The 69,757-nt window shown below is 40.6% G+C and overlaps 6 protein-coding genes across 13 annotated transcripts in view; 3 read left to right on the forward strand and 3 right to left on the reverse strand.

The window, feature by feature from the left end:
• Nucleotides 1-2,788: 2,788 nt before the first annotated feature.
• Nucleotides 2,789-7,221, reverse strand: ogg1 (8-oxoguanine DNA glycosylase). Of its 5 annotated transcripts, none has more exons than XM_030734427.1 (8): nt 7,183-7,221; nt 6,654-6,789; nt 6,195-6,559; nt 5,898-6,077; nt 3,703-3,881; nt 3,471-3,618; nt 3,331-3,380; nt 2,789-3,247 (listed from the first exon to the last, which is right to left on the reverse strand). In XM_030734427.1, exons 2-8 carry the CDS (start codon nt 6,761-6,763, stop codon nt 3,035-3,037), a joined length of 1,245 nt encoding a protein of 414 aa, XP_030590287.1. In that variant the 5' UTR covers nt 6,764-6,789; nt 7,183-7,221; the 3' UTR covers nt 2,789-3,034. The 5 variants fall into 5 exon arrangements, with proteins under 5 accessions (XP_030590287.1, XP_030590286.1, XP_030590284.1 ...); XM_030734426.1 differs by lacking the exon at nt 7,183-7,221 and adding an exon at nt 6,987-7,170; XM_030734424.1 differs by lacking the exon at nt 7,183-7,221 and having other exon boundaries at nt 6,654-6,976.
• On the forward strand, nt 6,628-18,321 carry qars1 (glutaminyl-tRNA synthetase 1). Its single transcript, XM_030734423.1, has 24 exons — nt 6,628-6,797; nt 7,358-7,560; nt 9,204-9,354; nt 10,791-10,900; nt 10,988-11,063; nt 11,159-11,223; nt 11,346-11,399; nt 11,680-11,743; nt 11,826-11,900; nt 12,639-12,724; nt 12,827-12,913; nt 13,008-13,107; nt 13,191-13,269; nt 13,360-13,599; nt 13,701-13,793; nt 13,932-14,069; nt 15,506-15,593; nt 15,682-15,828; nt 15,936-16,037; nt 16,150-16,242; nt 17,630-17,757; nt 17,843-17,909; nt 18,002-18,127; nt 18,265-18,321. The coding sequence occupies exons 2-24, from the start codon at nt 7,450-7,452 to the stop codon at nt 18,313-18,315; spliced, it is 2,331 nt and encodes a 776-aa protein (XP_030590283.1). The 5' UTR covers nt 6,628-6,797; nt 7,358-7,449; the 3' UTR covers nt 18,316-18,321.
• A 3,243-nt stretch (nt 18,322-21,564) lies between these two features.
• On the forward strand, nt 21,565-31,229 carry LOC115783523 (glutamine-rich protein 1-like). Of its 3 annotated transcripts, none has more exons than XM_030734388.1 (12): nt 21,565-21,768; nt 23,547-23,822; nt 23,914-24,009; nt 24,094-24,234; nt 24,321-25,088; nt 25,193-25,370; nt 25,493-25,647; nt 25,773-25,887; nt 27,596-27,704; nt 27,921-28,069; nt 28,152-28,242; nt 29,932-31,228. In XM_030734388.1, the coding sequence occupies exons 2-12, from the start codon at nt 23,568-23,570 to the stop codon at nt 30,116-30,118; spliced, it is 2,244 nt and encodes a 747-aa protein (XP_030590248.1). In that variant the 5' UTR covers nt 21,565-21,768; nt 23,547-23,567; the 3' UTR covers nt 30,119-31,228. The 3 variants fall into 3 exon arrangements, 2 of the variants coding, with proteins under 2 accessions (XP_030590248.1, XP_030590249.1); XM_030734389.1 differs by lacking the exon at nt 21,565-21,768 and adding an exon at nt 21,877-22,540 and having other exon boundaries at nt 29,932-31,229; XR_004020217.1 differs by lacking the exon at nt 29,932-31,228 and having other exon boundaries at nt 27,887-28,069.
• Nucleotides 31,230-31,354: 125 nt separating this feature from the next.
• On the reverse strand, nt 31,355-35,322 carry LOC115783525 (receptor-type tyrosine-protein phosphatase V-like). 2 transcript variants are annotated; one of them, XM_030734390.1, is made up of 11 exons: nt 35,192-35,322; nt 34,682-34,763; nt 34,322-34,421; nt 34,140-34,230; nt 33,973-34,049; nt 33,735-33,869; nt 33,161-33,283; nt 32,883-33,043; nt 32,631-32,766; nt 32,021-32,082; nt 31,355-31,915 (listed from the first exon to the last, which is right to left on the reverse strand). In XM_030734390.1, the coding sequence occupies exons 2-11, from the start codon at nt 34,684-34,686 to the stop codon at nt 31,681-31,683; spliced, it is 1,125 nt and encodes a 374-aa protein (XP_030590250.1). In that variant the 5' UTR covers nt 34,687-34,763; nt 35,192-35,322; the 3' UTR covers nt 31,355-31,680. The 2 variants fall into 2 exon arrangements, with proteins under 2 accessions (XP_030590250.1, XP_030590251.1); XM_030734391.1 differs by having other exon boundaries at nt 34,682-34,725; nt 35,192-35,263.
• Nucleotides 35,323-36,539: 1,217 nt separating this feature from the next.
• Nucleotides 36,540-44,665, forward strand: LOC115783389 (periphilin-1-like). Its single transcript, XM_030734193.1, has 7 exons — nt 36,540-37,051; nt 37,852-37,935; nt 38,021-38,124; nt 38,250-38,473; nt 41,253-41,311; nt 43,262-43,405; nt 44,208-44,665. Exons 1-7 carry the CDS (start codon nt 37,013-37,015, stop codon nt 44,376-44,378), a joined length of 825 nt encoding a protein of 274 aa, XP_030590053.1. The 5' UTR covers nt 36,540-37,012; the 3' UTR covers nt 44,379-44,665.
• Nucleotides 44,666-47,650: 2,985 nt separating this feature from the next.
• Nucleotides 47,651-69,757, reverse strand: part of LOC115783802 (prickle-like protein 2) — a 36,943-nt gene continuing 14,836 nt past the window's right edge. Inside the window, exons 2-9 of the mRNA XM_030734803.1 lie at nt 59,817-60,001; nt 53,076-53,189; nt 52,828-52,965; nt 52,360-52,563; nt 51,470-51,656; nt 50,754-50,908; nt 49,853-50,654; nt 47,651-49,753 (exon numbers count right to left, since the gene is read on the reverse strand). Coding sequence (XP_030590663.1) covers nt 48,798-49,753; nt 49,853-50,654; nt 50,754-50,908; nt 51,470-51,656; nt 52,360-52,563; nt 52,828-52,965; nt 53,076-53,189; nt 59,817-59,948 — 2,688 coding nt within the window. The 5' untranslated portion in view covers nt 59,949-60,001 and the 3' untranslated portion in view covers nt 47,651-48,797. The remainder of the gene's footprint in view (nt 49,754-49,852; nt 50,655-50,753; nt 50,909-51,469; nt 51,657-52,359; nt 52,564-52,827; nt 52,966-53,075; nt 53,190-59,816; nt 60,002-69,757) is intronic.

A 69,757-nucleotide genomic window follows, 5' to 3' on the forward strand; every position in this document is an offset into this window, starting at 1 on the left:
ATAATTTTATCCACAAAAATAAGCCTCTTTTAAGAACAGCCAAGACCTTCATATGCTAACGTCCATCCACACACTCATGAGTCAGAGAAGCTTAAGAGCTAATACACCGCTGCCAGCTCTCTGCTCACAATCTTTCTCTCTGTGGCCTCCCCTCACCCATATTATTGTCTAGACACTAAAGAATAATTTCCCCATCTCTGGGCCCCTGAAACAGACTTCCATGTGGGGACTGCGGTCCTGTCCATCACAGCTGCCTCCAGCAGTATTAGATTTCACCACATCTATAGTAAATCAACACAGCTCTCTTTAAATTTGATCCATCTTAGGTAGTCTGTCAGATACTGTTATATAATACTGCCTGTTACTAATCAGAAATAATAACATCCATTATTTTTAGTGGGAGACAGAGAATGGGGAGGTAAAGTACACAGAGACCACGTTGAGCTCACAGCAGAAGAAAATTGAAACGGAGATGAGATATTAAAAAAAAAGAAAATGTATTATTTATTTCACAGTACTGTGTACAACCACTCATTAATAGTTCTCTATCTTATATATGGAGGAGGCCAGGAGACCATCTCTAAAATGTGTTGGAGACTCTGTCATGGTTTGGGGCTGCACTTCAGCCAGTGGTGTTTGGGTCTCATCAAAACTGATGGAAATATGAACGCAGAACAGTACCATCAGATTTTGATCCATGCAAAGAAAAAAAAAAAAGGAAAGCAGTGTTTTTTTTTACCTTGAATGAATGAATGATCAATGATCCCAAACACACTTCCAATGCAGTAAGAGCAAACCTGAATGGAAAAACACACAATGGAAGCAGTTTGGGATAATCTTGACAGAGAACAGAACAAAAGGCAGCTGACAGCCAAAGAATATCTTTGAATGTCCTTCAAGAAGCCTGGAGAACTATTTCTGAAGACGGCCAAAAGAAATTACAAGAAAGCTGCCTCACAGAGTTCTGTGTTGAAGAATAAAGGTTTCCATACGAAATATTGACTTTCAAGCTTGTTAGGATTGTACAAATTCAGTTTTTGCCTATATTTCCATATATGTTTGATTGCTTCAATAAATCGCTGCACCTATTTCCCATTTTCCCAACAAAATATAAAGAAATGAGGGGTGGCTTAAGACTTTTGCACAGTACTGTGACATAGTAAAATATATGCTTATGGTTAGCTATACATTTTTCGTATTTTTAATACTGTATCTGTGCATGAACGTTTGTAATGCATATATTCAAAACACAGTCATTTTTATTACAGTGGAATTTAGGTGCCTTATCATCTCCTCCTGTAGGATGTTTTGATTTATTAAGCTTTAATTTACAGTATTAAACAAATACAGACAAAACAATATGTCTGAAACTTGCAAAATGAAATAGAATTACAGGTGAAGGTCGCTATAAGAAAGGAATTAAAATTAGCTGTATGAATATAATTATGGTATAAATGACCAACTATTGTATATATGATAAAGATTCTGCACTGGATTCCATTAAAACGTATAGGTGCACCTACAAAAAAGAAAATTATATAGTGCAATATATCAGTATCATCCATTTCAAGAGGATCTGACATGACAACAGATCTTCTGTATTTCTCTAAAAACCAGCTCCTATGAAACAGCCTATGCTCCAATTCAGGAAATAGAGGTCTTCCTTTTACTTGAGTTCCAAAAATGGTGCCCCCTGGTGCTTCTGGCAAGTAATGACCTTCTTATTACAGAAAGTAGGGACACTGAGATGTCCTTTCAACTGAACAATGCCCTAAGGACATAACACAAGCTGAGACCCATCTCTTACATAATGCACAGGCCACTGTTGTGTTGTTCTAGTCTTTCTTTGTGTGTCAACTGAAATTTTTGCCCCTCCCTCCAGCATACTTTCACCTATCTCCCCTTTATGCTCTTTTAATAATTTTTGGTTCTCTCAGCTCTATTTTTATTCAGCCTTTCTTCAGTGTGACTCTGCCCCCAGCTCAACCGGAATGGAAATGAAAGCTGACTCACATATTCATTAACTCACACGGCTGCACTCTCTTCCACCAATAAAACACGACATGCACATGCATGCACAGATGCAAAAACTGGACATACTTGTAAAAGCATACAAATATGTCCATTTAAGAAATGATTTCTAGAGCCCTCGTGTGTGCAGCTGCATAGATTTTCAAGAAACAAGAATATTGCACAGTCACTGCTGGAAAGGGACAGTGAAGTCAAGCAGCCCGAGAGACATGACCACGCTGTCACTAGAGATATTCACAGTCACCCCGAGCACTGACAGCAGATAACTGCAATCCCTGCTATAAAAAGACCAGCTGACACAGTCAACCCGTGCCTATACATAACATACACTACAGACCCTACAGCACTTCACAGCAACCCAGTAAAATGGCATCATATGATCTAACAAACAGAATTACTATTTTGATGCAGGGAATGCAAGAAACGCAGCACTTTGCCATGCTCTGACCTTTTCCAATGCACACACAATTGCCATGACGCGCTGGTAGATATTGTAACAAGAGCCAGGAGGCTTGGGAGAAAGTATTCACCCAGGAAGAAAATGCAATTAGTTCTCAGATTTTAAAACACAGACTAAAACTGAATCCCCCACCATGTGATGTCTTGGAGAGCGCTGTCTTCCATTGTGTACTGCCATCTAGGGGCCACTTCACATTTAGCAGAACTAAGAGCCAATATGTTCATGATGATTTTAGTAGACTTGATGAGAATGACTGTGTCGATAACAACAGTTTACACGGAATAAATAGAGTGCATGGGGTACTTATTTTTTATTGTAAATAAAAAACACCAGTGTGGGCTATTTGTTACAGTGAAGTGATGCAACAACACACGTATATAAAAACCCTGAGAGGCAGAAAACAATCCATTTAGTCATGTTTCTGAAAGATAAGTAATCTCTACATTTCATTGGACTTCACGTGACACTGAATAAGCAAAGTGAGTGCAAATGTGTTTTACTGTAGTCTGATATGAATCCCAGTATAAGAGACTCCTGTTTACCTCACTTTAACTGCTCTTTATTGACAGAAATCTCTGCTTTCTTCTTTCTTGGCTTGGCTTTCGGGTTTTCCATGGTTCCTTTTTGTTCAGTTTTTACTCTCATTTTTTTGTACTGCATTTTGTCCTCTTTATCCTCTTCCTCTTTCTTTGGCTGCTTTGGATGTGCTGTCTCTTTAAAGCTTTGGAACTTCTTGAGGTCTGAACAGAACAACACCTAAAATGAAAGAGACATTCTGTGGTTACAGTGTTCCAGCTGTAAGAGACAGACACTCACAGTTTGCAGAAATTGACACTCACAGACTGCGCCCAGCCAGCATAGGGTCCCCACAGCTTTCGAAAAAAATCCCCTGTGAAGAAATATTAGATTGAACATTATATTAATAGTGTTTAAAATCTTGGCTTAAACCATATCATTAAACAGGTATGTGAATACTAACCAATATCTCTGTATAGTTTCTCTGTAATGCTCTTCTGCCCATTGTTGGCAGTATATTTATAGTCACGCTTAGCAATCTGCCACATGTGTGTGTCAATGGGTACAGCCTCTGGTTTATCCAGGGACATCAGACATACACAATCTGCCACCTACAACATGACATGAAACCTTGAGTATGTGTTAACTCATATCTTCACATGTCCTTTTCCCAACAGTGTCCTTTGCTGTTGTACCTTTGTGCCAACACCAGGGAGAGTACGAAGAGCATCACGGGCCTCCAGATATGGGACACTGCGTAAGCCATCAAGCCACTGGGGTCCATGGTTGTCCAGAATCTGCTTTGCACTTTGGTGCACGAACCGAGCCCTGTATCCAAAACCGAGATCCCTGAGACGTGCCTCTACGCTGCTGTCTGATAAGAAAAGTAAATAAAACAACATGGAGTTGTAGTCACATGTTTACATACACTCATCATGGGCATGAATGTCATGCTAATTGTGTCCTTCAACAGGACAATGATCCCAAACACACATCAAAACTGGTTTTGAAATGGATAAAGAAGGCTAACATTAAGATTCTGGAATGGCCTTCCCAAAGTCTCAACCTCACCCCTACTGAAAATTTGTGGGCTATGCTCAAAAGCCAGGTTCATGCCAGGAAACCAACCAATTTAAATGAACGCTGCCAACTCTGCCAAAAAGACTGGTCAAATATCCAACCAGAATTATGCCTGAAACTTGTTGATGGCTGCCAAAAGCATCTGGCCAAGATGCAACTAGCTAAGGGCATTTAACCAAATATTAGTGGGGTGCAGGGACGGGCTGGGGTTGAAATTCAGCTTGGGAGCTTGGTTTGGAGAGGCCTTTTATCTGATCGTACAACGGAGCAGCAAAAGGGGGAAAAAGATCGTCAACCCCCCCCTTAGCTGGTGTCTCGCCCTTCACCTCTCCTAATGGTGTGCTGGCTGGGGTTGCAGTGTTCATTTTGACAACAAATTTTGATTTAGTTTTAGTCATAGTCTTTTGACAAAAATCTAATTTAATTTTAGTCATAATTTAGTCATCTGAATAGTTTTCGTCAAGTTTAAGTCGACGAAATTATCTTAAGAATACAGTGGACTAAATCTACAGTTGATTTAGTCGACTAAAATATAAAGAGTGTAAAATGTAAATGCTTTTTCTTCAGTTCCCTTGAATTAGTCATTATACACACTTACACAAAATTAAACATTTATTAAAAGTTATGGAATATTATTAATATTAACATTAGTGTTTCACCTGCTTCCCACACACCTGATCATTAACACCACCTTACTGAGATAATACCAGCATTTTACAGCAGGACACGCTCTGAAAGGTACAGGGCAGTGTTCAGGACTAAGATCAGGAAAGGCTGATCCACCGCGGTGTGGAGATTTCCTCTAAACACAAACGCTAAACTGGGAAAAACACTTTACCCTGCATGACAATAAACTGCTTACATTTACATGGAGATCTGGGTGACTGGTTTGCAGATGTCGTTTAAGATTTGTCGTGTTTTTACCCGAGATAGTCGCCACACATGGTTTACACATCGTTTTGTTTGTCACAACATCAAAGGACAAATGTGTCCATACATCGGCTCTTCTCTTTCTCCCTGCTGACATTGTTTACATCACTTAGTTCTATCGGAAGTAAAGACAAATCACAGGCTAGTTTGTCCTTCCCGGGTTTAGAGCAAATTTGCGCAACTGTGCGTTTGATTGGATATTTTCCTAACTTGTCCCGCCCTGTCACAAAATTAAATCAGTTTTGATTGGATTTCGTCCCTGCCAAGCATTTTCGTCTCGTTTTCATTCATTGACGAAAGTGTCAGTTAATTTCGTTATCGTTTTTACCCTTTTAGGTAGTTTTTATTTAGTTATCTCGTTTTCGTCATGAAAAAGGGCCGTTGACGAAAACTATGACGAAAATATTTCATCAACAAAATTAACACTGCTGGGCTGTTGTGTTTGTAGCCCCTCCTGATGAAAAAAGAGCTCTTAGAGCCGAAACGTTCGCGACCGACCATCACTGCCTGCACCTGTGGCCGCGCCAGCGCTGCTGTGCTTAATTGGGTTTAAAAAAAAAATTCTGATGACCGGCCTGGAAACGACCGGCCGTTCGGGAAACCTCCCCAACCTCCCTATGGCCACCCCGCCCCTGGTGGGGTGTAAGTATATGTTTGAGTCTGTATGAATAATTTTGACACTATGTGAATTAGAATTAGAAAATCCAAAATACACTCAAACTTGTGCCCATGGTTGGCTACATTTCGATAATTGAACCACCAGCACAAAGACAAAGGTAGTGGGACAAATATCTCTGGACACTCGAGTGTCCTGGGATCTTCATGATCCCACTTTTTGAAAAGATTTTAAACAGAGCTCCATGGCAAATGTTTAAAGCACCTGCAAGTGCAGACACGGAAGGAAAGTCGTGGTATGAGGTCTGATCAAGCTGGCACAGGGGGGAGCCCAGAGCCTGACACAGTCTCTCTACCATGCCCTGAATCCGAGAGATGTGGTTGTTGGAGGTGCAAATAAAGGAAAACAGGCATTCAGTGGGGTCTTGGCGAAGCATTCGCACACCTGCAGAAAGACCACAAAAAGTATTCAGAATATTTGACATGATATAGCATATGAGTAACACCTTACTGTGTAGTAAGTGATATGTAGTAACAATTCTGCACAAACATAAACACTGACCTGTGAAGATGCTTGCAATGCGTTTGAAGTGACAATCAGCTGCTCCCCACTCCTTGTACAGATCATCCATCCTCACATCCAGCTGGAAGTAATCTCTCAGCATCTCTTCGTCCAGCTCTCTATTCTGTACTGAAGAAACAGCCAAAGGCTCCTCTTCATCCTTCTCTGGAGCACCTTTGAATCTCTTCTCTGCCGTGTTTTCCTCCGCAAGAGAAATACCAGATCTCCTCTTCCTGTCACTTCCCTCCTTCTGTTTGTCCTGGTTTTTGTACACGTGGTACCAAAGTGTGTCATCTGTTTGGGTAAGAGTCCACACTCGCCCTCCCATCACCCCGGTCCAGTGTCCTTCTGCAGTTTCTCTCCAGCTGCGGAATGAGACAGAGGATAATCTAAAGCGTACTAGTTCTGCCACTGATGCAATTGATATGTAAAGGATGAATGTGACTTTGACCAACTTACCGAAAGGACTGTCCACAGGAAAGAGTGAGATCTAGACGCAATTCGGACTTTGCACAGGCCATAGATTTCCACATCTTTGATCCAGATGACAGCACCGCATGACTGGCCATAATTCTATTCACAGTTTCTCCGTTGACTGCTTGAGTTAGTAATAAGTTTATACGAATCTACTTAAGTGTACAGGTTTTATTAAACGCATTGTAGTGTAATCCGGTGTGTGTGTGTGTGTGTTGTAGCTTACAACAAAAAAATACATAGCGTGATAGTGTTTTACGGGAAGCAACACCGTATTCAGTGTAAAAAACTTTCGCGGAGTTGTTTTAGGTTCCTTACCATTGGTATGATGGACAACAAAGATCTTACACGGCGTTGGAAAGGCGTATATATTTTATTAGAAAAGTTGTAAAAAAAACAGATTTTCGATTATAGTAATTTTAAATATTTTCTATTGTTGATAATAGATAATTACATTGAAAAGTTAATGTTAATTGTCAAGACTGACTGAAAAATCAATCTGATGCAACATTACCCTGATTCCGGTAACTCCTCCCGCACTGGTGTCAACACAAATCCCGATTGGCTCGCTCAATCGTAGTAGGCGGTAATATTAGTAAATCTTCTTCACGATTGGTCAGTGCCGTCAAACCCGCAGTGTTCTATTGGCTGATATTCTTTGTATGTCACGGCTTTTTTTCTTTCCAAAGGAAGTGTCTGCTGGTCTCTCTTTGGAAAGCAAACCCGTGTGTGGCGGTGTGGCTGAAGGCTTCTCATTTTAACTGGTGAATTCGACGGAGTAATGGCGGATACGTTGACACTTTTCACGTCCATTGGACTCAGTGAGCAGAAAGCGAAAGAAACGCTGAAAAATGAAGCGCTGAGTTCGTCCCTGAAGGAGGCAATTACTCAGGTTGGTCGCAACAGCTCACGAGAAAACTCAGCTACAAGGGACAGCTGTGAAAATGACTGACACTTGCCTATTTAGCTCATTTGTATACACTGTTATTTTTTAAATTAACGGTGCTCTAGTTATAGTTATAGATATGCCTATCCTTGCATGACCTTCCTATAACTTTTGTGTATGTTGTGCCATACTTCCACTTTTACTTTCATATTTAGGTCCGACCCTCTCGAAGGGATCGACGAGGAGCCTATTGCATTCGTTACAACACAAAAATAAAGGGTCTGTACCCCTAAAACAAGATACAGGTGAAACCAGAATTTTACATACACTATATAAAAAAATATGTTTTTCTCACTGTCTGACACAAATCAAAATAAACTTTTCCTGTTTTAGGTCAATTAGGATTGCCAGAATTACTTATATTTGCTGGTTAGACAAAGTGGCTTAAGGATGATAAAGTCAGTGTTTCGGAGTGACCATCAGAAAGCCCTGATCTCAGTCCTATTGAAAATATATGGGCAAAGCTGAAAAGGCAGGTGCAAGCAAGGCAGCCTACAAACATGGCTCAGTTAAACCAGTTCTGTCAGGAGGAATGAACCCAAATTCTTCTCACACTATTCTGAGAAGCTTGTGGAAGGATATTCATAAACGTTTGACCCAAGTCATACAGTTTAAGGGCAATGGTACCAAATACTAATGGAATGTATGTAAACTTTTGACTTGCACAAAGCAATAAAAATGCCATAAAAAATTCTGTCTCTCATTATTCTGGCATTTGGCAAATTATAAATAATTTTGGTAATCCTAATTGACCTAAAACAGGAAAGGTTTGTTCTGATTTCATGTCAGAGAGTGAGAAAAACATGCATATGTGTATTTTTGTAAACTTCTGGTTTCAACTGTAAGCCAGGTCAAACGCTTCTCAAAAACACACATATATAGACTCATGAAATTCAGTACACTAAGAGATCATATGAAAACTAACTATATATATATATATATATATATATATATATATATATATATATATATATATATATATATATATATATTTCTGTGGACAATAAACAAGACGTTGGATTGAATTTTGTGAAATGCAAAGTCTGCTTTTAGCACACTTCGTATTTTAACAAACTCGTCCTAGGGCATTTAATAACCAACTGACACCAAAATAAGTTATGATCATTTAGACAAGCGGGGCATCAGAAGTTATCAAAGGTTTTATAGAATATTCAATGGTGTTGCCATAGCAACTCGATGAATTTGGCCTCCATTTTTGTCTTGCCGCAAAATTGCTTGTGCAATCATTCAGTCTTTGTCCGATCAGCCTAAAAATGTAATCACTTATGTACTGAATCAACCTGAACCCACAACTAACCCTTTTTTTTTTTTCTGTAAGATATTTTTCGGCCTTTTTTACAGCTTTATTGGACAGTTCTTACAGTGGAGAGAGACAGAAAAGTGGGGGGAGAGATGGGGAAGACACGCGGTAAATACAAACAAACAGGATGGGACTCGAACCTGCACCGACCGCTCCGCCACGCGGGATACATGATCGCCTGCTCATTCCTTGAGCCTTCCTGGTGCCCTTTAACACAGATTTTGAAGAAGATGATATATAATTGACCTTTCCTCTTTGGTTTCAATAGGTGCAGCATGTCCATGGGGCATCAGGAGTGGACAAAGCCATGGGTACATTGCTGTACAGTATGGCATCTCGCCTTAAAGACACCAAGCGCCTGGCATTTCTTTCAAACAGTATAGCTCAGCGCAAGATCTGCACAGAACTACAACTGGCAGGTAAGTTATCACAGTTGGTAAACTTTTTTTTTTGTCATCGCCTCACTGATCCTTATAAGGTAGCAGTTTTTGGAAGTGCCTTTCTAAAGAGCTCACTCAAGCATGGTACTTTAATAAGTAATAAGATGCCACCATTGCAACAAGTCAGTTTGTCCTCCTAGGTTTTCCTTGATCAACTGTAAGAAGTATTATTGTAAAGTGGAAGTGTTTAAGAACCACAGCAACTCAATCGCAAAGTGGGGCAGGCTAAAGTTACAGAGCAAGGTTGCAAGTGCTGGGGTGCATAGTGCATTAAAATCACCAATACCAGCTAACTGTAGAGTTCCAAAACTCATCGGGCATTAACATCAACACAAAAACTGCACCAGGAGCTTCAGGGCATGGGTTTCCATGGCCAGACAGCTCCTACAGGTCCTACAGGAAATCTCTTCTAGGCTGGTTAATGCACACTGTGGAATGAATTAATTCTTCTTGTGCTGCAGCCTGGCATTGCTTCCAGTGACAGCATGGAGCTGTTTGCTCAGTAATAAGAAATGACATGCCCCAACCCACTCACACTCTCATTACATCGTTTTTTTTGTTTTGTTTGGTTGTTTGTTTTCTCCTTTTCATCCCTGTGATGCATTCATGGTGCAGATGTAAACATGCAGCACTTCAGCATCTAGCTAGCTACTGAAGAGGGGCAAGCATAAATTGAGTAACTTTTTTTTTCTTTAAATGGCAGTTGATTTCAAATGCAACTCTTCAAGCAGCTCAACAAATATAAGCAAACACATGAACTGTTTCTGTGCCGTTTGTCCCAAAATGTGTCTGAGAGCTAAAATACAGTTGCTATATTTCCCAGGGAGAGAGGGGAAAAAAAAAACCCAGTGTGTGACACAGAGATGGAGAAACATGTAAGAGTACAGGAGAGGAAGATGAGATGGCATGTTTAAAAGACTGCTCAGCAAGTTTTGCTAAACTGGAAGTTTAAATCTTATTTAAATTTAAACCAGATATTGGATCAGTACATGATGTGTTACTGAATTATGTTTTTGTGAAACATTTTACAAAAGAAAGTGATGTTCATGGTCAATGTTAGGTTACTTTGAGGGTAGCAGACATCAATTTATATTTAAGGTGATGATGTTGATTAGCTTCACACACTGAATTCTACCTTTTATATTAACTTTATTGTATCTAGGGGTTAGAAAATCAGTAAATATATGAAATTAAAAAAAAAAAAATCCACAGAAGTCAGCTGATCACAGCACCACCAAACAAGTTATGTGACTTACGTCTTATGAATTTTTTTCTCCATGCTGCAAACAATCCTACAATTCCTCCGCTTGCAAAATCTCACTTTAACCCCTACATATATATTGAATGTGAGTTGACATGAACGACTGGATTTAAAACCTTTTTTTTGACCCACCTGTTGATTATTTTTTTTGTAGCTGCTTTGGACTTTGTGAAGAGTCATCCACAAGACCCCATCAACCAGAAGGAGTTTGACGAAGCATGTGGAGTGGGTGTTGTCATTACACCCGAGCAGATTGAGGAAGCAGTAAGTGCACAATCTTACTGTAAAAATGTGTCTTTTCACAAGCTGTACCAGGTGTGGTTTGTACAGTAACAGTGAAATTTACTATAGGTAGAAGCTGTGATCAAGAAGCACAAGGAGCAGCTGCTAAAGGAGAGGTACCACTTCAACATGGGACTGCTAATGGGTATGAGCTCACACTTTTTGGTTAAATATTAATGCAGGTGCTGAAGCCTAACAGCCAAACAAAATTTCTCACTGAGCCTTTGTGTCTGCATGCAGGTGAAGCTCGCACGGCTCTAAAATGGGCTGATGGCAAGGTGATAAAAAATGAGGTGGACATGCAGGTATGTTTGGAAAAATTTTATTTTGTTACTAATGTGTCTGTCAGTGTGGTTGAGTATTTGCAGGCAAGTTGTTGGGTTGCTCTCACTGCATAATAAAAGAAGTTCTGGCTTTCATCTTAAAGGTTCTGCACCTTTTAGGACCCAAAACAGAGGCTGACTTGGAGAAGAAGCCCAAGGTAAAAATAGCAGACCTTATTTAAAGGAACAGTTCAGCATTTCTGGGCCCACATTTATGCACTTTCTTTGCTGCTTTGAGCCAAGAGATAGTCCAGCACATAATCCTTTTGTGCAAATTAAATAGATAATCTGTGTGTTTAAGCTTCAGAATGCCAATTTGTAACTTCTTGACAGGGCTGAGCTAGTCCTTTCTCCTTATTTCCAATCTTGTTATTTACCCTGTGCAAGAAGAGGAATGCATAGCATGTTTTCATTTGTTCTGTATTTAATATCTTGCAGGCACAGAAAGCTAAAGTTGCAGAGAATGATGTGAAGATGAAGAAGGAGGAAATGGTGGTGAATGGTAAGCAGAAAGCAAATTCAACAACAGATAGGAGTGTATTTTTGCCTTGAAGTGCTTTTTTTAAAATTTTTTGATTGTTTAGGTGATGACGTCTCTGGGGAGGGAAAGTCGCTAATGGAGCAGCTCAGAGGAGAAGCACTGAAGTTTCATAAACCAGGTGAGTGGAAAAATAGCTGTACCATTTGAAATGAAATTGTCTTTTTGCAGCTGGAAATGTGTGCTTATTCTTAGTCTGTACACACTGCAGAACTCCCAGTGTTTCTAAAACATTTGCCAAGAAACCTGGATGTCCATCCATCCATCCATTTTCTTTTGGTTATCCTTTTCAGGGTTGCAGGGGAGCTGGAACCTATCCCAGCTGTCATAGGGCCAAAGGCAGGGTAAACCCTGGACAGGTCGCCACCCTGTCGCAGGACTAACACAGAGACAGACAGAAAACCATTTACACTCGCATTCATACCTACAGCCAGTTTAGAATCACCAGTTAACTTAACCCTAAGTCTTTGGACTGTGGGAAGCCCGGAGTACCTGGAGAGAAACCATGCAACCACAGGGAGAGCGTACAAACTCCACTCAGAATGGTCCCAGTTGTTGATTCAAACCCAGGACCTTGTTGCTGTGAGCTGGATGTGAGAATGCACATTCCTGAATCAGTGAGCTCAGATATTGAACAGATTTCGGTTAAAAAGTCTTTGGCAAAGTCAGATTGAGTCAGATTGTCTGGAGACAATTTCCTGCTCTATTCTTCTTTTCCTACATGCACATGGGTGGCATTCCTCGACACCAGCTTTTCCAGAACTCTTGTGAATAGGGCAGCTTTTGACAATGTGCCACTCTGGTTATTCATACTTTGCCATGAATTCATTTGTTGATTTCTTTGCTTTTCTTCATACAGGAGAAAATTATAAAACTGAGGGCTACATCGTCACACCAAACACAATGAACTTGCTTAAAAAGCACCTGGAATTCAGTGGTGGACAGGTATGATGCTTTCATGAGTTATCCAAACTGTTAGAAGTCAAATATGCCAAGTTTTTAAAAATGATCACGTTCACTGATTTACCTACATCTGCATTCCTTTAGATACGTACCCGTTTTCCTCCTGAGCCCAACGGTATACTTCACATTGGGCATGCCAAAGCTATCAACTTCAATTTTGGCTATGCAAAGGTAAGTAATTTTCTTTTTCCTGCATCAACACCATATAAGCTGTTGAATCCTCTCTTGTGCAGCTGTTTACTCTGAACCTCGTCGTCTGCTGTAGGCAAACAATGGAATTTGCTACTTGAGATATGATGACACAAATCCTGAGAAGGAGGAGGAGAAATACTTCACTGGCATTAAAGATATGGTGGAGTGGCTGGGTGAGTTTACTGTACATGCCTGTTTTCGGACACACTACATTCCATTCAATCCATCATCTTATAAGTGTCTTTGTATCACACAGGCTACGAACCTTATGAAATCACGCATGCTTCCGACAACTTTCAGAAACTCTATGACCTTGCTGTGGATCTTATTCGCAGGTGAGTGTAGGATCTACTGTATAGTTTGCAGACATGTTGGTAAATGTCTGGACACATGGTGTTAGACTTGATTCTTTTCTCTGCCTTCAGGGGTCATGCGTATGTGTGCCATCAGAAAGGTGAGGAGCTGAAGGGCCATAACGTTCCTCCATCACCATGGAGAGACCGACCCATCGAGGAGTCGCTGGTGCTGTTCGAGAGGATGAAGAAGGGCCTGTTTGCTGAGGGAGAGGCCACACTCAGGATGAAGATGGTCATGGAGGATGGGAAGATGGACCCTGTAGCATACAGAATAAAATACACACCACATCACCGGACGGGAAATGAATGGTATAAAAACCACAACTGCTGTAGTTACTTTTAGCTCTAATACGTTTTCACACAACACAGTGTGTACTACTTAAACTTGTTTCACTTGTTTTTCTCTACAGGTGCATCTACCCCACCTATGATTACACTCACTGTCTGTGCGACTCTATTGAAAACATTTCACATTCACTGTGTACAAAAGAGTTTCAAGCCAGGTATATGTGTTTCTGTGTTTTTTTTTTTTTTTTTGGTTTTTTTAATCTTCATTAGCTTCATTTGAACCTTTGTTGAATTCCTACAGAAAGGCAGTGCTGTTTTTGTTGTTGACCTTTTTGTTTGTGATTGTCTGTCAGGCGTTCGTCATATTATTGGCTGTGCAATGCTCTGGACGTCTACTGCCCTGTTCAGTGGGAATATGGGCGGCTGAACCTTACCTACACTGTTGTGTCCAAGAGGAAAATCATCAAACTGGTTGAGACAGGCATTGTCAGGTAAAGTAGGATTTGTTTTTGCTATTTGACTTAATTATTTACTTTGTAATGCAAAGAAATATGCTCAGTACTTAAAAAAGGCACTCTGTCTTTTTGTACAATATTATAACAAGTGTATAACATTTTAGGAGTACACTGGGAAAGATAGACCAACATGTATCGACTCCAAGTCTTCATCAGGGTCTGGCAAATATACAGTCAGCCAGGATTAAATACCAGCCCTGGGTGGCAGTCAGCCTGCACCTGTGGCAAGGCATTAAACCCCTAGATGTAGTTGTAATCAAAAGGTGGAGGCTCACACATGACAAAGCAAAAAAAAAAAAATTGTACTAGATCAGAATAAAATATGCTGTAATTCAATCATTATGCAGCAATTATGGTGTGATGGTTAGCATTACTGCCTCACAGCTAGAATGATATCCAGAAGGTCTGGATTCAATTCCATCTTGGTCTGGACCTTTCTCTGTGGAGTTTGCATGTTTTCCCTGTGTCTGCGTGGGTTTCCTCCCACAGTCCACAGAAATGCAGTTACTGGGGTTCAGTTAATTGGCCACTCTAAATTGCCCACAGGTGTGAGTGTGAAAGGTTGTCTGTCTCTCTGTGTTGGCCCTGCGACAGGCTGCCGACCTATACAGGGTGTACCCTGCCTCTTGCCCTATGTCAGCTGGGATAGGCTCCAGTCCCCCTCCGAACCTAAACATGATAAGCAGAAGAGGATGGATGGATGGATCAACCATTAGATTAGACACATACTCATACTATGTGTAAAAAAATCAGCAATTATATTTTACTAGTCATAATTTAATACCATATAAAGCAACCTAATATCTAAAGCACAGAGGTGAATCTAAAACAAAAGGATAGCTATGTTAGAGTAACATGGCAAAAAATGTACTGCATAATAAAAGCCTTACTAAGCATACTAGGCATACTGTGATGGAGTGGCGATATGTCCAGGGTGTACCCAACCTCTCGCCCTATGGAGCCCATACCTACTAGCTGGGATAGGCACCCACCCCATGAAACCCTGAATTGGATAAGGAGTTAGGAAAATGGAGGGATGGTTAATATTCAGATACAACCACTTTTTTTTTTGTTTGTTTGTTTTAAACAGTTGTTTAAATTAGTGGTCTTATGTCTAATGAAAGTGAAAATGTGCCGTTCAGGTTTTAGATTTGAGAAAAAGATCACTTGTGTAGGATTGAAAGTCAGTGTTGGCATATAACTACATATGGGAGTATAAAATGTTGAGCTCACCCATGTTTCAAATTTCATTATCTAAAGAGGGGTTTGGTTTTCTGAAACATATTAAAAGCTGTTGAAATTAATCTCTTAATTGCTTCATAGAAGAGTGTTGGTGTGGCATTTTGACCACAGCTGTTTTTGTGTTGTCTTCTTTGTTCCTAGACTGTTAAAATGTTTTTTCACAATTTCAGAGACTGGGATGATCCCAGACTCTTCACTTTGACGGCACTGAGGAGAAGAGGGTTCCCTCCAGAAGCAATCAACAACTTTTGTGCACGGGTAGGCAGAATGAATGCAGTGATGAACCTTTGGATGGCACAACAAGATCAATGTGCTGTTATATACTTAAACTGTACCCATCTCATAGGTGGGAGTCACAGTTTCCCAAACGACGACGGAGCCCCACCTACTGGAAGCATGTGTGAGGGATGTGCTGAATGAAACAGCACCTCGAGCCATGGCTGTGCTGGAACCACTCAAAGTCACCATAACAAACCTTCCTGAGAACTCAAAGGTTTGTATGTTGCTTTTAAAACAAACTGTTTTCTGATGACTTAGTATATTCTGTCTTTTACATGATAATTTAGGACAAAATCATCCTACTGTTGTCTTCTTTTTCAGACAGATGTACGAGTACCAGACTTTCCTGCCGAAGAGGCCAAGGGCAGCCATGTGATTCCATTCACACGCACAGTCTTCATTGAACAAAGTGACTTCAGAGAGGTGAGAGAGGGGAAAAAACCCCTCAAAATCAGTTATTTTAAAAAGACATTGTTTGACCTCTTTTGGGGTTGGAGATGGAGGGTGATTATGGGGTTATTCTCTCCTTTGACAGTTGATGGAGAAAGGCTACAAGCGTCTGACCCCAGAACAGCCTGTAGGCCTGAGGCATGCTGGGTATGTCATCTCTGTCCAGAAAGTCATCAAGGTAAGACTCACTAAGTAGATCTAAAAGACACCATGAACATAAAAATGCATTTTCAAGGCTCTAATCCTGCGAAAATATCAACATATAAAATCATTCTGTTTTTTACATATATTTATGCAGGCTGACAAAATTATAGGGAGCCCCTAAAACCCCAGGATTATAGAAAAAATATACACAATCATTGTACTACCAAGGTGACCAATATTAAAGTAGAAGTTATGTGTTAGGATATTAGATTGGGGGGGAAAACTCTTTACATTCCCAAAGATGGGACAGCATGGAGGAGAAATACTGCTACTACTACTGCTCAAATACAGACAAAGCACAACTCTTCATACTCTGAAAACCACACCAGCTGAAGGGGAAAACAGCCCCACAACATGCATCTTAGGGCTGAAACACTAACAAAATGCTTTTAGGATTCACTGTTTGCAGGCTACATAAAGATAGTCATTAGAAAACTAACGTTATTTACAAGGTTCACATGACTTCATGCAGTTCAACTTCTATAAAAGCAGAAGGCGGCATTCGGGTATTTAACACAATGCCACAATCTTCCCAGGAGTGGATGTCTCAGAAATTTTACCCCAAGGTCAGAGAAATTGCAAAAAAAATGAATGCTCCTCAGGCCTCAGTTAACAAGTTAAAAGTTCATGACTTGTTTGGAGGGGTTGCCAGGAAAAAGCCTCTTGTCTCTAAAAAGAGCACAGCAGCATGGCTTAGGTTTGCAAAGTTGCATCTGAAAAACATACAATACTTCTGGAACAATTGTCTTTGGCCCGATGACACCAAAGTGGAGATGATTGACAATAAGTTACAGCACCACCTTTTTGCAACAACCAAACACTTTATACCAACTGTGAAGCACAGTGGTGGTGGTGGTGGTGTGATAATTTGGACTTGTTTTGCAGCCTCAGGACATGAGGTCATTGAGTCAACCATGAACTCCTCCATCCATCCATTCTCTTCTGCTTATCCAGGGCTGGGTTGTGGGGGCAGCAGCCTAAGCAGAGAAGCTCCGGCTTCCTTGAACTCCTTGGTATATCAAAAGTAGTCTAGTCAAATGTAAGACCATCTGTTTGCTGAAGCTTGGCTCAAACTGGGTCATTCAACAGGACAATGATCCCAAGCCAGTAAACACCAGCAGACCTAGAACAGAATGACTGCTCACATTTAAGCAATTTAGTTAAATCAAATAGAGATCATAATGTTCACTTGGAGATGTATCATTATGGAGAACAGCCTTTGACTAGCACCGTCACCTTTCACTGTGAGAGTTGTCTTTAACCACCAATCTGTTGATCTGCAGACCTTTTTAGAGTAAAATTTTTTTTACTGTTTCACTATCTGGTTTATGACACACATGCTGTTCTGCACTGTTTTTCAGGATACTCAGGGTCAAGTGGTGGAACTGGAGGTGAACTGCTGCAGTACTGAGACTGCAGAGAAGCCAAAGGCCTTCATCCACTGGGTCAGTGAGCCACTGGTGTGTGAAGTACGTCTTTATGACAGACTGTAAGTCACAAACAGTTACTTTTATTCACAACTAATATGCCATGTAGAGAGCTCCCTTCACCAGAGTATCTAATTGCCTCTGTAGCTTCCTACACAAACATCCAGAAGATCCATCTGAAGTGCCCAACGGCTTCCTGAGTGACATCAACCCTGTGAGTATCTCCGAACTACAACAGAAGGCCTTTTGAATTATGTGTCAGCAGCCACTGTGATTGGTTAAATTCTTTCTTCATTTTTCATTTAGAATTCTATGCAACTGATTAGCAGTGCCTTAGTGGATACCTCGGTCAAAGGAGCAAAAGTTTTTGACAAATTCCAGTTTGAAAGAATTGGCTACTTCTCCGTGGATCCAGACAGCACCGCAGACAAGGTACAGAAAGACAAGAACTTTAAAATGTGTTAATGAAAGCTTCTGTTTTCATTAACTTGGGAAATTCTTTTACTCTTGGTCTAGATTAAAAACATTTATGTACTATGAGATCAAACTTTTTTCTTCTTTCACTGCAGCTCATCTTCAACAGAACAGTCACCCTCAAAGAAGACCCTGGGAAGATCTGATCGACTCAAAAATCAAGCCACTCTTCCTGCTTCAGAGATGCATGTTCAAATGGTTTGCATTACTCACCGTGTAATGTCAGCAAAGGCAGACTGCTCAGCCTGAGATACTGTAAATTTTTTTTTTCAGGGATTGGTCTCAGAATCTAAATGAAATTATATTCCTCGGGTGTTGTTGAGTTGGGATTTTATTTCTCACAAGAGAGCTGCAGTATCACTTTGACCTGCTGATGTGGTCAGTCAGCATTAAGAGTGCTTTTTTAATACCTGCTGCAGTAGTATTCACTTACAGTGTTTTCTCTTCTTCGTTGAATGTATGAAGCTTTCATCATTGTTCAATAAGGGCTGTTTGTGTATATTAGGTTGAGTCTAAGCGGGTGTAACACAAATATGATGTTCTCAGATGCCATATTACTTTTTTATATACAAAGGTAGCATCACTGCCAAAGCATCACGTTTTGTTTTTTAAATACTGAACAGAATGAACATGTCTTTACTGGAGCAAAGAATAAAGAATTCTACAAAATGCAGCATCCTTGTGTACTGATGCGCATGTCCACTGATGTTTTTTCTATCTACAATAATACAGAGAAAACCCAACAGTCAAAATGACCCCCTATGAACAAGCACTTGGCGACAGTGGGAAGGAAAAACTCCCTTTTAACAGGAAGAAACCTCCAGAAGAACCAGGCTCAGGGAGGGGCAGTCATCTGCCGCGACTGGTTGGGCTGAGGGGAGAGAAAAGACATGCTGTGGAAGAGAGCCAGAGATTAATAACAATGATTAAATGCAGAGTGGAGTATAAATAAAGTAAATAAGGTGAATGAAAAACTGAATTATGGGAACCCCCCCCCAGCAGCCTAGGCCTTTAGCAGCATAACTAAGGGATGGTTCAGGGTCACCTGATCCAGCCCTAACTATAAGCTTGATCAAAAAGGAAAGTTTTAAGCCTAATCTTAAAAATAGAGAGGGTGTCTGTCTCCCGAATCCAAGCTGGGAGCTGGTTCCACAGAAGAGGGGCCTGAAAGCTGAAGGCTCTGCCTCCCATTCTAATTTTAAGTATCCTAGGAACCACAAGTAAGCCAGCACTCTAAGAACGAAGTGCTCTATTTGAGTGATACGGGACTATAAGGTCTTTGAGATAAGATGGGGCCTAATTATTCAAGACCTTGTATGTGAGGAGAAGGATTTTAAATTCTATTCTAGATTTAACAGGAAGCCAATGAAGAGAAGCCAATATGGGAGAAATCTGCTCTCTCTTTCTAGTTCCTGTCAGTACTCTAGCTGCAGCACGTTGGATCAGATGAAGACTTTTCAGGGAGCTTTTAGGACAGCCTGATAATAACGAATTACAATAGTTCAGCCTAGAAGTAATAAATGCATGAATTAGCTTTTTAGCGTCACTCTGAGAAAGGATGTTTCTAATTTTAGAAATATTGCGCAAATGCAAAAAGTGCTAAGAGGTTACAGTTTGCCAAAGAACACATTGACTGACCTGTAGAGAAATGTAGAAACATTTTGTGGACTCATGAAATTAAGATTGTTCTTTTTTGGTCCAAGGGCCCCTGACAGTTTGTCAGATGACCCCCAAGCACTGAATTCAAGCCATAGTGTGTTCTGAAGACAGTGAAGCATGGTGGTGCAAGCATCATGATATTTGATTGCTTCTCTTACTATGGTGTCGGGCCTATTTATTGCATACCAGGGATCATGGATCAGTTTGCATATATCAAAATCCTTGAAGAGGTCATGTTGCCTTATGCTGAAGAGGAAATGCCCTTGAAATGGGTGTTTCAACAAGACAACGACCCCAACCACACCAGTAAGCGAGCAGCATCTTGGTTCCAGACCAACAAAATTAAAGTTATGGAATGGTCAACCCAATCCCCGGACCTTAATCAGATAGAAAACTTGTGGGGTGACATCAAAAATGCTGTTATTGAGGCAAAACCAAGAAATGCAGAGGAATTGTGGAAAGTTGTCAAATCATCCTGGGCTGGAATACGTGTTCACAAGTGCCAGAAGTTGGTTGACTCCATGCAACACAGTTGTGAAGCAGTTCTCTAAAACAGTGGTTATACAACTAAATACTAGTTTAGTGATTCACAGGAATGCTAATTCCTAAAGCTTTTTCAGTTCATAAAGTGAATATTTGAGTTTAAAAAGAAAAATGCAGACACTGCTATTTTTTTAAACAGCTCAACATTAATTTGTCTTCATTTCCTGTGAAGTAATTGGAAAAATATAGAATATAATGTGCAGTGTTCCCAATGCCTGGAAATAAAAACAATTTAAGGATTCCGAGCTTCACTCGTGCTTTTAAATGCACTGCTCTTATTGTGAACAGGACTGTAAGTTCCGTCATCTCACTAATGGCTGTGAAACTTCTTTAGAGGATGCTCCAGTGTCCACCTCACCCTATCCCTAGCATCCTCCTCTGGCACACCAACCTTCTGCATATTCTACTCCACTACACCCATGAATCTCTTCTGACGTCTTTCTCTTTTCCTCCAGCTTGGCAGCTCCATATTCAACACCCTTTGTCCAATATATCAACTGTCCCTCCTCTACACATGTCCAAACCATCTTAGTCTTGCCTCTTTGTCTCCGAAATGGTCAACCTGAGCTGTCCCTCTGATAGAATGATTTCTAATCTTGTCCATTCTGGTCACTCCCAAAGAAAATCTTAGCTTTGTCAGATCTACCACCTTCAGATCTGCCTCCTGTCTTTTTGTCAGTGCCACTGTCTCCAAACCATCTGAAGATCCCGGATATAATCCCACCTCCACATTGAACACATCCATAGGGGTAGAAACCAGGGGGGGATGGGGGGGACATGACAGGATTTTCCTCCACTTTTCCCTGTAAAATAATAGAATATTAAAGCACATAGTTAAGAACATCTGGTCCATAACAGAAATAGTGTAGGAGCTGCAGACCATGCTGAAGTGTAATGCGTGGGAATTAACCCTCAACTGCCCAGAACCTTCTGAGCACAACCCAGGCATTTAGCACATCTCCCCGGGACCCCCTTAAAAGATTCAGAAGCCAGTGAACCACTAAGAGCGTCTGTCTAGCATAACTGCGTTTTAAGGTGGACTGGCATCTACGTGATCTTAGCGGCTCTATCAACTGTGTGTGTCGCCTTTAACAAACTACCATAGAGACGCCAGTTACCGCGATATCTTGCAGAGGAGATATCGCGATAGCAAGACAGAGTTACAAATCGTTTGCTTATTGGTCTGGCGGTACTGTTGTAAGATGGCGCCCAGCGAAATATGAGTGGTCTAGAGAAAGAAAAACTGCAGCTTACCATCTAACGAAAACTAAGGGAAAATAAAGAATAAACCAACAACAGAAAATACTAAAATCACTTCGGTTTCCTGTTTCTTGTAAGAGGAGCGACGTTTCGAGGGCAGAGAAGTGGCTCAGACCTCGGCCCTTTGAGGAAGAGAGGTAGCTAACGCGCCCGCTAACATTAGCCTGCTAGCTTTGGATAAAACAGAAAAAAAATGTAATCGGTGTAACGTTACCGACACAAGAGAGCTAGCCCAACTTCCGTTGTTCCTGCATAGGTGTTGCCTGCGTGGATGCCGACGTGTGCATGTTTGTGTGCATGGAGGCATTAGTACGCATTTCCAAACACAGCTGTGACTGCATCTGATTTGCAAACAACACGCGGCTAGTTAGCCGTGCACCTGGCTAACCTACCGACTTGATTGGCTGTCGTATGGATTTTGACCTATATGTTGAATAATAACAGTTATTAAAAAAAATTGCATGTTTTCTGTATGCAGCGCTTTCCATGGGTGGCTTGAATACTGAATCAGATTTGGAAAGTGACCGCGCTTTTGTCCCTGCTCGTTTACTCAGCCAGAATTAACCCTTTCCTATTACTATCCGTCTGTGTTGCAGCTGGACAGTGAGCCATAGGTCAGTTTGCAAACACTATTCAAACCAATGCCAGCGCAGCAATTTTCATCTTTTATCTTTAATCCATTTGAGAAATGAATGGAAAAGAAGTGTACTGTACTGATTATTAAGAGCAAGGACGTGCAGAGCTGTAGTAACGTCAGAGGGATAAAGATAACGGGCCGTACCTTGAAGATGTGGGAAGGAGTTGTTGAAGCTAGGTCAAAAAGAGAGCTGATGATCAGTGAGCATCAGTGTGGCGTCATGCCACGAAAGAGCACTACAGATGCAATGCTTGCTTTGAGAGTGTTGATGGGTAAGTATAGAGGAGGAAAGCACTGTGTCCTTGTGAATCTGCAGAAAGCCTATGATAGGTTGCCAAGAGACAGGTGTGTGGTAGGAGTGACAGATGGGTTCAAGGCGGGGGTGGGATTACATCACGGACTGGCTCTAAGCCCCTTCTTGTTTGCGATGGTGATGGACAGGTTGGCAGATGAGGTCTCTGTGGACTATAATATTTGTAGATGATAGTGTGATCTGTAGTGAGATTAGGGGGCAGGTGCAGGAGAGCCTGGAGAGGTGTAGGTATGCTCTGGATAGAAGAGGAATGGAAGTCAGAAGCTAGACAGAATACAGGTGTGTTAATGATAGGGAGACAGGTGGAAAGGTGAAGCTGCAAGGAGGAGAGGTATTGAAGGTGGACCTTGTTCCAGACCCCTCAGAAGTTAGAACTCAGGAGTGACCCGTTAACCCATTCCAGTAGTAAAGTTGGAAAAGTGAGGGGAAAAAAAACAGGATTTGTTTTGGTTTTTAGCAGGTACAGCCATTCGGTTGAGATGGTGACACTGATAGAATGACTGGAGGTGGGATAGTTGAAGAGATTTTCATTGGGAGTGAACAGTATGGACAGGATTAGAAATGAGTATGTCAGAGCTACGGCTAGGGATGAGCGGTTTGGAGGCGACGGCAAGGCTGAGATGGTTTGGATGTGTACAGAGAATGGGTAGTGGATATATTGGACAAAGGTTGTTGAAGATGGAGCTAAAAGAGGAAGACTGATGAGGAGGTTCATGGATGTAATGAAGGAGGACATGCAGAGGGTTAGTGTGACAGGATGGTGCTAGAGATAGGATGAGATGGAAGCAAATGTTCTGCTGTGGTGTTCGCTAAGGTAGCAGCTGAAAGAAGAAAATCTTTAATCCATCTGTATTTTCAAAGGCGATTAACTTTTAAGAGTTTTTAGTGTTAATGAAATTTGTTTTCATGTTACCGTTAATGCACTTTGATTTAAATTGTTGCTAATTAATAACTGTGCTTCACAGGAGAGAACACTCTTAGCAGCAATGAATAACTCACTGGATGGTACGGGCTCCTATGAGGAGCTAGTTAGGCAGAAAGCTCGTAGCATTCCTCAGCATCGCATGAAGGAGTTCCTGGAGTCCCTGGCCAGCAAAGGTCCAGATGCCCTGCAGGAGTTCAGCCAGCAAAGTGGAGACACTACAACCACCACCACAACTATGGTCTACCAGCAAGAGGCTAACTGCATCTACACGGACAGCACAGAGGTGGCAGGGTCATTGCTTGAGCTGGCATGTCCGGTAAATAAGGACTCTAAATGACCAAAACCCAGTCTGTAAAAAGATAACTAGATAAATGAAGGTCTCTGACATGTACTGCCTTATGATGCAGGTTCAGGTGCAGGTCCAGCCACAGCAGCAACAGATACAAGAGACCGCATCTCAGCAGCAGGCTGTGCAACAGAATACAGAGCAGCAGATAGTACAGGTCTGTATCTCTGTTATCTTTTTGCTGACTATATCATTAAACTTATTATTCATTGATACTCTAATCCTTGACTTTTATTTTTAGGTGCAAATCCAGGGTCAGCAGCAAGGTCAGATGCTGGGTCAGGTTCTTCAGGTGCCCTCTGGCTCCCATCAACAGCTACAAGGTGTGACTACTGCACAGCTGATTCAGCCTGGAGAGCTGACAGAGGAACAGCACCAACAAGTAAAGAGATAAACAAATTTACAAAATTGCAAATATTTAATCTGTGAATTTGAATTTACTAGTTTTCATCTTTATACTTGTCTTAGCTGCAAGCACAGTTGGTGGCAGCCGTTGCAGGAGGACAGCAGATCCAAATCCAGACAGTGGGGGCCCTCTCTCCTACCCAGCAGCAGGACAGTGCAGAGAGGAGAGTAATGGGAACTACAGTTGCAACATCCCAGGGAGCGGGTGTCCTCCAGCCAGCCAAGAAGCGTAAGGTGGACATGCCCATCACTGTGTCCTATGCCCTGCCCGGCCAGCAGGTAGCCACAGTCCTGGCTATCCCTCAGGGACAAGGCCAGCAGCAAAGTTACGTATCTCTGCGGCCAGACCTCCTAACTGTGGACAGCTCCCATCTTTATAGTGCAACAGGTACTATTACCAGTCCCACAGGGGAGACCTGGACCATCCCTGTGTATTCTGCACCTGCTGCATCTGGAGGCCGTGAGCAGGTAACGCATATTGCTATCCCCCAGGAAGCTTATGGAACAGTGCAGGTTGCAGGAACAAACACTACAACAATGCCCACACAAGTTGCTGTTGAAAATGACAAACTGAAAAACCCTGCCAGTCAAAGTCAGACAGCACAGGCTGTTTCCAGCATAACAAGCTCTGGAGCAATGGGAGGCCAGGAAGAAGTGGTGCACACGCTGGCTGCAAACACACTGTTCCCTGCTCAGCTGATGAATGGAAACATCCACATCCCAGTGGCAGTACAGGGCTACTCAAATGCTACACAGTCCCTTATCTGGGACCCACAGCAACAGGTGCTGCACACACAGGGGCTGACAGGACAGGACACACAACAGCTACAGGTAATAACACAAGTATTCAGCTATGTTGGATTTCAACTTTAAACAGATCAAGATGCATTCTGCACTGCTTGAGATAATAGTGTTGGTATGCTGTGTTTATGCAGGGTCAGACAGTCGTTGCAGAGGTAGATGGTCAAGGTCAGCAGCAGGTGCAGGTGCAGGAGCTGCTGTTGCCTGCTACTCTGAAGCCAGAGGAGGGGCTGGATGTGTGGCGGCTTTGGGCTCAGCGTAAAAACGCAGAGTTAGACAAATCAGACAAAAATAAACTTGCACCGATTGGCAGTAAGTGTGCATGCCCAATGATTAAGTATGAGTTAAAATGATTAGATAAGACATGTATTGCCATTTCCTTTTCTTTGTTTTTTTTTATCTGTTTGCATAGTCACTTGTTTTGTTTGTTGTAGGACGGCAGGCTCTGCGTTTCCAGGAGGATTTGGTGTCATGTGCAGTTGCTGAGCTCTGCATGGGTCTCTCTTTGATGACAGCAGAAGCACGGGGGCTAGAAGGGGAGACTTATGAGGCTGATGTTCTTTACTATGTTTTTTTGTGCATACAAAAAGTAAGTTTACTTTGCAGACATAGATCTTATCTCCATAGATCATCCATTAAATACCTGTTGATATTTATGCCATATGGTAACACAAATGGAGTCCTTTTTTTTTTTTTTTTTTTTTTTTCTTGCAGTATATGTTTGATAATGGTCGCGTGGATGACATTTTCTCTGATCAGTACTACACCCGCTTTGCTCAGAGTCTACACCAGATCCTGGAGCCTTGGAGACCATCTGTTCATCCACTAGGTGAGAGCAAAGCTCAGCTGTTTTCACATGAACTCAGGGTGAGTCAGACTGGGATAATGTACAAAGTTGCCACTTCTCACCTGTGGCACACAGCAGAAGATAATCTGCTTCAGATGCATGCATTTTCACTGTTGGCAACACACTGTTTGGATTAGACGAATTGGCCCACTGAGCAGAACATGCAGGAGTTGGGACACGGTGCCTACTTGGCTTGCTGTCACTTTTCCAGACAATTACCTGTCCTGTTCTCACATGAGTACAGTTGGACATTACACAGACTTTGTACTAATGAGGTGGCAGTATAAAGACAGTTTAATATCTCATCTGACATTTGCATTTGCTCTGTTGGGTAATGTCTGTGAAAGCACTGTATAGTGCAAACAACTTTCATGTGTCTGTGTGTACTTCACTGTGGGCCCAGTGACCACCCAGGCTTGCAGTACACTGGCAGAAACCCTGAACTAGAGCCTGACCGGTATATGATTTTTAAGACTGATACTGATTACAGATTTGGTGATTTTTAAAAATCTAATATATTGGCCAATATTTTTTTTCCTTTTAGACACACAAAACACATACACATTTCCCTAACATTTGATATATGCTGTTATTTATGAGTCCTTACTAAGATAACATGACAAAGCAGTTTATTTTTAAACTGCTTGACTCTGCACTGTCCTGCTGCTGGTTTCTCCTGTTTTCCTTACTTTTTAATTTTCATGAATTGGCTGTTATTAATCCCAAGAGCGATATATCAACAAATAGCAGATAGCAATCAATATATCGATCAGGCTTTACCTTGAACTGCAGGTATAATTATATGACGCTTGTAAATTACCTAACAAGATATCATACATACAGCTGCATCATGGTTATTTTAAAAATCTCATCTCTGAATCAGTGACAGAAATATGTTTTAAATTTGTCTGTCAGTCCTATTATTGTGATCTCAGAAGCGCATTGAGGGAATTTATTGCTTTTTCATACAAACTCTCACTTGACCTGAGTAGAATTCATGGTTAGAGGTCAAGGTTATTATGATCTGACAAAACATTCTTTTATCATAACTCAGTGGCAACATTTTACACTAATGTTTAATAGGATAAAATGAAATGATGACATTTTATATCTAAAAGGTCAAAAGTCAGCTTCACTGTAACATAATGTTATGCAGAAACCCTTTTCCAGCAATTTTCAAAGACTGTAAGAAGATGAGATAGTGACCTAATGTCACATGGTAAAATAAAGATCCTTTTTACTGGTGCGCTGAAGGTCAGTATCAAGAATTAGTAGCTTCATTTCAGGAACATTTGTATTTGAAGCTTTGTTTAGTGTCATGGCTTCAACTTGGTGTTTTATCAGAATCAGTTTTATTGACCAAACACAGGTGCATTAAAGGCTTTAATTCTGAAGAGATATGAATTTAATCTGCAACTTGACTGGTTGGCAAAACATGCAACTGCAAGGTGGTAATTTAGTTTATTTTTAACTCTCAAAGCTCCAACTGTCATAGTTGTTACTGTTAATTAAAAATTACATATCCATTTAGTTTTCCCTCCAACTGCTGTTCTGGTCTTTGTTGTTTAGAAGTATAAACTTTCTAATTGCAGTTCCTACAAAGTTCTGTTTGTGGTTGTAAAAGGATGAAGCATGGTTTTTGTTAGAGACCACACACGTCTCTAATCTGCTCTTTACCCTCTCCTGCCAGGTTATGTTATTCCCAGTCATGTGACAGAGGAGATGTTGTGGGAATGTAAACAGCTGGGAGCTCATTCTCCCTCAACACTGCTAACAACTCTCATGTTCTTCAACACCAAGTGAGTAGCACAGCGCTCCCAACTGTAATGCTCTCTGCAGCCATTTTATGTGGTTGTCCTGTGCTTACTGCCCATGATTAACCCCTTTAAGTAAGAACAACAGCAGAAATAACTGAACTACAAAATACTAAATGAGATACTATTTTTCTGCCCCCCTTCCCCACTCCACTCTGGCCTCACAGTTGCCTGCATTTGCTTTTGTTTTTCATTTTACAGGTATTTCCACCTGAAAACAGTGGATCAGCATCTAAAAGTGGCCTTTTCAAAGGTGCTGAGGCACACCCGGAAGAGCCCCAATAACCCTAAAGATAAGAGCACCAGCATCCGATACCTAAAGTCAACAGAGCGGTTCATAGGACAGAAAGGTAAGAGCATGCATGGATTGCTTTTGACAGGAAACCCCCATTTCAAGGGTAAATTAATGATAACTTTGTACACTTTTTTCAGTGACAGATGATATGTACTCGGAACAGCTGGAGGACCCCGAGAACCCGCTGCGATGCCCCATCAAACTCTATGATTTCTACCTCTTCAAATGGTAAAGACAAAGCAATGTTAAGGCGGAATCGGTGAATTAAGAAGCTCAAGTGTAAAATGTGCTATCTCAAAGACTGTAATTTTTTTCATACCCTTTGAAACAAAATTGAAGTATAATTCCAATTTTGAGATGTATAAAAAAAAAATGCACCTTTGCTCTACGATGTGCTGCTTTGCAGTCTGGCCAAGGTTAGAGTTAGTGGCCCCCCCCCTCCTTTAAATAAAACTCTGCGTTTCTGTCAATGATGTGGGAAGCAGACTTCACATGCAGTATGTGCTGCGGCGCTTAAAGGTGTGAGAACACTGTTGCTAGGCGACCTGGCGAAGAACATATATACCGTATAACTTTTTCTCGCTCTTCTCTCCGAAAAGGTGACTTTTTTTATGTTTGCTGGCTTTGAGCATTGTCAGAGATCAAAGCTACAAACATTTTTGACCTTCACTGGCATTATTTTTGAAATAGCACTACATTGTTTATGAATTTATTTTATTAATATCACAGTTTTGGCAAGTAGTACCAGTATTTCAGAAAACAAGCTAAATATTTAGATTTAGATTTAAGGGGCTGTATGTTAAGACTGAAGGCTCTTGACCCCGTGGTGGTCAAGTGAGCAGGTGGAACAGTGAGTTGGGTGAAGGAGGACCTGAGAGTATGTGTGGGACTGTATGTATGGAGGAGCTCAGAAAGGTACTGAGGAGCAAGACTGTTAATGGCCTTAAATGAAAGAAGCAGCAGCTTGTAAATTATGCAGTATTTGATGGGGAGCCAGTGGAGTTGCTGTAGGGCAGGTGTTACACGGCTGATGGAGGGACGCAGGGGAGAGAGATTTTGTAGATGAAAGTAAGCTGACCGAGTTACATTATTGATATGAGAGTGGAATGAGCACTCATTCACAAGATTTATGTCTGAATTACAAACTGACCCTACACCGAGCAGAAGCACCAGGGAATTTCTTTTTAGCGTGTATTTTTCTCTGGTCCTTTTATGCACGACACAACCCCTAGCTATTTTTTTATTAGCTGCTGTTCCTTATACTCGGTTTATGAATATAAAAATGGCCAAGATCAGTCAGAAACGAGATTAATTTGTCCTGGATCTGTCTGTCTGTGAGCCTCCTTGTCTTCTCATTGGATGTTAATCTTCATTAGTTCATGCAGTACAACCAGCCAATGACAAAAAAAACTTAACCTGTGAATTGTGATAAGATTATGAGCCAGATGAGCTACTGATGTTCTGGTTCCTCTTATGTTCACGAGAGCAGCGAGACTGCGTTTATGCCGCTCCGCTGTTCCCTGTGTGACGGAGTGTGTATGATATTTGGTGGAAAGATCTATGTTAACCAGGTGGTATTTGGCATATTACTGAGTTGAAGATTTTGGACATTTTTGTGTATTGTTTGAGTTTTTTTGTGTACTAAATAGCTTGTTAATACGGCACTTAGGACACAGTTGGTATCTTTCGGTGTTTTTACTTTCTTAAAGTTAAATCCTATCTGTTCTCCTTTAAAAAGGTAGAAATCTGCCATAGAAGCAAGACTTACCATGAAACCTTTCCCTCTGTTCCCAAACAAAAAAATAATTGTATGCGGTTTTGTTGTAGGCAGGATAAAACTAACTTTGATTTGATATGTGAAGTGTTTCCTGAAAATATCCTCACACCAGCTTCTCTTTGTCTCTCTCTCTCTCTCAGCCCACAGAGTGCTAAAGGTCGCAATGACACCTTCTACCTGACACCTGAGCCTGTGGTGGCTCCAAACAGCCCCATCTGGTACTCAACTCAGCCAATCCCAAAAGAACAGCTGGAGCAGATGCTCGCCCGCATCCTTGCTGTTCGCGAAATCCAGGAAGCCATTAACATGTCCGAGAACGTGCACTAGTTGGACTGCAAAAACGAACTCAGACCTTCTCTTTCTTCACCCAGCCTTTGATTGCTCGTTACGAGTAGTTTTCTATTCTCTCACACCCTCCTGTGGTCTTTAAGGGTGGCATGTATATGTTTATTTTCATTATGTTTCAGCATATCTCACGCACGGACTGTATATACACATGCAACCAATACAGATCGTTTGTCTTACTGAGGCAGTCATGTTTTTGTTTTTTTTTGTCATCATTTTGGCCAAAGGATGTAGTATCTAATCTTTTTATTGGACCTGAACTCTAATTTAAGTGTTATTTTAACTGTTGGTTCTCTTTACCAATACTCTGGAACAGCTTTTTTTTGTTTCCTGTTCTGTTTTAATCTGTAATATATTTCATATATATTTTCCATGAGTTTGGCCTGCGCTATGCTGCTTTTCTTAGACATCCCTTGTTGTTGCTCTAGTTTTTCTCTTTTGCCTTGGTCACTGTTAAGTCTCACAGTGAATACCTCAGTGGTATTAAAACTGCATTAAGTAGCCAAACATAGGCGAAAAGCTCATTTTCAAGTTGTGTGAATTCTCTTTCTTTGTATTTTACTCTTGTCTGTCTGGAACTGAGTTTTAGTGCCGACACACTCAACGTGGGAGGTGACTTGCTTTGTTGGCTTAAGCTGCAGCACCACCTGTTGGACTAACTCAGCATCATCAAATCACAACAGGAAGTAAGTCTGCTCTGGTTTTGATTGCATTAAAGCGCCACTGTCCGGGTTGCAGCTGTTGGCGCTTGCCACACGTCGGAGGTGTAGCGTAGGATGCTGACTGCTGCTGGATCTTCCTTTCTCCCCGAAACTCACCAGAAGAGGGACCTGTTGTATCATACGTGTCTATTACAGGAGATATGAAAGACTCTAAAAAGTGGGTTAGCCCTTAATGTTCTATAATGTACAAAATTCATGGCTCCTTCATGTGCTGTAATGGGTTCATCTAAGGAGAATGGCAGTGCCTGTGTTTTTGAAACATGACCTTTTTTTGTACAGTCCCTACACCATGTGTCTGCCTTTCTAGCCAATCCAGTATCAAATCTGCACATGCATCCTTAAGTACTGATAGCCTGCATTGTGTGATTATAAAATGATGCACAATGATTTTTCAAAAAAAAAAAAAACTTAATAAAAGTCATCTCACAATGGCACTTTATCAGTAGTCACAATAAAAAAAAAAATATATATATATATATATATTAAAAATGCACTGTACATACTGTCATACTCTGTTAAGATTAAATATTTTGTTAGCAACATGATGTGCCAGCATATATAAAGTACAAGCCTGAAGGTTTTTGTCATCAGTTCCACGTAACTAGAATAACAGGTTTGGCCGCATCTGCTTTACCTCGAAATCATTTTTTTGTAGTGACAATATAAGCCACTGTTCTCTTGACTAGCATTTACGTGCATGTTGTCAGGCCAGTTTTCTGCCTGCAGTTCCTGACCACAAACAGTATACACTGTATGAGGGCATCATTATTATTTTTACACAGTTTTTCTTGTTTGCATATATGCATCTTCCAGCATGCTGACTTAGGAGGGGTGTGTGGCTGGATTCAGCAGTGAAGAGGAGGGGAGTAACCTCCTCAGGAGTTTCCCAGGGTTTAAAATCTGCTGTATTGTGTTCTGCGGTGGGTCTGCTAGAGGTGTCTGTCCTTGGGGGTGACGGCTCCTCCTGCGTGATCGGCTTCTCTGTCCTGAGGAGCTGCGAGGCCGATCCTGAATGTAGCAGTTGGTATTAAAACTAACTCTCTGGATCTGTGAGCTCCTGTTGATGACAAGTTGCCCATTAGAAGTCATTACACAGAAACTGATGATAGACTTCCAATTTGGTGTATCTTTGTGGTCACTGGGAGCATTTCTGCATTCTCACCATGCTGAGGTTCCCACACTGAGCCAGTGTAACAGACACTCATGAGCGCACACGTACTGCTCCTGAGCAGATGCAAGAGAAAGGGTGAATTATGGGTATGTTTAGCATGAACCACTAGTGCATGTAATGTTAATGTGCGGGGAGATGACAGATTAGTGGTAATCAAAGGAATGCTTTAATAAAATACAAGTATAGATTCAAGTACTCAATACATTTCCTATTAAGGTGAATATGGTGCATTGTATATGAATATTATCTGTATAGTTCAACAGTATTACAATTTAATATCCATGACAACTTTGAAATATGTTTGTTGACCTTGTTCGGGTGAGCAGGTGGAACGTGTAATAGGCTTCACTTAGCTGTTGTTTGGAGGCACTTTTACTTTGTAGTTTGACCCCCATTACCAAACCCAGATATCGTATTTGTTTCTCAGTTAATTTAATTTGACACACATTTACTTTCAAAATATAAAATACAGGAAATATGATCAGTTCATAAAATATGTGGTCGTGTTACAGATCATGTCTATTATTAAAATAAAATTTAAATTTCTAGACTTCAATAAATATATATTTTTAGTCTTCTGCTACTGTAGGTGAGGACTGACCAGATTCTGGACCATCCACATTCGATGCAGACGAAGGTCCTGCACAGCAGCCCTGATATTAGGCCGGATGCCCCTGGCACACAGTTGCATCAGCCAGAGCAGTGTTACAAATGTTCCTGTCCGGCCAATACCTGCACTGAAATCACAAAAACCGTTCACTATTTGACTGATTCCACTATGAACTACAGGAATAATACTGACAGAGAAATGGTGTTACAGAGAAGGCAATGGGATTAAAGTCAAAGGTCACACCTGCAATGCACCACAGCCGGCCCCAGACGAGGAATGGCTTCCAAATGCTGCCGCACATGCTCTGTGAAGGCACAGAGAGAGGGTGAGCTCTTAGGGACTCCCCTGTCCGGCCAGGAGGGGTAGTAATAGTGTGTGATTATCCTGTCTGTTGCACAGTCTCTCTGAAACAAATACCACAAGGGCTTACTCCTTTTATTGCAGGTGCAGTCAATGTACACAGAAGCAAGCTGCAGCAGGTAAAGGGAGCACACAGGGTGATGAATGTGTTATTCACTCACATGTTGGAGGTTAATGGTTGTGACAAAATAATCTGGTCCCTGTTTGCGAGTCACTGTTGTGACTTTGATCAGTCCGTGATAAACTATCCCTGGATCCAGTGGCCAATAACTGTCACATAAAACCTGCATACAAAGAGTTAATAAGGTTAGAGGGAAAGTCCTGGTATTGTGTGTGAATCCTTTGGAATTACCAGGTTTCCTGCATGAATTAAGCATAAAATGAGATCTGAAGTTCATCTAAGTCACAATCGCAGACAGACACAATGTGTTTAAACTGTTACAATCTTGTGTGTCTCAGTAATCTGTTGTATACGAGGCAGAATTCACTCTAGCAGCTGCTCTTGGTGAAGTGCAAATTCTAAGTAGTTAAGAAATCTCACAAATAGACACTTTATCGACCTTTTAATTAGTCTGTGAAATTAATCTGTTAAAATAATCTTGGGTTGTGTTTTTCTGTAGAAAAGAGTCTCAAATTGAGCTAACCAGTGATTGATACTGAACTTCTAATTTAACAAGAAAGCAAACGAGCCACACACACACATTCAAACACACAAAATGAGTAAGTGTCTCTCACGATGTCCTTATGTTTCAGAGCTGTCACCATGACTATTATTCTGACGTTTTGCTCCCACACCATCCTCCAGAAGTCAGCTATGGTGTTGGGCAAAGGACCCTGGGTGCAAATGAAGTCTCTCTCTGATTCTCCCCCCTGAAAGTTAATTGAACCGACACAGACACACACTTAATAACAGATGCAGACAGTTGTAGATGGGATGAAATGAATGAGGTTGAGGAAGCGAATGAGATCTTACAGGCACAAAATTTGCATTGATGTAGTCGGTGTGTGCATAGGAGTTTTGAATGGAGAGCCTGACGCGACAGTGATCATCTACATCCAGATGTTGAAAAACAGACAAAGGTTTCAAATGTTGCTACACATAGTTAATACTCTCTGCAGTATAATAAGCATTGCTCGTACATGGTAAAATGTAGGGGTATCTGTTCTTTTGTCTGTTGACCTCAGAGTTTCCGACTCTGGTGGGGAGATCTTTGCCGACTTTGTTGAGCTCCTGCACACACCCAAACACACTGACATGCATGAAAAACACTTTACAAATCACAAATCTATTTTCCAGTTCAAGTTAGAAACTTATGGATTACCTCAAACTCCTGTTTAAAGCCTCTTTTGTTGTTAGCAGCCAGTGCCTGGCATCGCAAATCAAACTCCTGCAAAATCTGCGCTCTCGGGAAAGTTTGCACCCTGTAAGACATGACTGGATTAAAAAAAACAAAAAAGCAAAGCAAGTTTTCACTGTGTAACCAAAAGGAAATTCCTTTAAAAATTGATGCGTATGTCTCTACAAACTCATAAGTGTCAAAACTAATTGTCACAGACAGGAAAGGAATACAGTATTATTATTATTATTATTTAGTCCTGTAGTGGATTAGAATGTAGAATATCACCAAGTAGAGTCTTTAATATTGATATTTTAAAATTTACACTTTTTTTTTTATCCTTACCTCATGTCTATTCTTACAGGTGATCCTGTACTTTAAAAGGAAACCTGGAGTGTCGAAGTTGCAAAGAAGACTAGTTTTGATGCTGTAAAAACAAACAAACAAACAAAAAAAACAGACAGAAAAACAAAGCACCCCCCCCCCCCCCAAAAAAAAGATTAGTTAAAACCAGTGAATAGTAAAAAGTAAATACTGAAAAGGTGTAAATCCTGTGTTTACGGTTTCCTCCCTCTCCCTCCTCAAGTAGTTAAAAAGGAACTATAACTTCGAAAGATAGAGACCTGACACCAGGAAAGTTGTATTCTCTCAGAAACGATTAATTAAGGCTACAAAATACACATCTTTTCCCATGGACAAAAACCTGTGCTTGCATTTCAGCCCGGCATTCACACAGAACAATTAGTATTACTCACCTAACAAGAAGGAAAACCTGTTCTAGCAAGTTGTCAACACCGAAGAACCAACAGCGGCGCAAAACACAGCTTGAATGTTGTGTGATTGTATCGGGCTTACCTTTGTAAATGTTTTAAGACTGCCGCAGTCAACTGAAGAGAATGAGTAAAATACTGCAATTCCCCAGGTCATCTTAAAGCTGTCTGCTTTTAATGGTGCTCTCTCTGTCCGTCTCGCGCTCTCTCTCTCCAGGCAGGAAGAAGTGTGATGGGTGGAGACAGTGGGTGGAGTGGGGAACACTAAATTTCAGAGGAGAGATGCCAGTATAACAGCTATGCTTTCAGAATACCGTAACTTTTATTGTACCAGAAAAACAAAAATATCCTTACTTATTGGAAAGAGCTAGAAATCATCTTCTTAGTACAGAACTGTAGGCAGATAGATGGGTAGGTAGTTTCCAGTGTAAGCTTGAAATATGAACTCTTAAATTTAGTAAGCTTTCAGATGTTACCTGTAGCTGCTTATGCGACTTACACGTTTCAGTTTATCACTATTTCTGGAATGTCTTATTTCAAACATTCTGCTGCTGATTTCCGTGTTTTCTTTGGCTCATTACCCAGCCTGTCCTAAGCTTCAGGTTATGGACTTCTGCCCTGATATTCTCCTGTCAAAATTTTGGTACAATTTTGAATTCATTGCTCCCTCTCTGATTGCAAAGCTTCTAGGCTCTGAGGTAGCAAAGCAGCCACAAACCATGATGTCCTCTGAGCCAAGTGTCACAGCATGGGATAAGGATTAGGTGCTGATGTGTGAACAGGTGTGCAGTCTCTGTTTTGCTGCAAACACAGTGCCGTGCATTCACTCCAAGCTTTTGTCTCATCTGTTTGATGAACAGCGCTCACGTCTGTCCACATTTTCCTGTAAGTGTTGTGGATCGTCCAGATGGTCTTTTGCAAACTTAGGACAATGTTTTTTTCTGTTTTGTTTTTAAGATCACGGTGGTTTCCTTTGCAGTGTCCTTCTCTTACCACTATTCTTCATTTAGTGTTTTTTGGTGAACACTAAACAAAGATATTAGCAGGTTGTTCAGATGGACTCCTGGCCTGTCAGGGGTGGAACCTGCCTCCTGCATTATGACACCTGGGGTAGGCGGGGCCCTTTAGTTTGGACACACAGAAAATGGATGGATAGATGTGGAGATGTATTTATTTGTGTGTGTGTGTTTTAATGTTACCCATGGATTCTTTTTCTGCATTGCAGATTTTTTCTTTCTTCTTGTGATCTTTGCAGAATGCCCACATATAGTAATACTCCTGAATTTCCTCCATTTGTAGCCGGTGTTTCTTACTGTGTACCTGCGCCTTTAGAAATACTGCTGTAGCCTTTTCCACCTTTGAAGTGTTTCACACCAACCTTTACTTACAGTTCTGCAATCCGCAATCCAAATTTCATCGTCACACTTGGAATACTTCGGAAACGTTGTCAGTACTGATCTTAACGTTTGTTTTTCCAACGTTGACATTTTTTTTTTTTCACTACAACTATTTGTGTGTGTGATGCATCGCCCGGATGTTTTTAGGAGAAACGTCCGACCGCCCGCACTGTTTTTGATAAACCTTCATGACCGCAGCCTTAACCTGATTGGGTATTTGTCCAAAGAGGAAGTGAAAACATGTTGCGCTATTTTCGAGCACGCTGAACCAGAGACGCAGGTTATTTGTGGACAATGTGAAATAAGTAAACCTGTAAACCGTTTTCAGTAGCTGTAGGCGATCTCTTACAGCGTGCGAGCGCTGGAAATGCAAAAGGTCCACTTTACAGATGGACACTCGGGATTAATTTGAGAGCTCAGACGCAGCTTCCTGGTTTTTTTGCTCTCCAAGAGGAATAAAAGTCAACGTGTCAGTCATAAAGACAAATCAGCTCTGCAGAGAGGCAGAAATGGATCAAGCACGACCGCAGACGACACAAGAAAACAAGGTAAAATAAATATATAAAAAAGAAAGGAAAAAAAAAAGGGATGGGGGGTTAGGAGTAACAAAGTGAAAGCGGTCTTATGCGCATGCTTGAAGTGTTGTAAACTCTACGGACCTTTATTTATTTTTATTTATTTATAATCATTTAAAATAAAATTAAAGAATCAAAACGTTCGGAAATTACACAAATAATAATACTGCTGCGATCTCCGAAATAGCCTGCAAATATAACAGGAAGAGTCATGTTGAGCACATGGGGGCACTATTGAGTAGTCTGCGTTGTCTAATTAAAGTAATCCTTATTTTCATGAAAATCAGTAATAATAAGTCTCATTAGTTTATTTCACTCATATGAGTCTTTCTTCTTAATGGGAGAAAGTGAATGCTTTTGACTGAGGGTTTAGCAGGATATTCCTGTCCCAGTCCGAGGACCGCTTGCAACAATCAAATCGAAAGTGTTTCTGGGTGGATGATACTTGGTCTAACGTTATTTAAAGCTCTACATGCAGAGTGAAAAATCTGGTGTTCTCAATCCATGAATATTATTTTTCTTAGGTGGTGGTGTTCCGGAATTATTTGCATAAGTAGATCTGTGACTAACAGCTATTATTATAATCAACTCATCTGTCGGCTTGAAAAAAAATTAAAAAAAGCTTAAATGCAGATTGCTTGAAGATTTGCCTGAAGAATAACAAATAACTTAAAATGATCTGGCAGTTATTATTTAGCAGATTGTTTCAAAATCATGTCCTACCTTTCTGTAACACCCTGATAACTGTGATTAATCCTGCCCTCTCACTTTAGGTGTCAATGTCACAGCGGTACAAGGAACACAGTGATGACTCCACTGACAAAAGGGCTACCAACAACACTGTGTCACCCACTAAGGTACATCCTGTTTAAAAATGACCTTTATAAACGCTCTCTCTAAAGCGCCAGATTGTGATGACTTTATTAACTCCTGTTAATTCAGGGTGAGAAGAGGGTGTTCAGAAGAGTGAGAAGTCCATCTAGACCAAGGGCATGGTTGTCCAGCGCTTACAAACCGAAGTTTGGAGGGCATTTCTACAAGCCTCGGTAAGAATCTCTGGGTGAGAATGGGGAGTACTTTTATTTACTTTATTTTTACCCAGCAAGCACTGATAATGAGACTGAGAATGATTTTGGTTGCTCATAAAGCTTCTTACCACCAAATGATGCAGTTTTCCAAGGGATGACCATTCATTCCACAAAGCCGGATTTGGCAGCCAGCGGCACCACCACTTGAGCCACCAGGCTTACGTCCACCAGAGAGAGCACTTACAGTCTAAATTTCACCACATTCCACTGAGGGAGAGGGTCAGGAAGAAGGAGCAAGTGAAGGAGAAGGAAAAGTATGAGCAGAGAGAGAGCACTGAAGGAAGTTCATCTCCAAAGCAAGAAAAGAGTAAGTTCATTTCTGCAGAAGAAGTCTGTGATAACACAGGCCGTTACAGCACACAAACACACACCCATTTCATTTAAACAGACATAAAGTCAGGGCTTGGGCAAAGTGTTTACTACATGTGAAGACCTTTTGCTGTTTCAGCATGACTCCATAAACAAAGAGAAGTCAAAACACATCTTTAAAAGTTTGGCGTGAAACAAGTTCTATGCTGATTGATACTTCAACTTCCAGTATTCTCGGTGCTCACTGTGTAGTGGAATCAGGGAACACACAAATAAACAACTACATTTGACTGGGTCAGGCTTTTGCAATACCAGTGCTAGTGTTCAAGAACAGTACGTTACAAATTAAAATAAAACTTCTGTTGTGGTGACGAGAGAGTTCAGTGCAAAAAGTGAGTCTGTGAGCTCTGAATGGTGACCAAAAGAATGAGATTGTGGATGCAAGTGACAGAAGATGGCTCCTCTAAAGAGTGGCCGGGCTCTTGCTTAGAGATATGGTGAGGAGCTCAGTCATTTGGGAGGGACTCAGAGTAGAGCTGTTACTCCTTCACACCAAAAAGAGGCAGCTGAGGTGGTTCGGGCATCTGACCAGGATTTCTCCTGGGCACATCTGAGGGGAGGGATGTACTATTGGGGAGGAGGCCCCGGGACAGGCTGTGGACACTCTGGAGAGATGAGATGTCACGGCTGGCTCAAGAACACCTCAGTGTCCCCCTCCCCCAGACGAGATGGAGGAGGTAGCCGGGGAGAGGGAGGTCTGGGGATTTCTGCTTACTGGGGATTTTTGCTTTAACAGGAATTCTAGGCTGTAGGTACAATGTAACCACAAACCCCTCAGAAACCCTACGACATAACCTATGTCATACCAAGATGTGCACCTCCCTGAAAATGTAACTGCATGTTGCATCAGTGCAACTGCTGTGATTGACCTGGTCAGTACTGTTGATTCTTCCTATGCATTTCCAGCTTCTTTTTCACAGCAGTTTTTGAATTTATCAGTGAGAGAATAACAATCATTGCCTCAGTATAAGGAATAATAATCACGCTATCAACATAAGGACTCACAAATGTCAGCTAATCCCTAGGGGGGAAATTGCAGAAACCATCAGGAATGGACGTGAGGGAATGTACAAAGATGTGGAAAAACTTGAGGAACAAATATATTTGCCTTTGAAAATAACTGACCACAACAAGGAGTGGGGACCCAGGAGGGAAAAAGTCCCATTATTTTATTTGTTTGTCTTGTGGCTGGTACCGCATGTAAAACACCAGGACACGACCACAAGGTGATTAACACTTAATGCAACATGCACAACCATAAATGCTGCCAACGATGTCGGACACTCATGCAGGTTATGCTGTAAGCTCTACAAACACTGCTGCGCTCGTCATCCAGATAAGCAGCAGAAGTGAATGAATGAATGGATGAAAATCTTAAGCAAAAGCTCTTTAATTTTACACCTTTAAACCAGCTTATTTAAGGATATGTTTCCCCCTGGGTTGGGTTATGTAGCACAGAGTGGTTTAATGGGTTTAGTATTTTAAATTAAATTTGAATAATTGTTATTAAACTAAATTAAAGGAGTATAAATAAATTCCTAGCTTCCATATGCAGTAATATGTTGGTATAAAAAGCAATATTAAAACTACTAAAATGCTAACTATTGGAGATATATAGCTTACAGCTTCATTAGTGCTCTTGCAGCTCACTGTTGCCTCCACCTCCTGTATTTATGATCACAATGACACATAAAGTGTAATGCATAGTGAACTGCACAAGCTTTACATGTCCTTGCACTATAAAATAACCACTGGGTGGCAGTATAGGCAAGCAGAGGCAGACACATTTTCATGAGCATTTTGCATTACAAATATTTGGAGGACATTTGCTCATTGTGTATCTGCTGGTTGGTAGGTAGTCACACTCTGGTAGCAACAAACCAACATTACATAATGCTGATTAATAAGGAGCTTTTATTGGACTTGATACATAGATTATCAATAGACTGCTAATAATCAGTTCATAATACAGTCCATCCCTCAAGTTACCTCTGTTATTTAGTTGGCTGTAGATTAATTACTTACTTGAGAATTGCTTCATTTTGAAATGGGAAGTAAACAGCAGGTTTAAAATATCTTGTGATCATGTTCCTTTGTTTTAACACTTAACTGTGGAGTCCTCGTTTCCTGTTTTTTTTGTCGGTATAAAGTGGTATGATTTGTTGCTATTTAACGGCTGAGTTACTGTATGTTTTTATTTTGCACACAGGCACTGTATCTGTGCGCACACTGCAGCACTGTGGAGGTGTGTGTTTGTGTATGTGTGAGTACCGAACAGGTTTTTTTTGCGTGTGTGTGTGTGTGTGTGTGTGCCTGAGTGATGGTGCGATGATGGTGACTCATCGCTGATTTGTGTGTATATATGAGTGCGAGAGAGAGAAACAGAGAGGGAGAGACTAGCCAGCAGTATATAATGAGCCATGACAAAGCTATTGCCTCACATAGGGATGCTACAGCCAAACAATGCAGTCCAAATCACATAAATGTCAGCAGATCCTGCCAAAACTTTCACTGATTTCAGACCATGATACTTAAGACACCCCCCACCCCCCCAAAAAACCCAAAAAAACAAAACAAGAGCCATAAACATAACATAGGTGACGACTTAAAGACAGGGTAATCTGGGAATAGAATCACTGGGCTGTATTTGGTATTAGTGCATATACATTTTTTTTTCTATCATGTTGTATTGACCTTGTGTTTTGCCTGTTTTCCAGCTACTAGACCTTACTCATCAAGGTCCTCTTCCAGCAGAGACAAGGACACGCAGTTCACTGTAAGTTCACCAGCAAGAAAGGTGCTCTGCTTTCCAATTTTATTATAAAGTGTCAAAAAATGTGTATCGTTCCACCCATTTATTTGAAAATCACTTAATTTCCCTCTATTAAAACTGGCAAAATATTCATGAAATGCTGGGTAGCACTATTTGAGTTACTGAAATATGGTTTATGAAGATGCTTTTACAATTTTATGGCCACATTGAAAAATTAATTTATGCAAAGATGACAGGGACTGGCATGAAAATGAATGCATTTTGTAAATTACTGTTGCAGCACTTTATTAATTTGGCTTTCAAAAGAAAATTAATTAGCAGCTGGACCAATAATGTGAAATATTTGTTGGTGCCAAGTTCTCAAATGTGAGAATGTTATTTAAGAATGTCTTGCGGTATAATACTCTCTTTTTTTTTTTCTTTTTTTTTTCTTTAGGTTTGAGCTGTTTGTTGGACAAATCGAGATATCAAAGTGTTACTGGACATTTTATAGGCCGATTGAGTTATTACAGACAGAATTGGCAGTTCAGTTGATTTTAATGATTAAAACAAAACATTAGCTGAAGCCATTGTGTGAATATTTGATTTCTTGTCATGTGATTGTTCCAAACACATGGGCTTCCACGATTAGTTCTTTTCATTATCATATTATTTTCACATCATTTTCCTCATTAATTTCTTTCTCGATAATGACAGAAAGAGCAAGGAATGCCCATTTTCTAAATAAAGAGCAAGTTTTTTTCCCTTCTGTTTATCGATCAGTAATATGTATAGATCCAGGTCGATGGTGTGTTTGTTTGCTCATCCGACGTGAGTTCAGAGCATAGACTTGAATGCAGAAAGCCCAGGTGCTGCAGAAACGGCTGAAATCAAATAGTCGCATAAATCTCTTGGCTGACCTAAGCGCAGCACAGAGCAGAGCGGCACATGATGAATCACAGCTGGTTATTGCTGCAGCAAAGTTAAAGTGAACAAAGAAGGGTGATGTTGTTGATGTTTATAGACCTGTAGTTTGGGGTTATCAATTTGTAAGACTTCCCTTTGAGAGGGTGTCATTCTCTCTCCAGTACATGTTTCTTTCTCTTTTTTAGCTAGCTCTTTAATTCATGTTAACAGCTAATTAAGTAAAAAAAAAAATAGAACACATACATATTTTATTATTGACCTAGAGTTGGGCATCATTGCAGGGCAGCAGAAACAATCTGCAAACATAATACCAACTACCACCTTTTAAAGATCCATCCATTTTCTTCCGCTTATCCTGTTCAGGGACACGGGGGGCTGAGCCTATCCCGGCTGTCATGGGGTGAGAGGCAGGGTACACCCTATACAGGTCACCAGCCTGTCACAGGGCTAACACAGAGACAGACAATCATTCATACCTATGGGCAATTTGGAATAACCAGTTAACCTAACCCCAGTAACTGCATGTCTTTGGGCGTAAACACAGGGAGAACATGCAAACTCCACACAGAAAGGCCCGGGCCAAGGTGGATTCAAACCCACACCTTCTAGCTGTGAGGGCAACAGTGCTAACCACCACACCACCGCGCTGCCCCTTTTAAAGATGAACATTAAAAAAAGTTGCTTATTTGGCTGAAAACATAAACAATAATTTGGAGATTTGCTCTCCACTGTAACTTTGTGTGTGTGTAGTTTTTTTTAATCCAAGTGTGGCCATCACCACTGCACTGTATTTCTTTGTTTTGTATTTTTCTGCCTGAATACAATCAGCAGAGTGGACGAATAATTTGCTTGCCTCAGGGTTAAAAGTTGACATGTGGCACTTCACTTTAGTTATCTACTTGGTCATTAGCAGCTCATACATCATCAGTGTTTGCCTCCATGTTATTGGCTAACTATCTGATTACTACAATCCAACTGCTGTCTCTAATTTCTGTTTTTTTCTTTGTTTCCTTTCTTCCCTTTTTTTTTTTTTTGCTGGTTTGCCAGAGCGACAGGAATCAAAGCAGAGAGAGAGATCACAGGGGGACAAAAAGCAGAGAACGAAGCAGAGACAGGGAGCTCCCTTCAACTGTGAGCCAGACGGCGGCACGAGACAGAGCTATCCAACAGAAGAGGAAAGAGATAGATGAGGTGGATGGGGTGTCATTACACGAACACGCACTGGCATGTACACACTCACGCTGGGAGAAGGGGTAGTTATAAACAGATAGAGGAGGAGAAGAGATAAGAGGAGCTGGGATTAGAGAAAGAGTGACAGAGGGATGATCCGAGGAAAGCGCCAGGAGATGTGAGACAAGGAAAAAAGATTTGTTTGCTGTAGTATAAACATTAGATTTGAAGTGCTGAGCCAGAGGCAATATGAGTGTCATTACTGGCTTCTCTTTGCCAGGCCTGACAAAGAAGGTCTTTTTCACTATTTTACATGATTGATGGTGTAATTCTTTCTCGCTGTTCTTATTTTTATTTCTCTAATTGATCTGAAATGTAAAGTGAGGCCGGCTCACCTGCATCACAAGAGGGTTCAGCAATGTGCTTTAATACTGTCTTCAGTGTGACAGGCATCACATGAGGTTCTGCTTATCGGTGTTTGTGTGAGAGCGTGTATGTGTGTTTCCACCCACTTGACGGAAAAGATGGCCTCTTGCTTTTCATATCTCCATGGTTGCAGGATTATAGAGGCACTGCAAAGGGAAAAAAAAAAAAAAACAGTCTGGCAACAGGTAGCTGATGCAAAAATGTCCACAGAACTCTGCACACATATATACCTTGCGAGCAGTCAACATGCAAGCATTTCCATGGATTAATCCATTCAGTGTAACTGGAAATACATGAGAAGACTTCATGCCTCATTCTTTTTTTCCTCCAACATTCCCACTTTCTCCTCTTAGTTCTCTCTTTTTGCCCTAAAACCATGATTGCATTTGTCTTTCAGGTGTACTATCAGGAATGTGAAATGTTTGGCTTTGTAGTAAAGATGCTGATTGAAAAGGATCCATCCCTGGAGCGTTCCATCCAGTCCTCGTTGCAGGAGAACCTCAGGGACATTGGCAAGCGCTGTGTAGAAGCCATGGAGAAATTTATTGAAGACTACGACTCACGTTGATCAGACCTGTCTTCTTAGCCTGTAAAGTGCTGAGAGTTGGATTTTAATTGATTTATTGCTACTTTTGTTTTTTCTTATTTTTGCTAATCTTGTGCATTCCTCTCTGCTGCCTGTATGAAATCTGTGCTCGGTTTAAAACTGAACACTGGTGAAAACTTAATATTTAATCATGCTTGTTATTTTGAGATTTGATGATGCTGATGATGCACTGGTTGTATTGCTCAAAAACGTCTTTAAAAATGTATTTTGATATGACATAATTTATTTTTGCTTGCTTATTAATAAACTTTGGCCTTTTAAACATTATGTGTTAGCAAATATGTTCAGTGATTTGTTCATGGTTGTATGGATGAATTCAGGTCATAGCAGAAAATACATTAATAGGTCAGTAGGTAACTAGGCCACACACTATTGTTTATGGTTTAAATACCTGTAGTGTCTGTGACAGTATTTATCTGAAGCAGTGATGCTCAACTTCCTGAGTGAATCAGGCCCTCTAAAGGGTGTCAGCTTTCAGTCGGGTTGAGGTTTGGACTTTGGGCCATTGCAACACCTCGATTCTTTTTCAGTTACTCTGTTGCAGAGCTGCTTTTGTGCTTGGGATCATTGTTCTGTTGCATGCCCCAGTTTCAGCCAAGCTTTAGCTGTTAGATGGCCTCACATTTGACTCTAGAATGTTTTGCTACAGTGGGGGAAAGAATTATTTGATGCTCTGCTGAATTTGTAAGTCTGCTCACAAAGAAATACAGTCTCTAATTTTTGTGGTGGTTTAATTTTAATGGAAAGTGAATGTCAACCAAACATTCAGAAAAAACACACACACACACACACACACACACACACACACACACACACACACACACACACACACACACACACACACACACACACACACACACTACATGAAAGTTACAAATTGATTTGCATGTCAATGAGTGAAATAAGTATTTAATTGCCAAGCAAAACATGACATAGTACTTAGTGGAGAAACCCTTGTTGGCAAGCACAGCAGTAAGACGTTTCTTGTAGTTGGTCAACAGGTCTGCACAGATCTCAGGAGGGAATTTGGCCCACTCCTCACGCTCAGCATTTCTCTTCTTCCAAACACGATGGGTCGAGTTGATGCCAAAGAGCTTGATTTTTGTTTCATCTGACCACAGCACTTTCTCCCAAGACTTCTCTGATTCACTTAGATGTTCACTGGCAAACTTATGGCAGGTCTGTACGTGTGCCTTCTTGAGCAGGGGGACCTTGTAGGCACTGTGCAGACCTGGTGACCAACTGCAAGAAATGTACTCCTGTGCTTGCTAAAGAGGGTTTCTCCAAGTATTAAATCATATTTTGCTTGGGGATCAAATACAAATTTTACTCAGTGACATGCAAATCAATTTATAACTTTTATGCAATGTGTTTTTTCTGGACATTTGGTTGATATTCTGTCTTTCTCCATTAAAATGAAACTGCCACAAAAATTAGAGACTGAGCAAACTTACAAATTCAGCAGGGCATCAAATAATTATTTCCAGCACTGCAAGGTGCCCAGGTCCTGTGGCTGCAAAACAAGCCCAAATCATCACCCCTCCATCACTGTGCCTCACAGTTGGTAAGAGATGTCTGTGCTTGATTTTCAGCAAACATGGCACTGTGCATTATGGCCCAAAATCTCCACTTTGGTTTCATCTGATCAAAGGACATTGTTCCAGAAGGCTTGTGGTTTATTCAGATGCAGCTTTGCAGACATACACCATGCTGCCACATTCTTTTTAGAGAGAAGAGGCCTTCTCCTGGCAACCTTTTCAAAAGAAAACGCTTTTTTTTTAAGTCTTTTTCTAACTGTACTGTTGACCTTGGGGTGAATTTGCAGGGATGTCCAACTTTCTTGAATGTTTTCCACTTAATCTTTCTTACCGTAGAATGATGGATTTCAAATTGTTTGGAAATGGCCTTATAACCCTTCCCAGATTGATGGGAACAAGGGAACAATAACTTCTCTAGAATCATTGCTGATGTCTTTCCTCCTTGGCATTAACACACACCTAAATGCTCCAGACTAGCAAACCAAATTGTCTGCTTATATAGAGGTGCTCACACTTGCTGCTGATGAGCTAATCAAGTGCATTTGATTATCAGCACCTGGCTGCTCCTTACCCTCTTAATCCTATGGAAGCAGAAAGGGTGCACTCTATGCTTTACTCAAACTTTACTTCTGTGTTTTGGTTTAGTTCTTGCTAAACAAATAACTTCATGCTGTAATTATTTGTTATATGTCATTATAACAAATATGTCATTTATTATTGCCATTCAGCTAAGATATTTACCAGCTAAAGACTAGATTATTTTTATTATGTACTGATAAGTGAAACCTTAGGGTTGAAAGAGGGTGTGCTTTCTATAAAACTAATGCAGTTAATAAGCCTGTAAATTTAAAATTCTTTTCACTACTCATTTCTATATATATTTTTTTAGATTTTGTACAATTCTAACATGCTTGCAAGTCAATATTTGATATGATCCCCTTTATTTTTCAACACAGTCCAAACTCTGGTAGCTCCCCTTGAGTTATGTATGTATATATGTTTTTTTTTTATAGTTGATTGAGTTATAGGTCAGTGTTAAGTGGCTTAACCATAAAAACTGGACTGAAAATGAGTGAAAAAGCAGTCAATGTCCAAAGAAAAACTTTGAAAGACCTTCAGAAACTGTGGAGAACTACTGCTCCACACCACTCTAAAAACGCCAAGAACGTCTGGCTCCTTGGAAACAAAATATAAAGAAATGAAGGGTGGCTCAAGACTTTTGCACAACACTGTAGCTTGAAACAGAACATTATGACCACTCACAGTTGGAGTGATTACCTTGCTATAATGGTGCATGAGAAGATGTGGAATATATTAGAAGATAAATGAACACTTGGTTCTTGTAGTTAACCTGTTGGATGTGTGAAAAATGAGAAGGTGAACTTTGACAGCACTGCCGAACAGTCGGGTCAGAACATCTCTGCAGCGCAAAGCCTCGTGGGGAGGTCTGGGTCCACGGTGGTGATTATCCGCCCGACAGCAGTACTGTACTGTGGAGGACACTTGATGGAACATTTGTTTCACCTGGGCTTTCCGTGCTGCATCAAGTCAAAACATCTTTGACATACAAAGCAACAGTGAATGTTTTGCGTTACTTTTTCTTCAGGGATGGTAGAATGGTTCAGTCAGAGGTCGCTCTCAAACATCCACAGAACTCAAAACCATTTTTACAGAAAAAAAAAAAAATTCTGGTCGTTCATTGACATACACTTTATTTTCAGTATGAGACAACAACAACAAATTAACATGCAAGCCTCCCTATCTCTACATCATGTTATACAAATAATGGTTCTTTAGTTACAAAATATATAAATATTTAAGACCATATATACAGGACATTTACATTACTACATCCATTATTAAAGTTTATTACTATATATACATTTAGCAGGTATTATTCTTTAATATTGTTATAATTATTGTTTGCATTATCATTATTATTGTTAGCATTATTATTAGTAGTATTAATCATCTATAGGTAACTCTCAAAAAAACCAAAGCATGTTGCAGAAGAGAAAACGGGACCATACCTGACGTTACTGTGCCTGAATGGTCAAGGAGCAGAGGCTGTCCGGCGCTCTGCCCTTGGTAAAGCATGGAGAGCCGGCTATGTAGAGCACAAGGTTCAAAAGACTATTTGTACAAGGTGATAACAGGGCTAGCGAGCCAACACTATATTCCAGCAGCATTTGGATTCCACTGAGGTAAACAATGACACAGCTTGGAATCTAGCACGTAGCTTTCACTATCCCAATACGATTTCTTGTTTGTCCACATAGAATAAGTTTACTGCCCAGGGCTTGGATCACTGAGCGGCGACGTGAACAGTCAGATCACTGTAGTTTGACCACTGTCCTTTTCAAACTGGAATTGTTCAATCTCTCTATAACATGGATACACGCACAGACACGCACATATGTCATGTTATTTACCTTGACCACAGTTTATGTAGTTGTCAAATTCATCAGTGCTTCCTGGTACCATCAGTTAATCTCCATCAGTGTAAACACTCCTGTTGTGTAAGCCAGCTGAGCTTCCTCTTAGGATTAGATCATTCTGTGTAGGTGTACACAAACACTACATGGTGTAGAGTTGTGTAAGCTCACAAGCACAAAAAATAGGCCTTTTTTTCCTCTTCAACCCCACCACGCACACACATACATACACACTCACATGCAAAAGCACACGCACAAACTCTCAATTCACTCTCACTTTCAGCTGTCTCACTCTCACCTTCCCACTCCCTCTGTTCCTCATCGATGCTGCTTTAACCGTCTCCTTACCTTTCTCTCTTATCTCTTTCACTCTCCTGCTCTTCCCTCCCCATCTCCTTGCTCTATATCTATGAAATGATGCAGTTTTTGCTCTTCCTCCTCTGGCGGGTGTGCAGCTGGCCATGAATCGGTCCGTGAAGAGGCCCATGATGGCTACCTATCCCAGAGGGGCTGTAGCGATGGCGCCGCTCCTCGTTGTTGATGTAGCACAGCTGCACGGGCCGAGGGATTGGTTCACCCATAAAATAAGCCTCTTCTTCCTCAGACTCAGAAGAAGAGGAGCAGCTAGAGCACCAGGGGTCAGCAGTTTCCATGTACCCATCGCCCCAGCATGGCCCACCCAGTCCAACAGGTTGCCAGCCAGCATTCTGCAGGGTAAGATCGGAAGTGGTGCGGGGGCAGGGCCGGTGGAGCTGCTGTCTGTACCCACCTGGGTCCAGGCCAAACAACTCCCGAGCAGCATGACCAGAGGGGAAGCGATCATAATCCTCCTGAACACGACGGTAGGGTGGCTCCATCATTTGAGTAGGCCGGTCTGCCACTAGGTGCAAGGCGTTGTCAGAACGAGAACGGCGAGAGCGTTTGTGGTGGCGGCCACTGCGGTGATGCCCGTTGCCGTTGTTTCCACGATGGTGTTTGCGGCGTCTGGGTTGTGGCTGCTGGTTCTGGGACACAGATTCCTGCCCACTTATGCTTCGACGGGGCATTCTGTCACTCATGGGAGCCATCCGCAGATTTCCACTGCTCCCCATCACCCCGACACGACCTTTACCATCAAAGCCAAGTGGCTGTGGGCCATCCCAATACTGCAGTGGGTAGCCGACTCTCAGAGGAGTGTACATGTTGTTGTTGTTGAAGGGGCGGGAGGAGGACAGTGATTCTGTGCTGTGGAACTGGACTGAGGAGCTGAGGGTACCCATGTTGCTCTTTTCAGACACATTCACACCTGAATCCTTACTCAGGTCAGGCATGGAAAACCTTGACAAATGCTCCTGACGCTTACTGACCCCATCTAGAGAGTTACCTGTTAGAATCAAAATCATATGTCAGATTTTCATATAATCTCATATAATTTATGTTTACAGTTATACTGTCAGTTATACTGTATGCTTTAATACCATACCTGTAGCATTAGACATTGTTAAGGAGTCCATGGATCCACGAGGGGTCTGTTCTAGAGGAGTGAGGGGCTCATTAAAGCTCATGGCATTGATGGGGTTCCTCCTGGTAAGTGGGGGTCTTCCATTTCTCTGGAATCCATGCAGACTGACACTTCTCTTGTCAGAGAAACCTTGGTTCTGGCTAGACATCTCATTGAAACTCATCTGGGTGCGCAGCTTGTTGGGTCTGAACTCATCCTGGCTGTGGTGCATCCAGTTTTCATTAAAGGAGTAGCCTCTCAGGGCAGCCATAGGGGTCCTCTTGGCATTCCCTTGTTCTTTTCCCCAGGAATCAGGCCTCTTCCCTGGGTTGGCAGGAGTCTGGGCTGGTGGATGTGCATTCGCACTGGGATTGTAGCCTTGTCTGGCATTACACTGACCCAGCAGATGAATGGATGTAGGGCTAGGGGAAGGATCCCGCTGAGGGCCTTCATAGGAAGCAGGGATATATGGGTCATCTCGGCTCATCCACACCTGGTTAAGGCTTGGGGCACGACTCGGAGTGCGGCTAGGGGTGCGGTTGGGTGTCCTGCTCGGAGTCTGGCTGGATGTGAGGCTTAAGCGATCCATCTGAACAGAGAGGGGATCCATGTCAGCAGACAGACGGTCTGGCATCGGTGGAGGAGCTGACTGGCGGGGTTCGGTGCTTCGCCTGTCCTGTTCGGCATTCCTTCGCTCCTTCTTTCCAATCTTGGTGCTGTGGCGGGACTCACGTGAGCGAGCACTTTGGAAGGCTGAGTCTGAGGAGTCAGACTCCTCTGGATCCTAATTGTTTGAAATAAAAAATATATTTGTAGAATTAGAAAACTGTATAAACAGTGGGTATATAGATAACTAAATAAAGAGTTGCTGTAGTTGTATTACCTGTCCAGCACTGCAGGACCGGGAACAGAAGATCTGCCCCTGCTTTGGCAGGAAGGGGCGGCCAAGAAGAGAGCGCTTGCAACGGGCACAGCAAAAACATTCCTCAGTTGCATGCCAGTGCTGTCCATCATAAGTCATCTGGCCTTGGTCAATGCCTTTGATAAGATGGGAAAGAAAACATTTTAGCATTTTAGTATCTATACAGGGGATTTAACGCAGACTGATCACAGACTAATTTTGACCATTAGATATTAAGCTAATTTTTGTCAGATATGCTGTAAGGGACAATTTCAATTATGAGCAAACAGAGCTCTTTATCTCTTAAAGTAAAATATTTATAATTTTATGCCCATAGATGATCACTCAATTTGTAAGATAACGTGAATAAATTTCACCAGCACTGCTCCCCAGCAAGAGGAAGTAATCATCTTTCACAGCTCCCATCTGGATACAACATGGGAGCACCCTCTGAAATACACTCTTTCACTGTTACTGGAGCTTGGGATGATAATAACTATCCACATTTCACTGCACTGAATCCGCCTCTACACAGCTGTGGCACATAAGGCTTCCAGAGCTGATAACAGTCATGCTTACAATAAATGGCTGTTAGAGGTTTTCTATGAAGCAAGTAGAGGAAAAGCATGTCTGTGTCTTTTGATAGCAATTCATATCTGTCAGAGGATTTGAAACAACAATAAAAGCATGTTTTGTACCTATGTGTTCTCCACATGCGTCACAGTACTCTGCATAAAGGGACTCGAAGCAGTTGCAGCAGTGTGGCCGTCCATCCTTCATGATGTAGCGCTGCCCGCCAAGGGTGGTCTCACACTCGTAGCAACAGAAATGCTTCATGTGCCAGTGCCTGCCTTCTGCCTCAGTGCACTCATCAGCAAAGATGATCTGCATGATTAAGACATTACATATATCAGCAGAGATAACACACACTCTATCTATCTTGCTGATGTGCTTAGGACAGAGTGGGGTACCTCAGGGTCCTATTCTGGGGTGTTTTTATATTTTTTTGTTTCCTGTACTACAGTAGGAACTTTTTTTGCTTTACTACCACTTAAAAGGAGTGTTCTCAGTAACTTGTAATTTTCAACATAGGTTATATTATCCAGTGACATATTAATTAAACTTCTGTAGTGTTAAAGCATTTTTTTATGAACCTCAGTTATATTTCAGTTGAATAAAAGTGATGATCTAGACATCCTTTTCACCTGTATTTTTTAAAAACTCATATCACTATGTCACTAAATTACTTCATGAAGAAACTGACATTTATTTTAACCAGATAGTTAAAGTGTCTACTGTCTTATAAGATATGCATGTGACATCAGGTTTATATCTGAAAGTTAAGGAAAATTAAACTGTTTATCAAATACAAATTCTCCTTCCAATATTTGCAGAGCACTGTGGCCTGACTTATTATTCTTGGTATTTCAAGCCTGTTTGCTATAAATTAGAACAGATTTTCTTTGTCGTGGCCAAAATACAGAGATATCTTTTCCCTCAAGACTGATTTCAACACGATTCAAGTCTGCGAGCAAGACCCATCCAGCCATTTCCAACCCTAAAGGGCTCCAAGTCCAGACAGGCGCACCTCATCACAGGCACAGCAGCGGGGTTTCAGCCTCTCGGCATGGTGCCGGCCACAGTAGATCTTGCCATCCTGGTGAAAGTATATGAGGTCCACCAATAGTTCCTCACACGTGCCGCAGACAAAGCACTGAGGGTGCCAGCATTTTCCATGACCCGCCCTTGCCGCAAAAACTACAATGTCCCCTCCATTTATCTGACCCCCACACTGCAGGACAGGACAGGAAAAGAGAGGAAATAAAATTGAGCAAAAAAAAAAACAAAATGAAAAGAAAGGTATGAAAGAAAGAGAGTCTCAAGAAAGAATCCAAACTGTAAAGTGTAAAAAAAAAAAATCATTAAGAAATCTTTTCAAGACCAAAATGCTTTTATAAAAGACCCTTAAAGATGTTTGCTACATGGGCGATGCCCCCAGCCAGGAAAAAGTAGGTCATCATTTGAGGATGGAAAAGATGTTAGTTGTTTAGTTTACCTTGTCACAGATGGCCCCATTGATCGTGAGGGGGAAAGGACGAACGTTTCCTCGGCCCAAGTTATCCTTCTTCCGCTGGTTGCTGAAGAGCTTGAGCTCTCGTTTCTCCTCCTCATCCAGTGCATTACAATAACGCACCTGAAACAACACCACTCACCATTAAAACTGAAATGTTACCTAACCACCAGAATGAAGAAAAGTCTTCATGTATAACTGAGAATTTTGTTGTGCAGCTGGGAATGCTTTACCTCATTGTCATGTGGTGGCAACTGGTGAAGCAACTGCTTGATGCGATATTTCTCTCCAGGGCTGTTAATATAGGGGACCTTCTCCTCTGGTAAGCAATTATAATACTGATGCACCTGAAACAAACAAAATCAAACATGTGGTTCTGCCATAGAGTTTTAAAAAAAATTAAGCTTACATTAAAGCATTGACAGACTGTCCACTTGGTATTACAAACTTAGTAAACATACATCCTGCAAAAATGAATTAAAACCCATTTCAGGGCAAAAAGTTAAATGTTAAATATTCACTCTCTTTTTTTCAATGTGTTTAGTCTCAACTAACCCTGATGTAAATATTCTAGATGTTTTGATACAAAATGCTTGATTATGTTAGTTGCTAACCTCATCTGTTTGCTATTTGGTGCTTACAACAACTTGGAAAGTCAGAGAAAATGTTTCTACATGATTTGCCAAGTTCTTGACATCACACACAAAAGCATGATAGATGAAGTAAATACATCTGTTTGGAGGTTAGAAAGTTTTGATTAATGATACAAATTTACGCATTGCACATCATTCTTTTTGATTTTAATTTGTACTGCAGTATCAGGATTTAATTATTATTTCCCCCCAACATCAAGTGACATACATTACTGTGCAAACGTCTCAAGCCTCCCCGAATTCGTTCATAGTTTGCTTCCATGGAGCCAGACTTTGTCATTTTTAAAGTGGTCTTGAGCAATAGGTCTCCAGGCTGTCTGAAGTTCTTTTGAAGTCTTTCTTTGGATACTGGCTACTTTTTTACTCAGTTTCAGTCCAGTCCTTGTACTTGGCCATTTTCAGAGGAATGTTATGTGTTTGTTACCACCTAACACGGACCTATGAATCAAAAAAAGGCACCTAACCAGTGTTGTGTCTACACATAACAGGCAACTTAAAAACTAGCCAGGGGTGCCCAGATGGCTCAGTGGTGGAGCAGGTGACCACATGCATATACCACGTTGCGGTGTGGGTGGTGCAGGTTCAAGTCCCGGCCTGTTGCCAGTTAGCCCGTGTGTTTTCCCCATTTCCTGTCTCCCTCTACTGCCGATAAAAGCCGCTGTGACCAAAAATGCAAAATTGAAAGAAAAAAAAAAAAAAAAGCCAGCAGCCTGTTGCAAAAACACAGGCTGCTGGGAACATAATTTGTTCCCATTTCTTTAGTTGAGTCTATGAACAATGCCAAAGATAACACAGTCTGACAGACATGAAATTGTAATTTTGCACCTACAAGGTGATTCTCAAAGATTAGCTATTAGCTGGTGTCTTCCCAAAAATCTGAGAAAACTGGAGAAGTGGCCTACAAAATATCTACAGTGGATGAACAGTATCTGAAGGTCATGTCCTTAAGAAATAGTAACACATCCAGCAAAGACCTGACACAGGACCTGAGCGATGCACCTGTCCCTTCAGTTGATCCATCTATTGTTCACTGAAGTCTCATCAGAGATGGTCTCAATGAAGGGGAGCTATCAAGAAGCTATTCTTAAAGAAAGGAAAGACGGAGGAAAGGCTGAGGTATGCCAATTTACACAAGAACTGGACTGAGAATCAATGGCAACAGGTCTTACAGAGTGATAAATCCAAATTTTTGGTTCAAATTGTCATCAGTTGTCATCAATATGTGCAGAGGAGGTCAGGAGAGAGTTTCTGCATTCATCTGCGTCTGTACATTTCAGCTAGTAGAGTTGGAGATCTTGTCAAAATTGATGGAATTGTGAATGCAGAAAAGTACCATCTGGAAAGCATCTGGTTGGTAAGACCTTCATTTTCAGCATGCCAATGAACCCAAACACACTGCTAATGCAGTAAAAGAATACCTGGACAGAAAAAAACACACAATGGAACACTATCAGTCATGGAGTAGCCCCCCCAGAGCCCGGACCTCAACATTATTGAAGCATTATTGTGGATTCATCTTGACAGAGAACAGGACAAAAGGTAACTAACAGCCAAAGAAAAGCTTTGAATGTCCTTCAAGAAGCATGAATACCTATCCCTGAAGACTAATTAAAGGAATTAGAAGAAAGCGTGCCTAAGAGAGTTCAGGCTGTATTGAAGAATAAAGACGGTGATATCAAAACTCCACTTTCAAGCTTAGAATTGTACAAACTCTGTTTTTGCCTCATATACTGTATTTCCATTTATGTTTGCACATATTTCAATAATGCTGCATCTATTTCTCCTCTTCCTTGCAATATAAATGAGGGGTGGCTCAAGACTTTTGCACAGTGCTGTAGATTAGTTTGAACAGTCCTTTAAAAGCAGTAACTATGACAGCAAGTTCAGTAAAGAAATTACAGACTGGAATAAGCTTTTATTTTGTATGATAATAAAATATAACACATCTTTATAGTGTCTGTTTTGTTTCTAAAGTTGGACTTAAAACACATGAACACTGTGAGACTGAACCATTTGAAGAGACCAGGAATGCATGGTCAGTGCAGCTCTGACAAGAGAGAACCACAAAATTGGAGATAGGCAGAAAAAGAGCAAGAATACAGCAGCTATCTGATCCACTGTGAATATGGAAATATTAAAAGGCAAGTATTGTACTAATATTTAAAATTCATTTTTCTGTTCTTGAACTCTCATAGAGTACTTTGCATGATTCAGTTAAAAAAAATAATCACTATTTAATTTAGACTTTTCTTTAGTGCAGCTCTTCAATTCATCACCCAAAACAAACATTTTCAGTTTTGCTCTTACTTCTTCTAAGACAACTTTCTTCCGATTGGCTGATGCTCACAAATAGAAGGTTTAAACAGCAGGTGGGTGGGGCTGGTGTGCTTAACAGAATTAGTTCAATGGAATTATTAAAAAAAATAATGATAATAATAATGAAACTGTCCTGGACAAAAAGGATGGTACCCTTAACTTAATACAATCTTTTGAGGCAATCACTAATATAAAGTGATTTCTGTAAGTCTCAGTGAGACTTTGCACCTATTGACAGGGATTTTTGGCCCATTCCTCATGAGCAAACTGCTTCAGCTGTCTCAAGTTTGAAAGGTGCCTTCTCCAGACTGAATGTTTCAGTTCCTTCCACAGATGTTCAATAGGATTTAGATCAGGGCTCACAGAAAGCCACTTCAGAATAGTCCAGTGTTTTGTTCTTAGCCATTCCTGGGTGTTTTTAGATGTATTTTGGGTCATTATCCTGTTGAAGGACCCATGACCTGTGAATGTAACAAAGCTTTCTGACACTGGGCAGCACATTTCACTCCAGAATCCCTTGATAGTCTTGAAATTTCATTGTAGCCTGCACAGATTCAAGACACCCTGTGCCACATACAGCAAAGCAGCCCCAGAACATAACTGAGCCCCCTTCATGGTTCACAGTAGGTACAGCACTTTTCTTTTCTTTTCTTTCTATGCTTCATTTTTACATCTGTGAACACAGAGCTGATGTAACTTGCCATAAAGCTCCAGTTTTGTCTCATCTGTCCAAATGACATTCTCCCAGAAGCTTTGTGGCTTGTCAATATGCATTTTGGCAAATTCCAGTCTCATTTTTTATGATTTGCTTTCAACAGTGACGTCCTCCTTGGTTGTCTTCCATCAAGTCTGCTTTGGCTCAAACAGTGACTGACGGTGAAATCTGACACTGATGTACTTTGACCTCGGAGTTCACCTCTAATCTCTTTGGATGTTGTTCTGGGTTCTTTGGTTACCATTTGTATTATCAGTCTCTTCAATTTGTCATCAAATTTCCTCTGACAGCCACGTCCAGGGAGGTTGGCTACAGTCCCGTGGACCTGAAACCTCTGAATAATATGTGCAGTTGTAGTCATAAAAACATCAAGCTGCTTGGAGTTGGTCTTATAGCCTTTACCTTTAACATGCTTGTCAATAATTGTCTGTCTCATCTCCTGAGGCAGCTCTCTCCTCAGCTTTCTGTGGTCCATGTTCAGTGTGGTACAGTGGTATACACCATGATAGCAAACAGCACAGATAATTTACAAGACACACCTTAGTTTAATCTGTCCATGTGGTCAACTTATTATCTTTTCTAGGGGAACCATCATTTTTGTCCAGGCCAGTTTTATTAGTTTGTCTTTTAAAATAATTTGGTTAAACCACAATTCAAAAACAATGTCTGATTTTCATGAGTTAATTTTCAATAAAATTTGTATTTCTTATTATCTTTGTGAGTTTCAAGTTATTTCAGTGACCATTGTGTGTTTTTCTGTCTTTAACAAAAGAGCACCAACAATTTTGGCCCTGTCTGTAATTCCTCCATTATACTGTATAAAAGCGTGGCTGGTTTATATAATCTATAAAAATTTACATAATTTATAAAAATTTGTTTATGCCTTGCACTTGGAAGTCAATGTCTGGAATTGAGTGTTCAGCACGTCGAGCTCTGTGCTGCTGCAGACACAACCTTGAACAGCAGCAGATTCTTTAAAATTTCAACAGCTAATATTCACATTGCTTAAAGGAAATCTTATACTTGCACTGCAGTTAGAATTCACGATGCAGCAGCACTTTGTATCCACACCCTGAACCTTCTTTTGTAATTAAATGTTAGCCAATAAAACAGAGAAAACCTTGAGTGGAGTTTGAGAAGTAAACACTCATAGGATATAAAGCAATCTTGTTACTTGCCTCTAATTTTCAACAAAACAGGCTTTCACATAAAGTGGTTCAGTGTTCAGTGCAGTGTAAAGATCTATTTTACTGAAGATTCTTCTGATTCAATTTACTTAATCAGTAGGGTGGACAGGGAGAGGGAAAGGTGGTTCTTCTTTGAATACCTCCTGTCATGCCCACGTTTTACTCTATGCTGAGGAGGATGACACTGACCCTTATGAAAGTCAAAATCATTTGAGCTGAGTAACTTTGCTCTGAGAGCAGTCCCTCAAATGTGCAACAGGTAAGCAAAAAACACTTTAAATGCTTTAAATGTGATCCATTTTATGCAAACCTGTACAGGTTATTTTCAGCTTATTTTACTTACTGGTTCTCATGTTCAAAAAAAGTTCAACACACTGCCTCCATTTTGCTTATTTTTTAAAATCCACCGGTTAACAGGCTATCACACCTGGGAAACAGGGACAACTGACCTTTAAATGAATGGCAAATGTTGATCAACTAACTGATTAATCTAGCAATTAATCAGCTCTGAACTTAGTGGAATCTCTATCCCGTCAAATCCTTGTTTCTGAAGTAACTCCTTTAGACAGTAAATATAATTTTTCACAATGAGAAATAATAAAATAATAAAACATTGCCTTTATGTGTTGCAACAAATATTGAATAGCTCTTTTGGTAATAAAGTCCATATCTCCTGGAAACTAGATCAGAGATGGTTAATAATAATAATTTTTTGTCACTAGAGAAACAAAATGCTTCGATGAGGCAGACCTGACACAACCAAACCTTTCTGAAACCATAAATGTTTTCAACTGGAGAGTTTGAGTCCTGACAACTTGATGAACTATGATACAAAATTATGATTATCTTTTAAAATTCAAGTCGCCTTAATTGCACAGAGAGAAATCAGATGTGACAGGCTTAAAATTCATTACGTTCAAATGTATTAAAAAAAGAAACAGGCAGCTTCAAATTGCCTGCACCTCCTGTTGGATGACAGAGGCTGCAGCCTCTTTGAGCATCCTGTCAAGATGGCTGACTGAAGAAAATGACTGTTATCAGCCCATCCTGTCATCTGTTAACAGAGCACTAGGAGGCCTGTTGCATTGGAGTGCTTCTCATACTAAATAAAGACAGAAGTGTTTATACCGAATATAGTTGAACACAACTGTGTTTATCTTATGTCAGAGCTGACAAAAACAACAGGCAAAAATTTAAAAAAAAAATGAGGAGGAAATATCCTTTGCAGAACCGATTGCATTAGCTTGGTCATGCATGCAATTAAAAGGCATTTAAACTGCAAATGAGTTCAGACAGAGAATTGGGAAACTGGTACGCATAAACACGCTTCCACACATTTTCAATTACATTCATCCAAACATTCACTGACTCAAATTATTTCCAGTTCTGTGGGTTTAAATTTGCTAAGTTACACTAAAAAAAAAAAACACAGCAAACTGAGGGTAAGGGCGCCTAAAAGACCACTAAATGTGAAAGAACATTATCTTATTTCAAGAAGTAAGCCATCATGTACTTGATAGTGATCAGTGAAGCAGCTTTTTAAAAATGAGTCCTACATAAACCCACCGATACATTTGAACATGTTATACTTAAAATAGTCGCAGGGCCTTTCTGACATTTTATCAAATCTTTAGTTGCTTCACATTTGTTCTTCAGACAGTGCAATCAACTAATCAGTGTGTGGCTTCTTTTCATAATTTCAGTTATGGTTGTCATTCTGTCTGACTCTCAATTTGGTTTCTACACAAAGTCAGTTTAACACTGACAGCTGGAAAATGTCCTTACAATTATTCCTCCCTGACATGCCTGACAGCTGAGCCTTAATGATTTGTAAGTCATCCCTGCCCTTCTCCCCACTCTAACCCAAACAGACAACAGCACCATGAAGGGGATTTAAAACAATGATGATAAGTTGTCTTGTTTTCAGATCAGTGAATTTTCCAGCTCAGGATTATTTAGATAGATCCTTTATCATCCAAATAATTTAATTCTCTTGACCGACTCGTTACAATTCGATAAGAACTGGCTTTTTTGGACAACAATAGGGAATAGGTAATGAAGCACTCACAAAAAATTGTGAAGTGAAAATCTGTAACTATGTACCTGCTCAGGACTGAGGCCAGGGGGAACCCAGACGTATTCCTCCAGTGCACATCCAGAGTCATCATCAGAGGTGGAATTCCTCTGGAAATCGTACATCAGCTTGGTGATGGTCTTCTCCATCTCCAGAGACATGGCTGTCACAACATGCTCCACTACCCAAACCGCTTCAGTGGGCACAGGTATTCCTGTGGAGGAAACAGACAGGAGAGTGAGGGCAGGGCAAAAAGGGACTGCAATAACAACAAAAAAAGATAAGAGGAATCAAAGGACACAAAGGAGTAAAAATTTTGACATTAAAGATACTGCTTCCTTTTTCTGAGCATACATTAGTAGTGTAGTGGTTTAAATGTCTGCCAAACAAGCAAAAGATCCCCTGTTCAATGCTGGCAGGAAACACGAATCTATTTGGGGTTGGGTAAAGAAGGGCATTCTTCTTGATGGATAAAAAATCAGCCAAATCACACATATGACCATGACGACCCCTTATGAATAAGGGAGCAGCCAAAAGTAGCTTGGTGCCTATGCCCATCTTTCATATACAGTCTGTACTTTGTTGTAACTCTCATGCGTTCATTATTATCAGGCTGTCCTAAAAGCTCCCTGAAAAGATCCAAAATTCTGCAGCTAGAGTACTGACAGGGACTAGAAAGAGAGAGCATATTTCTCCCATATTGGCTTCTCTTCATTGGCTCCCTGTTAAATCCAGTTTGTAGGCTTTTCATCAGGTCCTGGTACCATGTACTTTTTTAGCACCCACTCAGCTGGGGTTCCAAGCGATCCAAAAATGTGACGTAAAAGAACAGCATGCCACTGACTGGCCAGGCAGTGTCGTCACTAGCTGAGTCATGAGAGCGATTCCTTCACCAGAATCAACCGCGCTACTTTTAAAACACGACAGCAAGAAAATGGAGGAATGCAAACCAACCCCGTGGTCGAATGAGGAGGTGCAGACGTTTCTATGCTTGGTGGCAGATGAGAGAATCCAGAGGGAGCTAGACGAAACGACGAGAACTGCGAACGTTTATCATGAGGTCTCTGAGCCAATGGCTGCTCTCGGTTACCATCGCACAACACAGCAGCATAGACATTGTTCTGTTGTGTTTGAGTCGCATATATATTACGTCAAGAGACTACTGCCTGCATTTCCCACATTGAGGTGGTACTCAATTTTAATGGACACAAAACAAGACCTTTTCCACTAGTAGATACTAGTGGAAAAGAGGCATAAGAGTTTGCAGCCACTATAGCCACTAAGATTTCCTAATCAGGGCTAAAGGCAAACCTAGTAACTAAATTAAACTAGAACTTCAGTGGCAGAGTAGCTCATGATCAATTACAAATCACAGGTTAATGTGTGAAGTACAGAAAGAAAGTGCTAAGTTTTGTTGTAATTGGTTGAATGACACAAATTAATGAGAATTATAATCCACTGAGACGTCAAGGAGGCTGAGAGTCATATCCAGGACCAATTATTCTCATTTCACCAAAATCTGACCAATACTCCTACAGTATTTATTGACTTTATGCACTACTGATACTCCTAGATTCTAGGAGGAGCAATAATTCTTGTAAAAATGGATAAGTGCCCATAAAATTTGAAGTACTGTATGACCTTGAGTACAATTTGGGTGAAGACCCATTAGGTGACCACTGTGTGTCACAAATTTGCTCAAATTTTGATCAATTCTGATCAGGGATTCTTGCGAATTGAGGATGGATGACGTGTCGACATTACAGCTGAGTGAACTAAAAAAAAAAGAAAGAAAAAAGGTTTCCAGAGTAAACCTGTATCCGTGAGAATGGTCAAGGGGAACAGGAATGTCTGTATCAAATCTGACTGCAATTCAGTCAACACAACACATTTTTTTTTTTTTTAGAAAAACACAAACGTCAACCTCACAGTGGAAAAAGTTAAGAGATTCACAAGCCAGTAAAATTAATGGCAAGTCAGAGAGACTTTTGTACAAATCTGTCAAAGTCAGCGGCATGCATCCGCTGGGGATCATGGCTGTCTGTGCAAGAGTCTTCCAGCCTGGCAATCTATCCAATATAAATATTTCAGCTTGAACCAAAGTGGCGTACTGACCAACAGCTTAAAATTTTAATCAGGTCTGTGAAATGCATTCAGAATAATTTATCCCAAAAAGAAATTTACACAATATCAAAGTTGTACGCCAGTCCCAGGACATCATTATCAGCAGACACTGTTTAATCTGCATTTACTGCGTTACTTAGAGGTATGGAGAGGAGATCAGTTCAATCTTTTCCTCATTTCTATTTGAGAGGAGAACAGCTGCACACATTACTGGCACATGAATAATTAACAGCAGTAAAATCGCCTCCACCAGCAAAGTATGAAAATGAAATGCAACTCATTTCACAAGGTATTTAGTGAGATGGCAATGAGCACGGGATGGAGGTGTGTTTACATCTCACGGATTGTTATTTCAAAAGCTGATGAGTGGAGAGATATTACAATTAATTAATGCAAATTGGTGAAAACAATTGTTCTTTCGAACACTGTCTGTATCTCATATAAAATGAGGAAACCAACTGTTTTGCAATTAAAAAGTGCAGTCTGACCCATGTGGACTTGTACATAAAAATGAAACAGCAGATGACACATTTGTTCTGTGTCTGCAGGTTGTACATCAAGGTCATAGCAGTTCAGTGAGAAAAACAACACTGGATGATGGTCGGTGAGAAAGTGTGAACAAGACATTTGTGATTCAAAATGATTTTTCCCAAACTATGATGCAGGTCTTCTCTGGCAATTTCAGAGAGCAACACTATTTCCTACAGATTAGAAATCACAGAAAAACACAGCTTAAGCAGTGGCCAAGGAACAGCAGACATTTCCACAGACTGAGCCAGTGAGTCAGCCTCCATCCAAGCAGAGCTGAGTACTGTTTATCTCTCTAAGATGGGTGCTGCTGATTTCTTTGTGAAGAGAGATCGCAGGTATGTAACCTTGAGCCTCTAGCCTGGCCCGAGGCTGTTCGTCATTAGTGCATGGAGGCTGAGTGAGAGTGGGCCTGCTGGGCAACCTGCAGCCTGTTGCTGCAGACAGACATCACTTCAAATGTGATGTCCACTGGCAATGTGAAATCAGTGATTCCATGCTGAATTTTAACTAGATTCTGTCATTATTCATTATATATTGCCTAAATTCCCCTGATGCTTCTATTGTCAATATTAAAGCATCATTCATACTTGGCCATAAAACATTATTGATCATATTGATATAAGACTGCCATGTGTTGTCTCATCTATAATTATGTCAACATCACTTTGAAGGGTCAACTGGTCACTGGCGGACATTCCAATTTTGCAGAAATGGCCCACTTATTCTATAACCTCAGTAAACACTTTCCTGATTTAAACTGCTAGTTTCAAGCCTTACTGAATACAAACTGGCATTCAAGTTATAAATTATAGTCTCCACTAGAGCCAAAAAGGATAAAGCAGGTCTGATTTGTGATTACCAAGTTGTCATATAAGCAGGCAGCACCACTAGACTTCTGTGCCAGAGCCGCCCTCTTGCTTGTCCGGTTTCTAAACACCATGGTAGCAATGGAGGCTTCACACTATGACTTCACTGATCAGTGACTGAGGTCACAGTGGCCAGGTCCATCTCTTTTATACAGTCAAAGTTTGGGTCCCAGACTATTACTTGGAAAGGAGCAATGACAGTTGCCACGGTTGTTACTGTCAGGAAACTAGCAGGAATTCCTAGCAAAATGTAAATAACTGCATTTTCTAAAAAAAAAAAAAAAAAAAAAATATATATATATATATATATATATATATATATATATAGACTGAAGGCAGGGGGGAAACACAGTTAGCCTTCATCAAATGAGGAATAATATGACTTCCCACCTTAATTACATGTTGTGTCTTGTAAACTAACAAGACAGCCATAATTACACAAGAATAAACTGGAATAAATTTAACTCTGATATTACAAACATGTGCAGAGCTAGAAAGTTCACTGTTAGAAGATTTTTAAGAGGCTGATTCTGTTCCTTTGCTTGTCTGTCACTACTAAAATAATGATGTCAATCTGGAAAAGTAAACTTATCATATCTTAAGTATTAAATACAAAACATACATATATATATATATATATATATATATATATATATATATATATATATATATATATATATATATATATATATATATGACCATGTATGGTATTTAAACTACAAATGAATACTAGAATTAGAAAAGCCAGTTGGCTTTTATACAAGCAATAGTGATCCTGTTTCCCTGTGCCCGGTATTTGTGTGATTCGGGAGCATTTGGAATTTATTTTGCACACACAAATTGCTAGATTGAGAGGACGACAGCTTCCCTTTTCGCACCAGTGCTTCGATTAATGGTCCCTTCACACCATACTTATTAAGATGTGCTGTAAATCTCTACTGTGCATTATTAAACAAAGACACAGTGTCCAACTGTCTAAACGCGATGTGTTGTCTTTACACTCTAACTTTTGACTGGATGCACATTCAGCTGGTACAGAAGGCTGCTGATGAGTGTGTGACTTTTTGACGTAATACACACTCGACAGGCCGACTAGTTAGTCACTGCACTCTCCTCTGTTCTTCCCCAGCAACACAAAGAGAGAGAGAGAAGTTGTGAAGTTCTGTTTCCTGGAGGAGGCTACTTCTGTGTTATGCATTTTCAGAAAAAAATGGGTAATATTTTTAGAGGGGAAATAAACATTTAAACAGAGTTTTTTTTTTAACTTGTAATTGCCTTCTAGGATGTAAGGCGTTGTTTATTGTGCCCACATTCACATGCCTTTGTAAATATTCCTACCACTTAGGAGAGTACTCTAATGTCTGAGTTTGCTGATTGCTGTATTTTATGGCAAACTGTAGAAAATCACCATGTAGTGCAATCAGTTTTTTCAGTTTAAAACAGGATGGTAATTTTTTCTTTCACTAAACATATATTAGCAGTTTACTTCACGAGAAAGTAAGAAGTTTAAATGTTCTAAACACCTTATAAATTATTATATAATTATTAAAGATATCTTTCCTTAACAGAATGTGCATTAAGCATTAAAATGGACCTATTATAGCTTTTCTTATTTATTTATTTGTTTTTAGCTCCAAAAGCTCTGTTTCAGATTATCATATGAGAGGGTGACCCTAATATTGTCATCTCAGGCACACAGCTCTGGCTGTGAGGGCAGAAGCCCCACCCACCTGCCATCCAAACCTTCTGCTTTTGACAGGCAACCAATCAGAAGAAAGGTGGCTTTAAAGAAAGAGGAGCTTATTTCAAACAGAGGATAAACTGAGGGGCTGCCCTGGCCCTTCTGGGATAAATAAAGATTATTGCAGTTGCTCTAGTTGCTCTACAAATACACTGCAAAGCCCACTTAAGGCATGTTTAGTGTTTGTAAGGTTTGCGGGTTTTTAAGTATATAAGTGTTAGATGCTTTTGTAATTAATAGTGTGTAAAGATCTATGGCAGAAATTCTTGCTGTACAAGATCAAGAGATGCCACAACTAATCAATACACTTTCAATGAAATAGAAAGAGGTCATTAGAAATCCCTTGAAAGTGTATGAATAATAAAAAGGTACGGTTTCTACAATAATACCTGCACTATATAGCAAGATTCTAATAAACATAACTGGTGCAATATGGAGCCAATTCAATTAAAACATATGAAAAAAAAACCATGAATAACTACCTCAATCATTACAGTAAAATGTGAACATTATGTACGGTCATGCTTTCACAATACCACAGTGATCTACCTTCATAGTATAGTTATGAAATAATGGATGGATGGCCTACAAAAGGTTTTAATTTTTTACTGTTTTCAAACAAAGAACTGAATCAGGTTTAATGTGGATTAAAATTCTTTTAGTGTCAGTGTGAATGTGAGAATAATCTTCTCTTCACTCTCCAGTGATTTCAATCTGTGACTGGTGAAGCACCAGGCTGAACATAGCTCTTCAGAGTCATTTTAAGTCTTTTGTGACCTCCATCACTGGTGTCCGTCTTAAAAGGTCACTGAGTTTTTTTTTAGGACAGCCTGCCCTGCACAGAATTACAGCTGTGCCATACTCCTTTCATTTCCAAATCATTTATTTAGAGAGGTTCACTGAGCTGCAAATGTTCCTGTATCCATGTCCTCACTTGAGCTTGTCAGATTTATTGTGGACTCCAACAGACTGACACACCTTGGTACCCACAACTAATTATATAGCATCTAAAATCTGGTGGCTACATCAGTGATAATTTGGTGCTTTGTAATAAATACGGGGAAGACTAACGCAAGCAAGTGTTTCTTATTGGTAATTAATTGAGATAATGAAGCAGAGATGTTATCGCAGTGATGAAAAAAGGCACCTTAATTCCACACTCATTACATGTTGTTAAACTAGAAAACGTCGAGTCCTTATTATAAGTCTTTTTTATACTGACAAATGATACACAGAAATGAAAATTTCAGACAGTGATGAATGCTATTTTAACCAGGTGCTGTGGCAAGTATACAGAAGAGAAGACAACTCAGCTGAAGTGTACCACAGTGAGGCTGCAGTCAGCCAACTGTAGGTCATTTGGAAAAACTCTGCAAGTTGCCATGGCAACCGATTGGTGTGCAAAGTCTTCAACAACACCCATACACAAGTGTCTGTAGAAATCTAGGCCCATGACTTTATTGATTTAATTATAAAGTACAAGGAGGGAGAAGCTTCCCTTTCACTGTATTTTTTCTTAAGTATGTTGATGTTATTAAATAATGGCCAAGGCACACTGTGTTTGACTCAGTTTTTCTATAATTTGCCTCTCCTTCACTTGAATCCAATTAGCAGAGCCTTCATTTACACATAAATTAACTGAGATTAATCAACATCTCTTTGCCAGAGGAGAGAAGATCTTCACAACAAATGGGGTAATTTTGAGAACAAAGAGAAGAGGCTCGATGCACAATAGCTCAAATATTATTGAGAGAAACGACTCTTGAAAGCGCACGTTATCCGGAAACCGAAGGAGAGAAAAAGAAAGATATAAAGAAACAATAGATAAAAGGCTGTAGATGCGGTGTTAAGAGCAATGCTTTTCCTTTTTCACGTGTCATGCTTCACCCACCTCCCTCCTTCCTCCTCCCATCCTCATGTGCCTCTGACAGGCTCTGTGTGGGTGTGCATGAGAGAAAGAGAAGGAGAGGGAGTGATGGAGAGAAAAAGCTCTTATTTATGTAAAAGCTGACATGAGAGGAGGTGCTCGGCTGAAGCACAGAGCCTGACCGAAGCTCTGTTAACTCTTCGCAGGCAGAGCGATGCCAATTAAATTCGACTATCTCCATGTCAGCGAGAATAATGCAAAGCTCACTTGTAATCTCTTTATCTGTTACCAGTGCACAGAATGGAAGGAGTAATTACAACTTCCATTGGCTGAAAATTCCCCGCCTCTTTGTGTTTACAATGCTCCTTTTAAAATCATCCTGCAATCTGAAAAACTAGTGAGGATACTTAAAGCGAATGTAATCACTCCCTTAATATACAAAATCAGGACAAAAGAGGCTTGTAATTGTCTCAACAGTGTCTTGATTGTCAGCTACCATCAGTGCTGTATGCAGACAATTATGTCATTGTAAACAGACACTGTGTAGAATTATAATCCCAGCATACAGTAATTAATCACTTTTGCCTGTTGTGGCTTCAGCTGCAGTGTTTCAGATAACTGTTGAGGGTTCAGGAATGCTGTTAAACCACTTAATATATACGTGAAACAATCCAGTAAAATCAGATGCAACATATTCACTCCTCTCTGCTGGTAATGGCAGCACTTTACCACTTTGAACAGCGTCACTTTCTCAAAAGACTGAACACATCCGATGAAATATTGAAGAGAGAATACAGTGGGAGGTTTGAAGCTTGCAGCTCATACATTGTGTGTCTGTGTGTGTGTTTATATATATTGGCTAAACATATGTTAAAGAATTGGTAGTGGTTTATTTAGCCGGTTTCTACAAACATGCATAAGACGATGCTCTATGCTGCAGAGGTCAGATACAGAAAATGTGAAAAACACTTGCTTTTTTCTTTCTTATACTGGAGTTCTTTGGTAATTCTCTACCCAAGGCCATTTTAAGTCTAGATTTAAAACATGGAGCTGCGGGGTCTGAACTGTAGAATATAGTTGTACATTTAAAAAGTAAAAGTGCGGATTAATAAATACACTTTGCCGTCATTTTCTTCCGTTGACACTGGGATCCTTCATACTGGCACCCAGTGCTACACTGTGAAACTAATTTGGTTGCTCATCTCGCTCCTCACTTACGTAATCAGCTGATATAATCAATTTCACGGGACCACAGATGGATGAAATCTGGTATCGTCCTCCTCACCTCGACCAGCTTCCTCATGCAAATGGCTTTTCAGTGGCTCGGCAGGTATAGTTTGGTTTGGCACTTACAGAGTGTGTTCGGTTACACTCCAAGACACAAAAAAGAACTCTTATTTGTGTTGAAGTCAGCCACAACGTGATGTCCTTTCACAAACACTTAACTACACTCAAACAGATTCATGGTGACACAACAAAGCACTTTTGGCAGGACTGAAATAGTAACCTACTGCTCCACTGACGCTGGTGTGTGTGAGCCTCCCTGCTGGACTAACAACAGCCCAAAATGTCAACCCTTGGCCTCTTTCCCCTCCCCTGCAGACCTCACTGTTATTCCTGATTAATAATAAAGGGTTATAGACACATACACACGTATGCAAAAGTCTGCTTGGACACATTCACAGTTGTCAAACTCACAGCTTTTCTGGCCTGTCCCCCAATGATGAGAGGAATTATCTAAAACAGCAGGAAGCGAATGTTCCAGAGCACAGTAACCTTCCACAGGGATAATGTGGCAAGAGGTCATCATGAGGTAAGCGTGGTTGAGTAAATACAGAAACTCTCTTAGATGTATACATGTAATGAAGAGGAAATCTCAATAACAGCATGGGAACTGGGCAAGAGGCTTTATGGGAAATATGTTTTTTGTTTATTTTAACGTAGGTACACAGATGCAGAGGATGACAAGAAGGCAGATTTTTTTTCTTTCAGATTAGCCTTCACTGGAAATACACAGTTTAAAAATCTCAAAATGCAATCTTTCAAGTTATTTCAGCATCCTTCATTCCTCCATCTTGTTTCTTAATCCTCACACGCACAGGCGGGGAGTTGTGTGTGTGTGTGTGTGTGTGTGTGTGTGTGTGTGTGTGTGTGTGTGTGTGTGTGTGTGTGTGTTCAACAGCTCTCTGAGGTCTGCGTGAAAAATTGTTATCATGGACACTCATAAAAACAGCCAACACGTTGCTAATTCTCATCTCCGGATAGAAGCTCGAAAATCGCGAAGAAAAGTTTAGGATTTTAACGGCTCTTCGTTAACTGATTGGTGGCTGTCAATACGCCATCCATCCAGTCTTATGTAACCCTTCATTTCAATAACAAACAGCTCTTGCAGCGCCAATCAGCTCATAATCCAGTTATGAGGATTAAATTCTTACTGCAGCTTATTTGGATCAGGACTAACAAGAAATTAATTGAAAGGGGCTGACCCTATAGGAATAACGCTCTGCAGTTCAGCTGGCAGAACAGACTGAGAAAAGCTCTGAGTGAGTGACAATACTGGTGATATAATTGGGAACATAACACACACACACTCAAACTGGCTGTTTGCATTTTTCATGCGGCATTGTCATCAATAGCTTGAGGGACAGAATTTTCATGTGCTGAAGCTGTGGATCCTAAAAGTACAGGGGACTAAACCAAAATGCTTAAAATCAAAACAACACACACACACACACAGCACTGTTCATTTCCTTGATGTGCTAATTGCTGGAGGTGTGTTTCTGAAATCCAAAGTAGGACTCTCTTACCTACAGATGCACAAAATTTCACAAGAACCTGAAA

This window comes from Archocentrus centrarchus, chromosome 7 (genome assembly GCF_007364275.1).
Source record: "Archocentrus centrarchus isolate MPI-CPG fArcCen1 chromosome 7, fArcCen1, whole genome shotgun sequence".
NCBI lineage: Eukaryota > Metazoa > Chordata > Actinopteri > Cichliformes > Cichlidae > Archocentrus > Archocentrus centrarchus.

Coding starts and splice junctions, on each gene's coding strand:
- LOC115783523 (XM_030734388.1), top strand. CDS start 23,568: ATGAATAACTCACTGGATGGTACGGGCTCCTATGAGGAGCTAGTTAGG. Junction 24,010..24,093: donor CAGAGCAGCAGATAGTACAG/GTCTGTATCTCT, acceptor TTTTATTTTTAG/GTGCAAATCCAGGGTCAGCA. Junction 25,648..25,772: donor TTTTTTTGTGCATACAAAAA/GTAAGTTTACTT, acceptor TTTTTCTTGCAG/TATATGTTTGATAATGGTCG.
- qars1 (XM_030734423.1), top strand. CDS start 7,450: ATGGCGGATACGTTGACACTTTTCACGTCCATTGGACTCAGTGAGCAG. Junction 13,600..13,700: donor CACCGGACGGGAAATGAATG/GTATAAAAACCA, acceptor TTTTCTCTACAG/GTGCATCTACCCCACCTATG. Junction 16,243..17,629: donor CTGTCCAGAAAGTCATCAAG/GTAAGACTCACT, acceptor ACTGTTTTTCAG/GATACTCAGGGTCAAGTGGT.
- LOC115783389 (XM_030734193.1), top strand. CDS start 37,013: ATGGATCAAGCACGACCGCAGACGACACAAGAAAACAAG. Junction 37,936..38,020: donor ACACTGTGTCACCCACTAAG/GTACATCCTGTT, acceptor CTGTTAATTCAG/GGTGAGAAGAGGGTGTTCAG. Junction 38,474..41,252: donor ATCTCCAAAGCAAGAAAAGA/GTAAGTTCATTT, acceptor CCTGTTTTCCAG/CTACTAGACCTTACTCATCA.
- LOC115783525 (XM_030734390.1), bottom strand. Junction 33,870..33,972: donor TCAATGCAAATTTTGTGCCT/GTAAGATCTCAT, acceptor ATTAACTTTCAG/GGGGGAGAATCAGAGAGAGA. Junction 31,916..32,020: donor AGTGTGGGAACCTCAGCATG/GTGAGAATGCAG, acceptor TGTCATCAACAG/GAGCTCACAGATCCAGAGAG.
- ogg1 (XM_030734427.1), bottom strand. CDS start 6,763: ATGGCCAGTCATGCGGTGCTGTCATCTGGATCAAAGATGTGGAAATCT. Junction 6,560..6,653: donor TCCTGTGGACAGTCCTTTCG/GTAAGTTGGTCA, acceptor CTCATTCCGCAG/CTGGAGAGAAACTGCAGAAG. Junction 3,619..3,702: donor TCCCTGGTGTTGGCACAAAG/GTACAACAGCAA, acceptor GTCATGTTGTAG/GTGGCAGATTGTGTATGTCT.